The sequence below is a fragment of the Neophocaena asiaeorientalis genome, unplaced genomic scaffold (genome assembly GCF_003031525.2).
Source record: "Neophocaena asiaeorientalis asiaeorientalis breed wild unplaced genomic scaffold, Neophocaena_asiaeorientalis_V1.1 scaffold153, whole genome shotgun sequence".
NCBI lineage: Eukaryota > Metazoa > Chordata > Mammalia > Artiodactyla > Phocoenidae > Neophocaena > Neophocaena asiaeorientalis.
Genome location: NW_020171982.1, coordinates 771,959 through 844,047, shown reverse-complemented (window position 1 = coordinate 844,047; position 72,089 = coordinate 771,959).

Here is a 72,089-nt window from a genome sequence, read left to right as displayed (position 1 = left end):
GTATCATGTAAGAGGTTCTCCATTTGTTCATTTCCATCTGTCTTACTGCCACTACCTATTTCAAGTCACCATCATCTCTGAAATGGGTTACTGTAACCTCACCCCAACTGGATTCTCTGTACCTAGTCTTCTCTCTATCCATCCATTCTCTGCACTTTAGACAGAGTAATCATTTAAAAGCGAATGCGATCTTCTAGTGACTCCCCTCTTAGAGTTCTTCAGAAGTAGTTCCTCTTTGCCCTAAGGTCCCAACTCCTAACAATACTAGAGTATATTAAACAAAAACAAAAAACAAAACACACAACTCATTCCTTCCATTCTGTATGCATTATGCATGCCCCTTAGTCATGTGACTGCTACTCTTCTCATCAGGAAGTAGAGTCTATTTATCTACCTTTATTTATTTATTTATATTTTGCGGTACACGGGCTTCTCACTGTTGTGATCTCTCCCGTTGCGGAACACAGGCTCCGGACGCACAGGCTCAGCGGCCATGGCTCACGGGCCCAGCCGCTCCGCGGCATGTGGGACCTTCCCGAACCGGGGCACGAACCTGTGTACCGTGAATCGGCAGGTGGGCTCTCAACCACTGCGCCACCAGGGAAGCCCTATTTCTCTACCTTTTGAATCTCAGTAGAACATATGAGATGCTTTCACCAAAAGAATGTGGTAGAATGGTGCAGGGGTTCTGAGCCTAGGCATCAAGAGGCCTTGAGGCTTCTGTTTTCATCCTCTCCGGTAGTTCTGTCCAGAAACCGCCATGTGAAAAAGTCTAGTCTGGCCTGTTGAAGGATGGGAGGAACGTGTGGAGTAGACACAAGCCTTCCCAGCTGAAGCTCCCTAAACCAACCTGCAAAGAGCTAGCACCAACTACTTTGTTAAGTATAGTGTACATAGTATGCATTTTACTATAATTTTAAAGATGGGGAAAACAAGAGAGATTACAAATAACCATCCCAAGATCAGACATCAAGTGTTGAAGCCAAGATTTAAAAATCAGACACCTTCACCCCTGTCACCAGCTCTTAGCTACTATGCTACATAAATAGTCTACATACTGTGATGCAGACTTTTTTTTTTTCCTGCTTGATTATGTCCAACTGTGTGACTCTGTTATTGATATTTAACTCAACTCTATGAAAGTTACTTCCTGGCTTAACACACATAATAGATCATACACCTATGTCACTTACCACCACAGTTTCCAGAACATGTTAAGTGCTTAATAATGGTAGCTATTGTTCCTATGCTGGTAGTGAATCTCCTTACTTTGAGGATGAATTTTATTTTTCCGAACAGCAAGAAGTCATTGTGGAACTAAGAAGGGTCAATAGAGTGGGCAATTTCAACTTTAATTCCATTTGGCCTCGCTAACAAAATATATAGGTAAATTAAGAAAATAGCCTTTCTCCTGTGGCTTGGGACTTGGGTTTAAATGTCATTCTCTGCAGGTTTTTGACAACATCAATGGTAAAATGCAAGTTAATACCCACGAAGTGAAACACTCACGTGGATGTATAAGTTCTGGCATGGCTGTGAAAATGCCAGTCTTGTCTTATAGTCACACCTTACATACATAATTCATATAAACTTAGGAAAAAATATGGATGATAGCTGTGATTTGGGGTACTTAGTATATTGATAACTGTATTAGGAGGGCTTGGGTTGGCTGAGTTTGGCTGTCAGATTGCTCAGGAGTCATTCAAAGGTGAAGCAGCTTAAATGTCAAAAGATTTTTACATCTTCAAACTCTAGCATTTTCTTGGGAACTCTTGCCAGGTCCAGACTCCTCCAGGAAGGGTGGATATAATTTTCTATCTGTGAGGTGCTGATTAGTAAAGTATATGTTTTTCTTTGTTTATTTTATATATGAGGGGATAAATCATTCAATTCCTGAAATAATGTTGTTTTGTTTTGTTTTTTAATAGAATAAAGGCCCAAATCTTCAACATGACATTCAAAGCCATGTGATTTCTAGCCTGCTGTCTGAATGTCTTATTAACACACCTTGCACTTCCTTACTTTGGTGCTTTATTCATACCTGTACTTCGAATGTGCGTTTTACTTTCCCACTGTCCCTACCATGTTTATTCTCTCCTTAATGAAAATTCTTGACAGTCATCAAATCATATGACATATTCCTATACAATGCCCTTAGTAAAAACAAACTTTTTCTTAGGTTTTCCCAAAAAACTGTGTTGTGTGAGGATGTATGGATCAAAATACAACAGAGACTGTCTTAATAGCATTTAGAGATAATAATAGTGACTATATCACAGGCTTGTTTGAGGGATTACATGAGATATTCTATGTAAAACACTTTTAAGACTTCCAGATATATAATAAACGTAACTACTATATAAATGTCCGCTATTATTATTTGCAGTTGCTAAAAAATAATGTACAGCAAGTCCCCTACATACAAACGAGTTCCTTTCTGAGAGTGCGTTTGTAAGTCCAATTTGTTTGTAAGTCCAACGAAGTTAGCCTAGGTACGCAACTAACACAATGGGTTATATAGTACTGTACTGTAATAGGTTTATAATACTTTCCACACAAATAATACATAAAAAGCAAACACAAAAATAAAACATTTTTAATCTTACAGTACAGTACCTTGAAAAGTACCGTAGTACAGCACAACAGCTGGCGTACAGGGGCTTCCATCGAGTGAACAGGCAGGAAGAGTTACTGACTGGATGAGGGAGAGGAGGTGGGAGATGGTAGAGCTGAAGGGTCGTCAGCAATAGGAGATGGATGGCAAGCTGCAATTTCACTCACGCCTGATGTTGATGGCACAGGTTCTGGTTCCTTGCTGGATTCAATTCTATCTTCCCTCTTGAAAAAACGATCCAGTGATGTCTGGGTAGTAGCTCTTTTTTTCTCATCATAGATGACACGGTAGCACTGGATTGCATTCTGAACGGCTGCTGCAACCTTCGTGTACCATTCTGTGTTCAGGTCCTGTGCCTCAAAACCCAACAGTGCCTCCTTAAATAAAGAAAATCCCCTTGCCATTTCCTGCGTCATGAATCTCTTCGGTTCTTCAGTTACTTCTTCTTCCTCTTGTCTCTCTTCGTCCTTTCTCTCAGCCTCCAGTTCCATCGGGTCTTCATTAGTAAGCTCCTCGTGTTGCACAGCAAGGAGTTCAATGAAGTCATCCTAAAGTACACAAAAGCACAACCACTTGTAGAGGATGCACACACATTACACTGTACGCCAGACACATAAACTAATTTACGTAATCGGACATGCCAATACATGTTCGCATCTTTGAAAGTTTGCAACTTGAAAGTCCATATGTAGGGGACTTACTGTATAAGTAGTTGTAGGGATGATTGCACAATTTTATAAGTAAAACATGACAATGGCATTGAGCTACCAGTAAATCTATGTAGATAAAAAGTGAAAGGAGGGAGAGAATGGTATACAAAGTGTTTGCACATTGGATTTACATGTGTATAGAGTTGCCTGAAAGCAAGGTCTAAGAGAGCAGGGTTGATGAAGTATATCTAACCAAGATTAAAATAGAGCTGCCAAAATTCAGCTGACCTTAGAGGATGGGGAAAATTATCCCACTTCCTAGGCCTTTGTCTTGTCAATTAATCAGACAAATTACCAGATGAATTGATTAAAATCTCTCTTCTCAAAATGAAACTCAATCCAGAAGTCAACTTTGTTAAGTAAAAACTGATGATTAAAGGAAGAAAAAAGATCTGGGGCCAATCAGAGAGTCTAGAATTGCTGAGGACCTGAGACCTATAAATAGAATTTCAGCCATACTGATATCAAGGTGAGGGAGTGGCCCTCTTCACTGAGACCAGAGGTAAACCCTCTGAATATTTAACAAAGAACTCTCTGTACGGGAATGTATCTGTGTATAGGTATGTGAGTATACGATTAATTCATCCACTGGATATTGGATTTCTTTGAGCAGGTATACTTTGTAATAAACCTGAAATCTAAAAATTAAAAAAAAGCTATCTCCCCATCCTATGATCTGTAATAAATTACAGACTTTTATAAGTTGTGGCTGTCTTTTATCTGTTGCCACCTCATAACAATTACCATGCTTTACATAGTGGGGCTGCAATAATTATATGAAGGGTACAGTGGGACCATTTTATCTCTTGATCTAGTAAATCTTAAACCCTCCTACAAGGTCTTTGAATTTCTCACACAGATTATTACAATGCCATGCACATAACAGACGACACATTTGGTGGATTTAGCAAATTGCTATGTCAACGTATTACAAGAAGGTAATAGATCTTTTTTAGCAGTATTGAAATACAGTATATAGTACAATACAGTATTTTTATTTCCTTTTGTTGTGTAGTCAACAAAATCAGCCTTTTTTTCCCCCTAAGAAAATATATTAAGTTTTCCCCATCCCGTTAGTCTTAAACCTTAAGGCAAAATTTTACATTATTCCAGACTTACTCACATCTTGCTAGTTTGCACCCATTTTTCAGCCTGTCAAAATCTTTTTGAATCCTCTATGATGGTTTTCCCCTCCTATCTTGTGTCATCTATAAAGATGATTGGCCCTTTTTCTGTACTTTGGTCTAAAATATTAATCAAATCACAATTATATGGAGAGTATATGCACTCAAGATTCACATCCCTGGAGGTTTTGCTCTAGGCTGACATAGGGAAGCAGTTAAAAGAATGCATGGTTCATTCTTTTTGGAAAATAGTGACAATGCATGCTCCACTAATTATATCGGACTTATTTTTCCTATTCGAAGCCCAGTATATCACTTTCTTATCTTATCAATTTTGTACACAGCCTGAAGTTTGCAAATAAATAGCTGTACTTGAATTGTCCTTAGCAAACAAGTTTTCTAAAGTACATATTTGTCGTGAAAATAAAGAGTTAATAGGATTTAATTGGACGTAATTGAATGATATTATTAGTATAATAAATTTGTATGGCACTTGTACATGCAAGTCATTTCTTAGAACATATCTGGAAGGTTCATATGTACTTCATTCAGATTTATGAATTTTAGAGTCACCTGTTCTTTGTAAGTAATGGGGCATTTGTGTATCCATGACTGGTCCTAAATATTTTCTTTCTTTCTTTCTTTTTCTTTCTTTCTTTCTTTCTTTCTTTCTTTCTTTCTTTCTTTCTTTCTTTCTTTCTTTCTTTCTTTCTTTCTTTCTTTCTTTCCTATGCTTTTAAATGTTGATAAACTTCTCCCTCTTATAGAACCAATATGTTTTTCTTTTTTTTTAATAATATGCATTTGTTTCATCCTCGTCTTTTAAAATTTTTTTTTATTATTTTTTATTGAAGTATAGTTGATTTACAATTTTATATAAGTTTCAGCGGTACAACATAGTGATTCAATAATTGTATAGATTTTTTAAAATTAACTAATTTTTATTTATTTTTGGCTGCGTTGAGTCTTCATTGCTGTGCGCAGGCTTTCTCTAGTTGTGGTGAGCGGGGTTTACTCTTCGTTGTGGTGAGAGGGCTTCTCTTTGTGGTCGCTTCTCTTGTTGTGGAGCACAGGCTCTACGGCACACAGGCTTCAGTAGTTGTGGCTCGCGGGCTTAGTTGCTCTGCGGCATGTGGGATCTTCCCAGACCAGGGCTCGAACCCATATCCCCTGCATTGGCAGGGAGATTCTCAACCACTGCACCACCAGGGAAGCCCCTGTTTTTCTTTTCAAAAATTTTATTTTCATGTGTCCTGGATGACATAAGTCATAAGAACAGCTTCCATTTGTTTAGGATTTATTACATATCAGGCAGTTTATGTCACTGTTTCTCATTTAATCCTCCAGCAAACCTCTGAGGAAGGTACTGAGGAGAAAAGAAATAAACAAGTTTTCTCAGAGTAAGCACCTTGCAAACAACCAAGCTGATTTTAAACTTAGGCTCAGCCCAACCCATTGCAGGCCCTTACTATAAATGCATAAATGCATTTATATCTTCACATACAATTTTTCTAGAATTTTGGAAAAGTAATATTGAATAAGCAGAAGTCATCCTGATTATCACTTAACCCAGTAACCCACCTAGCTAATTTTTCTTTTTTAAGTACCCTGTTTCAGGCCTACCACCAACTCCTAGTATTTATGTTCTGGCAAATCTTACCCTGTTATGTCTGCACCCTTGGTCAGCTACTGGGTAAAACATACACATGGCTGAAGATATATTTACTAATTTCCATGCTCAGTGCCACCGTTCAATGCATGCTACCCTGTCTCCTGCCTGTTCCACTTGCCCCAAGCCTTGGATCACTCAAATCTTTAGTAGGTAAAGTGTTAGCAGAACTGAAAATCTGATCTGACTTCCGGCTTAAAACTCTTTCATTGGTTCCCCATTGGACCTTAACAATTTAGGATATGATTTTAACCACTTAGCAAGTAAATATAGGGAGGGCCCTTTGGGATTAGAACCTTGTTTACCTTTTACTCTCCTATCTGAGCACACCTAGCCTGTAGAACAAGCCCCGGACAGGGTAAATCCTGTTCCTCAAATGCTTCTGCCCTCACCCCACCTCTCTTGACTAGCTAGTACCAGGATTTGTTTAGAGGCTCAACAATGACATCAAGAGCTAACGTTCTATGGTAGATACAGCAGAAGTTTCCCCTTCAAGGAAGTGCTTCTGTAAGCTCCTTCAGGGTCAGCTTGAGCTGTAGGGAGCCAGCTCTTCCCAGGGAAGCTTGCCTCTAATGACTTAGCAAGGATGAGATTGGGGTTTAAAGTTATTGCCCACAGGACACGCTGGAAACGCTTTGTTCAAGAGCTCACTGTATGTCAGCTGAGAGTCTATCGGACCCGATTAGAGTTTGGTTTCTTCCTCTTGCTCAATGTGGCTTCCTTCAGTTTCATTTCACAGATGTTGATCCCTAAACACTGTCTTAGTTTTGTTTCTGCAGAGCACAACCTCCACCTTTTTCTATCACCCGCAGATGAGGTCTCTTCTCTTTTCACAGGATGGTTTCAGCAGTTTCTGCCGTCACATTCGTATATGACACTATGCAAAAGTCATGCAGGCAGGAATGTAGGAGTCAGGGCGTGAAGGGAGCACTTTATCTCATTTTATTAAGAAAGAAAGTATTCCTCAGAATGTCCCAGCAAAATTAGCTCTTCATTTTTCTCAACTGTGTCTTCATGGTATTGTTTAAACATGTTCTTTTCTTCACATTTCCTGTAATCTGAAAGTTAGATGTAATGGATTAATGAAATTAAAGACTGTTAATTTCAGGAGGCACCTAATAGCAGGTGGTCCTACTATTAGTGCTGGCAAGATTCATCAGTGGGTTCAGGTGTTTTCATCCTGATCCAGCCATTTAAAATTCACCATAAGCCATCAAATAGTTTTAGCGGCTGTCTGTGATCACCATATCCAGTGGTTTATTAGGGTTACAAAATTCTGACTTTCTAATTCTATCTTTCTTCCTGTACTTATTATCTGTGGTTTTCTATAAAGAAGAACGTTTCCTTATCAACTATTTGGTAACTCCGAAAAACAGCTTCTATGGGAAAGGCAAGACAAATACTTGATCTTTTCCCTTAATCGGTTTTCAGAATAATGAGGTGTTGCCCTAGCAATATTTAAGGATCATCAATGAAGTTTTTTTGTTTGTTTTTAATCAGTGTGAACTTCTGGACTTTTTTTTTTTTTTGGACTTTTATATATGTTTCAATCTATTGCAGTCATTATTATTATTTTATTTATGTGGTGCTCAGAATTTCCCACTTTGGGCCATGGCAACTTTCCAAGCTGGCATTTGTGTCCTTTTGATATGACCTTAGTAGTCTTTGATAATGTTTCTTTCAGTCATGGCAAGACTCATATTATAAATGCCCTGCTCCAGATGTGGAATCAGCTATTTTTCCAAAAAAACAGGTTTTTTTTTGTTATTTTGTTTTGTTTGTAGTCAATATGCAAATTATATTTAGAGACAACAATCTGGACACACCATAGAGTTTTGTTATTAACACTTACTCTAAAAAGGGTAAAAATACCTAAACAAAGCCTTTAACTGTCAACAATTTTATGTTGTCTTTGTCTCCTTGAACTTTTAATACCACTCCACTTCCCTCACATAATTTTATTCTAATGCAATACACTTTTACATTTGGAAGTATATTAATCATCCTGTCATAATCATCTGCAACAAAAAATTATATATAAAAAATACAATTGTATCTAATTGTATATAAATTAAAATGTAAATTTTTTCTTAATTCTTTGCAATCACACATCTCTAAGTCTTAAATGCTTTAGTATACTGTATAAACTTTCATAAAAGTTTGTAAAAAATGTTTAAGGATCTAAATAAATGTTCAAAACATATAAAACACCTCTTAATTTTTTTCTTTCTTTTTAATTTAAAGATGTAATGTTAATCTATGAGAAATAAAGATGGAAAATTTCCCCCTTTTTCTTCAAATCATGCAAAATATGCAACTGAGGCATAGAGCTAGCTGGGGTGAATGAAAGGATTTCCCTGGGCCTTTCTCATAGCACAATAATAAATAGGCAGAGAGGGAGTCTTTCATAACAGATTAAAATTGTCCATCATACTTCTTAGAGAATTTGAATATTATAATTTTAAAAATGGGTAGAAAATGCACAGAATCATGTTTTGAGTCCTAGATTTTACCTGAATAACATAATGTAACATCAGCTTTCTTAGCAATACTTCATTAGCTTTGCTCTGCCATTGGACTCTTCCTCAGGATGCATGTTTTCTTTGAAGGTAGTCAAAGGTAGGAAAAATGAAGTCATAAAAAGAACTATGTCTTCACTCCTCTGCCACACTCTTTAACATATTTGAGTTCAGAATATCCCAACATTGACCAAAACACCCTGCTTCTAATTTAACACATCACCCTGCAGATTTCACATTGTCCCTTTATTGGAATACAGATTTTTTTTTTTTTTTTTTTTTGCGGTACGCGGGCCTCTCACTGTTGTGGCCCCTCCCGTGGCGGAGCACAGGCTCCGGACGCGAGGGCTCAGCGGCCATGGCTCACGGGCCCAGCCGCTCCGCAGCATGTGGGATCCTCCCGGACCGGGGCACGAACCCGCGTCCCCTGCATCGGCAGGCGGACTCTCAACCACTGCGCCACCAGGGAAGCCCTGGAATACAGATTTTTGAGTAAAGGAAATGTCCCAGAGTAAGACTCTGGATGGTTAAGAGGTTGGCCTTTCTTCTTAAAGTGGAAGAAGGGCAATAATTAAAGAAATAGTGGGAAAGAAGAAAACCAGCAGATTAATTCAAGACTGCATGAAATCTGAGGATCAGAAAATGGAGTCGCTTAAAATTATTTGTGCTTGCATACGTCCTTGTGTAGTTTTTGTGTACCTTCAGAGGTACCTTATTGTGAAGTCTGCAGTGCTAAAGTATATACCCAATAGTGGGATAAACAAGCTTCCTCAATTCAACTCGAGCATAATTGTATTAAGTTCTGCCAGATTGCTCTATTTTATACATTCCTACCAATAAAATCCCATTTCCTTATATTCTTGTAACATTTGTTATTATCCAACTTTTATTTTTTGCCAGATTGGTGTAAATTGGTATCTCAAGGTAATTTTAATTTATATTTTTCTGATCAGTAGTATTTTTGCTATGCATTTTTTTTTCTTTCTTTCTGTGAACTTTAGTTTTGATTCTCTGCCTATTTTCTTTTGAGTTCTTTGCCTTGGTCTAGTGGATTTATAGGAATTTTCTTGCATATTCTTGATATTAATCCTTTTAAGATTTCAAATGTCCTCTCAATGTATGTCATCTTTCAATTTTATCAGCAGTAACCCGCAATGAACATAAATACTTAATTTCCAGTGTAGTCAAAGCCAATGATTATTTTATTACTTGCTTTATAGTTGTGCTTTCTGAGTCATTTAAAATTATGTTCCTACCCCCAAGGTAACAAATATATTTAATTTCTTCTATTAGCATAATTGTTTTACTATTTACATAGATTGTAAATCTGTTTGGAATTCATCTTTGTATCTAAATATCAGGGAGAGGTTGAACTTTATTGTTCTCCATTTAATGAACCTATTTTTTCCCCAAATATATTTTACATAATTACTCCTTTATTGATTCATATTACTATTTTACCATTTATATAGTTCCTATATATGCATAGATCTATGTATAAGCTCTTTATTCTGTTTCATTTGGTCGATTTGTTTATTTCTGTGGCAATTTTATGTTTTCATTACCATAACTTTATATCTTAATGCTTGTAAGGTTTTCTCTGGTCTACTTTTTAAAAGTGGATTTAGTGATCTATGATTTTTATTTTTTGTATACATTTTACAATAAATTTATTGAATTTATTTAAAATACTTCTGCTGATCCTACTGGTATGTTTATTGGGAGTAACTGTAGATAACACATATCTTTACAATGTTATCTCGTCCAAGAACAGGGTATCGATCACTTTTTATTTATTTATTTATTTTTTAACATCTTTATTGGCATATAACTGCTTTACGTTGTTGTATTAGTCGCTGCTGATAACAAAGTGAATCAGCTATATGTATACATATATCCCTATATCCCCTCCCTTTTGTGCCTCCCTCCCATCTTCCCTACCACAGCCCTCTACATGGTCACAAAGCACCAAGCTGATCTCCCTGTGCTATGCAACTGCTTCCCACTAGCTATCTATTTTACATTTGGTAGTGTATATATGTCAATAACACTCTCTCACTTCATCTCAACTTACCCTTACCCCTCCCCGGGTCCTGAAGTCCATTCTCTACATCTGTGTCTTTATTCCAGTCCTGCCCCTAGGTTCTTCAGAACCATTTTCATTTTTTTTAGATTCCATATATATGTGTTAGCATATGGTATTTGTTCTCTTTCTGAATTACTTCACACTTTATGGCAGACTCTGGGTCCGTCTACCTTGCTACAAATAACTCAATTTCGTTTCTTTTTATGGCTGAGTAACATTCCATTGTATATGTGTGCCACAGCTTCTTTATCCATTCATCTGTCGATGGACACTTAGGTTACTTCTATGTCCTGGCTATTGTACATAGTGCTGTGATGAACATTGTGGCACATGACTCTTTTTGAACTATGTTTTTCTCAGGGTATATGATCAAGAGTGGGATTGCTACGTCGTATGGTAGTTCTATTTTTAGTTTTTTAAGGAACATCCATACTGTTCTTCATAGTGGCTGTATCAATTTACATTCCCACCAACAGTGCAAGAGGGTTCCCTTTTCTCCACACCCTCTCCAGCATTTATTGTTTGTAGATTTTTTGATGATGGCCATTCTGACCAGTGTGAAGTGATAACCTCATTGTAGTTTTGATTTGCATTTCTCTAATGGTTAGTGATGTTGAGCATCCTTTCATGTGATGGTGGCAATCTGTATAGCTTTTTTGGAGAAATATCTATTTAGGTCTTCTGCCCATTTTTTGGATTGGATTGTTTATTGTTTTGATATTGAGCTACATGAGCTGCTTGTGTATTTGGAGATTAATCCTTTGTCAGTTGCTTCATTTGCAAATATTTTCTCCCATTCTGAGGGTGGTCTTTTCGTCTTGGTGATGGTTTCCTTTGCTGTGCAAAAGCTTTTAAGTTTCATTAGGTCCCATTTGTTTATTTTTGTTTTTATTTCCCTTTCTCTAGGAGGTGGGTCAAAAAGGATCTTGCTGTGATTTATGTCATAGAGTGTTCTGCCTATATTTTCCTCTAAGAGTTTTATAGGGTCTGACCTTACATTTAGGTCTTTAATCCATTATGAGTTTATTTTTGTATATGGTGTTAGGTAGTGTTCTAATTTCATTCTTTTACATGTAGCTGTCCAGTTTTCCCAGCACAGCTTATTGAAGAGGCTGTCTTTTCTCCATTGTATATTCTTGTCTCCTTTATCAAAGATAAGGTAAACATATTTGCATGGGTTTATCTCTAGGCTTTCTATCCTATTCCATTCTCTTTTTCTGCCAGTACCATACTATCTTGATTACTGTAGCTTTGTAGTATAGTCTGAAGTCAGGGAGCCTGATTCCTCCAGCTCCATTTTTCTTTCTCAAGATTGTTTTGGCTATTCGGGGTCTTTTGTGTTTCCATACAAATTGTGAATTTTTTTGCTCTAGCTCTGTGAAAAATGCCATTGGTAGTTTGATAGGGATTGCATTGAGTCTGTAGATTCCTTTGGGTAGTGTAGTCATTTTCACAATGTTGATTCTCCCGATCCAAGAACATGGTATATCTCTCCATCTGTTTGTATCATCTTTAATTTCTCTCATCAGTGTCTTATAGTTTTCTGCATACAGGTCTTTTGTCTCCTTAAGTAGGTTTATTCCTAGGTCTTTTATTCTTTTCATTGCAATGGTAAATGGGAGTGTTTCCTTAATTTCTCTTTCAGATTTTTCATCATTAGTGTATAGGAATGCAAGAGATTTCTGTGCATTAATTGTGTATCCTGCTACTTTGCCAAATTCATTGATTAGCTCTCGTATTTTTCTGGTAGAATCTTTAGGGTTCTCTATGTATAGTATGATGTAACCTGCAGACAGTGACAGTTTTACTTCTTCTTTTCGAAGTTGGATTTCTTTCATTTCTTTTTCTTCTCTGATTGCTGTGGCTAAAACTTCCAAAACTATATTGAATAATAGTGGTGAGAGTGGACACCCTTGTCTTGTTCCTTATCTTAGAGGAAATGGTTTCAGTTTTTCACCATTGAGAATGATGTTGGCTGTGGGTTTGTCATATATAGCCTTTATTATGTTGAGTTAAGTTCCTTCTATGCCTGCTTTCTAGAGAGTTTTTAGCATAAATGTGTGTTGAATATTGTCAAAAGCTGTTTCTCCATCTATTGAAATGATCATATGGTTTTTCTCCTTCAGTTTGTTAACATGGTTTCTCACATTGATTGATTTGCATATATTGAAGAATCCTTGCATTCCTGGGATAAACCCCATTTGATCATGGTGTATGATGCTTTTTATGTGCTGTTGGATTCTTTTTGCCAGTATTTTGTTGAGGATTTTTGCATCTATGTTCATCAGTGATATTGGCATGTACTTTTCTTTTTTTGTAACATCTTTGTCTGGTTTTGGTATTAGGGTCATGATGGCCTCGTAGAATGAGTTTGGGAGTGTTCCTCCTGCTATATTTTGGAATAGTCTGAGAAGGATAGGTTTTAGCTCTTCTCTACATATTTGATAGAATTCACCTGTGAATCCACCTCGTCCTGGGCTTTTGTTTGTTGGAAGATTTCTAATCACAGTTTCAATTTCAGTGCTTGTGATTGGTCTGTTTATATTTTCTATTTCTTCCTGGTTCATTCTTGGAAGGTGGTGCTTTTCTAAGAATTTTTCCATTTCTTCCTGGTTGTCCATTTTATTGACATATAGTTGCTTGTAATAATCTCTTGTGACCTTTTGTATTTCTGCAGTGTCAGGTGTTACTTCTTTTTCATTTCTAATTCTGTTGATTTGCGTCTTCTCCATTCTTTTCTTTATGAGTCTGGCTAATAGCTTATCAATTTTGTTTATCTTCTCAAAGGATCAGCTTTTAGTTTTATTTATCTTCGCGATCATTTTCTTCATTTCTTTTTCATTTATTTCTGATCTGATCTTTATGATTTCTTTCTTTCCACTAATTTTGGCTTTTTTCTGTTGTCCTTGTTGTTCTTCTCTCTCTAATTGCTTTAGGTGTAAGGTTAGGTTGTTTATTTGAGATGTTTCTTGTTTCTTGAGGTAGGACTGTATTGCTATAAACTTCCTTCTTAGAACTGCTTTTGCTGCATCCCATAGGTTTTGGGCCATCGTGTTTCATTGTCATCTGTTTCTAGGTATTTTTTGATTTCCTCTTTGATTTCTTCAGTGATCTCTTTGTTATTTAGTAAAACGTATTGTTTAGCCTCCATGTGTTTTTATTTTTTACAGTTCTTTTCCTGTAATTGATATCTGATGTCATAGCATTGTAGTTGGAAACGATTCTTGATACAATTTCAATTTTCTTTAATTTACTGAGGCTTGATTTGTGACCCAGGATATGATCTATCTTGGAGAGTGTTCCATGAGCACTTGAGAAGAAAGTGTATTCTGTTGTTTTCCATTGGAATACCTTATAAATATCAATTAAGCCCATCATGTTTAATGTGTCATTTAAAGCTTGTGTTTCCTTATTTATTTTCATTTTGGATGATCTGTCCATTGGTTAAAGTGGGGTGTTAAAGTCCCCTACTATGATTGTGTTACTATCACTTCCCCCTTTTATGGCTGTTAGTATTTGCCTTAAGTTTTGAGGTGCTCCTGTGTTGGTTGCATAAATATTTACAATTGTTATATCCTCTTATTGGATCGATCCCTTGATCATTAGGTAGTGTCCTCTTTGTCTCTTGTAATAGTCTTTATTTTAAAGTCTATTTTGTCTGATATGAGGATTGCTACTCCAGCTTTTGATTTCCATTTGCATGGAATATCTTTTTCTATCCCCTCACTTTCAGTGTGTAATTTGTCCCTAGGTCTGAAGTGGGGTTTCTTGTAGACAGCATATATATGGGTCTTGTTTTTGTATCCATCCAGCCAGTCTATGTCTTCTGGTTGGAGCATTTAATCCATTTACATTACATTAAGGTAATTATTGATATGTATGTTCCTATTACCATTTTCTTAATTGTTTTGGGTTTGTTATTGTAGGTCTTTTCCTTCTCTTGTGTTTCCTGCCTAGAGAAGTTCCTTTAGCATTTGATTTAAATCTTGTTTAGTGGTATTTTTCTCTTAGTTTTTGCTTGTCTGTAAAGTTTTCAATTTCTCTATCAAATGTGAATGAGATCCTTGCTTGGTAGAGTAATCTTGGTTGTAGTTTTTTCCTGTTCATCACTTTAAATATGTCCTTCCACTCCCTTCTGGCTTGCAGAGTTTCTGCTGAAAAGAAAGATCAGCTGTTAACCTTATGGGGATTCACTTGTATGTTATTTGTTGCTTTTCCCTTGCTGCTTTTAATATTTTTTCTTTGTATTTAATTTTTGACAGTTTGATTAATATGTGTCTTGGCGTGTTTCTCCTTGGATTTATGCTGTATGGGACTCTCTGTGCTTCCTGGATTTGATTGACTATTTCCTTTCCCATATTAAGGAGGTTTTCAACTAAAATCTCTTCACATATTTTCTCAGTCTCTTTCTTTTTCTCTTCTTCTTCTGAGACCCCTATAATTCGACTGTGTGTGAATTTAATATTGTCCCAGTAATCTCTGAGACTGTCCTCAATTCTTTTCATTCTTTTTTCTTTATTCTGCTCTGTGGTAGATTTTTCCACTATTTTATCTTCTAGGTCACTTATCCTTTCTTCTGCCTCATTTATTCTGCTATTGATTCCTTCTAGAGAATTGTAAATATCATTTACTCTGATGTTAATTATTGTTTTTTTGCTCTTTATTTCTTCTAGGTCTTTGTTAAACGTTTCTTGTATTTTCTTCATTCTGTTTCTAAGATTTTGGATCACCTTTACTATCATTACTCTGAATTCTTTTTCAGGTAGACTGCCTATTTCCTCTTCATTTGTTTTGTCCAGTGGGTTTTTACCTTGCTCCTTTATCTGCTGTGTATTTCTCTGTCTTCTCATTTTGCTTAACTTACTGTGTTTGGTGTCTCCTTTTCGTAGGCTGCAGGTTCATAGTTCCCATTGTTTTTGGTGTCTGCCCCCAGTGGGTAAGTTTTGTTCAGTGGGTTGTATAGGCTTCCTGGTAGAGGGGACTGCTGCCTGTGTTCTGGTGGATGAGGCTTGATCTTGTCTTTCTGGTGGGCAGGACTGCCTCCGGTGGTATGTTTTGGGGTGTCTGTGAACTTAGTATGATTCCAGGCGACCTCTCTGCTAGTGGGTGGGGTTGTGTTCCTGTCTTGCTGATTGTTTGGCATGGGGTGTACAGCACTGGAGCTTGCTGTTCGCTTAGTGGAGCTGGGTCTTATCATTTAGGCAGAGATTTCTGGGAGAACTCTTACTGATTGATATTATGTGGGGCCAGGAGGTCTCTGGTGGTCCAATGTCCTGAACTCGGCTGTCATCCTCAGAGGTTCACGCTTGACACCTGTCCAGAGCAGCACAACCCTGTCAGCCACATGGCTTCAAAGTTCTTCAATGTGTTTTTGAGTTAGTTTTCCAGTCTTTTGGATCAAGGAGTTTTCCTTCTTCATATTTCACAAAGAATTCTCCCTCTTTTTTCCCTTTGTACTTTCTAGTTTCACTTGCTCATTCGGTGCTGGGGGCAGAGGCCTCACACCTGGCTCTTTAGACCAGAGTCCATAGTGTCTCACTTTTTATTTAAATCTACTTTGTAACTTATAATAGAATTTAAGAATTTTCTCTATAAAGAGTTTGTGCACTATTTTGTTGTTTTCTTTTCTTTCCTTTTTAATTGGGGTATAGTTGTTTTACAATGTTATGTATAATAGACTATGCATTTTTGACCAAGGCAATTTCTACTTTCTATCTTTTTTAGTTATTATGAATGGCACTTAATATCTATTATATTGTCAAGTTGGCTGTTTCTGGTATTAGATAGATGAATATATTGGTTGATGCAAAATAGATGAATGATACTGATTTGTGCAAGTTGTTCTTACTTATAAGTATTTCAGATGTTTATTTTGAGTTCTAATAGTTTATATGAAGAATCCGTTGATTTTTCTATGTAAATAGTCATAGCATCTGCAGATAATTAGAGCTTTGCTATAATTCTTTCAATCCTTGAAGCTCTTATTTCTTTTTCATGTGCTTTTGCACTGGCCAGAACCTCTAGTACCATACTGAATAACAACAGTGAGAATGGACATCTTTGTTTTTTTTCCATATCTGTAAGGGAATGCCTTTTAGAAGGATGCTTACTGTAGATTTGGTATATAATCCTTATAAAATTCCAGAAGTGTCTTACTATTCCCAGTATTCTGAGAATTTTCTTTTGTTTGTTTACTTGTTTGTTTGGTTTTGTTAATATTCATTATACATATATACATAACTTTATCAAAAGTTTATTTCTCTACACTTACAAAAATAGGTGACTCTTTTTCTCCTTTAGGAGAAAATTAGTGAATAGGTACCTTATGTTGATAGATTTACTGATATTAAACAATCATTTTGCTTGGTAAATTTATTTTTTAATAATCTCTTGGATTTGGTTAGATAATTCTTATTTAGTGTTTTCTCATATATGCCCATAAATAAAATTATTAATGTTTTGTACTGTACTTACTAGTTTTAGAACCTTTAGAATCATAGTTTTTGTTTGTTTGTTTTTTTCTGTTTTCTTGAACAATTTGTGTATGACAGGAATTATTTTGTCTTTAAAGTTTTGAACTTCCTGTAAAACTCTGCTTAGAAGTAGCAAAGTGCCTCTCATTGCCATCTCAACTTTTTGAATGGTTATTGATCAACTTTCTAACTTTTGTTCCAGGTTTGGCAATTGTTTTAATTACTATGGCTGTGTAACAAATTACATGGAAACTTAGTGATAAAAACAATAAGTTTTTATCCTCACAGATTATGCGGGTCAGGAATTGAGACAGGAATGTAGTGGGGTGGCTTGTTCCTGAGTGATATTGTCCCCCAGCTGGAAGAATTGAAGTTTAGGGGCTGAAGTCACCTGGAGGCTCATATATTCACACATCTGACCGTCAGTGCAAGCTTTCTGTGAAGACCTTGGTTCCTTTCCCCGTGGGCCTCTCCATGTTGTCTTCCCATGTCAGCTAATTTAGGCTTTTACCTTGGTGGCTGGCTTTCCCAGAGTGGAGGAAGACATAGCATTGGAAATCACACAGCTATCCAGATAGCCACACTCTATGGATCAGAGAAGTCACATGCCTGCTCAGGCTCAAAGGGAGGGAAAATGGACTTTATTTCTGATGAAAGAGTGGCAAGATTCTGGAAGTACATATTGACATTTATGAAGAATATAATCTGCCACAGTAATTTGTATACTTTTTCAGGTGAATGTCTCATCTATTTTCATATGTATTAGTGAAGAGTTGGCTGTAATTTTCTTTATTTTTGTTAATTGCTGTTTTGTTTTTGGCTGTGTCCAACTTTGCATTCTGTATTTTGTTTGATTGAAAATATCTCCATTTTCCTTTAGCAAGTATTATCAGAGGTTTGTCTAACTAGTCTTAAAAGAGCTAGATTTAGATTTGAGCAATATTTATTATTGCATTTTTGTTCTATATTTCTTGATTTCTGCCTTTTTCTTCAATAATTATCTCCTAATTTCAGTTTGGTCTGTTTCTCTTTTCCCAATGAACCAAACAGAATCATGGCTCATTTTATTTCAATCTTTTAATGTTTCTTCTTTTTTGATAAATGTTTTTAAAACTATACATTTTCCTCAGGTTCTGCTTTAGTTGTGCCCTGACAGCTTTCATATGTGGTGATATCACTGTCATTCAGTTGTAAGTATTTCATAATTTCCCTGATGATTTCTGCATTAGCCCAAGAGTAATTTAATAGCAAGCATTTTAGTTTCAAGACATAGGAAATATCTTTGGCTCTTTTTCATTATTACTTTTCTAATTTTATTGCAATATGGTTAGAGAACATAGTTGGATGTTGAATCATTGGAAATGATGGAGTCTTTATCCCTGGATTGGGGCAAATTTAACTCTTGTGAGTATTCCATGTAAGCTGAAAAAGAATCTCTTTTTGTTGTCTGTTTTTTACCCTAATGAGGCTTTAGCAATTCTCAGCTCTAACATGTGATCCCTGGACCAATAAAACACAGGCAGGCAAAGATCAGCACTTCAAAAGGGGGAGGGGGAGAAAAAGGGAAGGCAAAGGGCACAAATGAAATTGCTCCCTCAGTGTGCCAGTCCATCACAGTCCAAGGAACACTTTCACGCACAGGAGATCCCTGACTTTCTCTCTCTGGGATTTCTTTCATTCATAAGCCTTCTCATTTCTGTGACATCTCCAAGGTTGGCTTTTTAAATTAAACTTTCTAAATTTTACTTAGAGTGAAGGAAACTACAAACCTTGTACATATTAGGCCCGCTAAATGCTTACCCATAAAAGGAAAGAAAGGGGTTACATGTGTCCAGTGCTATGAGCACCACATACAACAAGGGAAGGAAAGGGTGGGGTTGTCGGTTTGAGAAGCCCTAGAAGTGGGAATGAGGTAGTCCTAATTGTTTCTGTACAGCTTAGCCTAGGAGCTGGTAATTGCTATCTGCCTTTAATTTTGAATTCAGGAATGCTGTCTTTATTCATAAAAATAAGGAATTTTAAGGGTTTTTGACCTGTGATTAGACACTAAAGCAGTGATGGAAGAAAACTGAGCTGAAGTTTAAGGAGGGAGATAGGGGAGGAGAGAGCCAAGGAGATCATTTAAGGGGTGGTTTCAGAGTTTAGCTAGGTGATGACAGGTGCTTGGAGTGATAGCAAAAAAGATGAGGACTAAGATAAAATAATCTCACAACAAATAAACATGACTTGGAGACTGACTAGGCCAGGAGTACAGGACAAAGAAGCCATAGGAGTCAAAAAAAGAGGACTAAAATTTCAGTAAGTATGTAAGACAAAGGGAGTCAAGGAGATTATAGACCCATGTTCATATATGAGTTTGAATTGTGATTACAAAACCACAGGCACATGTTCAGAAGGAGCCCAGAAAAGCAGAAGTGAGATCACACTGGAAGCTTCTAGTGTCCTCACAACTGGGCAAGTTTCACTCGGCCCGCCTTTTGCTATTCTTCTGGAGCAAAACAAGTTTCCCTGGGTGTGCTTGTCCTCCAGCTTATATTTCCAAATCTAATGGTCTTCTCAAGAATTTTCATAAAAATAAATCCCAGTAATATTGAGTGACTTTGTCAGTCTGGTTTTCCATTCTGTCCTGAATTTCTGGGCAGAGGATTACCCTCTTCCTGTTTCAAGGACTAGTGCAATCTGGTTTTCTCTCTATTCCCACAACTGTACATTGTCAAGTTGCAATCTGGTTAGTTGGAAATAGTGGCTGATAAAATCTCTGTAGAATGAAATTTAATTCTTTCATCCAGAGTGTAAGTGCATGGCTAAAGCAAGGGTCTAGACCAGGTTTCTCCCCACACTTTTTTTTTTTTTTGCGGTAAGCGGGCCTCTCACTGTTGTGGCCTCTCCCGTTGCGGAGCACAGGCTCCGGACGCGCAGGCCCAGTGGCCATGGCTCACGGGCCCAGCCGCTCCGTGGCATGTGGGATCTTCCCGGACAGGAGCACGAACCTGTGTCCTCTGCATCGGCAGGCGCACTCTGAACCACTGCGCCACCAGGGAAGCCCCCCGCTCCCCACACTTTATATCCTATTCCCTTCGTGTCTCCTAAATGCTAACTCTCCCATCCCCGAATCTCCAAAACCTGCAAGGTATAAAGATTAAAATGGTTGTGCTGTGTATCCCCCCTGCTCGGTACGTAGGATGCTAAACTATTTCAGATGCAGGATCTTTGTGCGCTGAAATCCCAAGGAGAGGAAGGCAGAGTCCCTCTCCCTCTCTGCCTCTCCCCTGGGCTGTATCTTAGCTCTCCCCACAAGAACCTGTCTCCAGCAGACCATTTCCTCTGTGACAGTTTTCAGACCTCCCAGCTGTGTCTATCCTTGGCTGTCTTCCTCTGCTCGAAGCCAGCAGGATGCTTCAGCTCCTGTAATATTGAGTGACTTTGTCAGTCTGGTTTTCCATTCTGTCCTTACGTTCCTGCTATGGCAGTGGGTTGGAAGATTTTTTGTTTTGTTTTGTTTTCTCCTTCTTTCTTTCGTTCTTATTTTGTTTGTGGTTTTGTTGTGGTGGTGGTTCAATTTACACATTCCAGAACTGTCATGCTGGACCACCCCTCCCCCCAACAGCTGTCAGACCCCCCTACAAGGAGACAGTCAGAGCGAACAGGAAACAAACAATGTATGAGAGAAATTTCAAAGTGTATTCGGAGAATCGTGTTACTTCAAAGGCAGTATTGAGGTCCCCCTGGAGCTCATTACTGTAGTCGGTGAGATAAGGCAGGGAGGGAGCTGCTCAGTTGGCTCCCAGGGGATGGAGAAAACGGAAAAGGAAAAATAAAATAAAATAAAAAGCCCACAAGAAGTGCAGTCTAGCTATTTTTTAAACTATCAACTCTATATATCCACCACAGATGAAGAAATAAATCTTGCCCCTTCTGTGGTCCCCAGAAGCTGTTTATTTCAGCAGATAGCCCACTGATACCCCGAAAACCATGAGCTCTTTGGAGGAGAATATCTTTCCAGTAGTGGAATCAGTACAGCTGTAGGAAAAGGGGAGAATGGCAGGCTATGTTCTGCTGAATAACAGCAGTTGAAGTGATGGGGCAGAAGGGAGGGGAGGGGGCATGGTGCCTACCAGCCTCACACTGTATATCAGAATGGAAAGCTACCAGGGGCTGCTGGGGCAACCCCCAGAAGCCTCTTTTACTTCTGGGGAGCTGCACTTGTTTTAGTAGCAAAAGTCACGGCTATGACGATACATTTGACAAAAGTGACCAGGAAGGGAAAATCTCTTCCAGTAATAATAGATTTTCCTCATCCTTTAGATTGTGCATACCCCTCGTATAGCTACTAAAGCTTTTTCTGTTTCTCCCACCAAGCTTGTTTTGCTCATTAGTTTGTGATGTTTAACGTCAAGGAAAAGAATTTTGTATTTTGGTAATGTGTTGTTTGCCTTTCCATCTCTGAAATACTCATAGAGTCCAAGAAAAAAAATTGAATCAAGTTGCTTTGAACTTGGGCTATCTTATTGCCATCCTTTTTCTCACACTTATTTTTCAATATGTATACAGTGAGATCCACTCCTTTTGGTGTACAGTTCCGTGTGTTTGGACAGATGCAGGGTTGTATAACACCACTACAATCAAGACATGGAATGGTTCCATTGCCCCCTTCCCCCTCACAGACACACACATATATGCACACACACACTCACATTTTTGTACTAATCCTTCGTAGTTAAGGCTTCCCTACTCTTTACCTCTGGTAATGACTAATCTGTTTTCTGTCCTTATAGTTTTCCTTTGCCAGAATGTCACATCAGTGGAATTATACATATTTGGCCTTTGGGTCTGGCTTCTTTTAATTCACACAATGCAGCTGAGATCCATCCGTGTTGTAACATGTGTCAATACCCTGTTCATTTTTATTACTTAGTATTCCATGGTATAGAGGTATTACAGTTTGTTTATCCATGCCCAAGTAGAGGGACATTTGGGGTTATTTCCTTTTTGGGGTGGCTACAGATAAAGCTGCTATAAACATTAGGGTAAAGTGTTTTGTGTGAACATAGGTTTTCTTTTCGCTTGGATACACATCTTGGAGTGGGCATACATTTTTGTTGATTGAATTAATGAATGGATTGACTGATATGATGTTTTTTTTGTTCTGTTTTGTTTTTTTTCTGTAAGCTGCTCACAGCTTCTTTCCTCCATACGCCACCAGTGGAATGAGGCTGGTATTTCCATTGCCTATTTTGCCTCCTAATCTAGTTTCTAGGATAATTAACCTGGAATTGTCACCTGAAACTTCAAGTGTGAGAATGATTTGATGAGGGGTTTAATTTTTATTTATGGAGCTTCAAGACGTAGAACTCTTAATCATTTTGCTTGCTCGTTTGGGCTGAGCAGGTCTGATGTCACTATGGTAAAAGAGTGAGGAGCTGGGCATGCTCAAGTGTATCTCACCTCTAGAGTTTCCTTCTAGGATGTGGCCAGCTAATTCTTTCAGATTATCAATCCTGGAAGCTTTTTATACCCCACTGTATAGACAAGGCAAGAATAGCCTGTAAATCTCTTGTGTATAAATACAGAAAGAAGGATTCTTTGGGCACATTAAACTAAAAGGTATCACTGAACTATTACTCTGTATAGTATGATCAACTGTAAATCAGATACCGTTGTGCAAGAGTCCAGCCTCTATGCATCATGTACATAGGACTGCGTTAAGCAAAGCTGACTAAAAATATTGCTAATTTTTGTTCTTTTGAAACCCATTTTTTCACCAAGCATTCCCATAAAGATGTGTTTTATTGCTGTGTGAATGCATCACAATACTTTATATATTGAACGTAGTTTATAACGTATTAAGTTGAAGTGGAGCATACGTTGTAAATTAGATCTTACATTGGCCCCTTCTTGTAAATAATCCCAATTCTTTTCATAGCGTGTTGAGACGAGCCAAACTTTAAAATGTACCATCAAGTCCTCCTCAGTTATAATAGTCTTCATCTGGGTCCATCACAATTGTGATCATCATGAAATCAAATGACGTACGAGAAGCAGCCTAATGTTAACACCCATACAGAGAACAAAGTTTAGAAATGTTATCACCATTGCCTTCAGATAGCTCAGTTGTTCTCATCTATTGTTAGGTTTTAGACCCCTTTGAAAATCTGATGAAAACTATTTTCAGAAAAAAATCATCTACACCTATGTAAACAAAATATTACTTATAGTTTCAAGGAAGTGATAGAATGAATGAAGTCCATCTATACATTCTTTAATGACCTATGTTCATGTTAAGAACGCCCCCAAAATACTTTTCTTGCATACACATTCTTGTTTGACTTTTTGGAAGAGCTGTATTAAAAACAGTAGTTGGGGGTGGGGGGGCTTCCCTGGTGGCACAGTGGTTGGGAGTCCGCCTGCCGATGCAGGGGACACGGGTTTGTGCCCCGGTCCGGGAAGATCCCACATGCCGCGGAGCGGCTGGGCCCGTGGGCCATGGCCGCTGAGCCTGCGCGTCCGGAGCCTGTGCTCCACAACGGGAGAGGCCAGAACAGTGAGAGGCCCGCGTACCGCAAAAAAAAAATTAAAAAACAAAAACAAAAAACAGTAGTTGGATGATCCCTTCCAAAGACAATGGGGAGAAAAATCCTGATTCTAGCATTTGGCCAAAAGGATTCATTTAAAAAGCATGTATAGAAGGAAAACTACAGGAGAACAGTGGAAATGCAAGGCCCTTGGGAACTATATAGGTCCAGCAGAACCAATGTCTACCACAGTGCCCACAGAAGAGGCTCAATTAACATTTGAGAAAGGAAGACAAGAAGGAAGGGAGAGAGGGAAGGAGGCAGGAAGGCAGGAAGGGAGAAAGAAAGATGTCACGCAGGCAGGGCATGTATGGTAAAAAGGGAAGGAGGTGACTACAATAGCATCCTCTAAAAGTGACCAGGACGTGAGTAATGGTTTGTTATATAAATGTAGAAAGAACATTCCAGAGAATGCTAGAAGGGTAAAAAGGTTTCCTGAGCGCAGCAAGCTGATATTGAATATGAACCTAGCCATGAGGTCAGGGTCACCACGTGGGCAAATGGTGTGCCTGCTGAGGCTGTCAGGGGCGGGGTGGGGAGGGCAGGGCAGCTCATTCCTTCCACGCTGGTTCCAGCTGCAGATCAGACTTGGTCTAGTCAGAGGTGAACCTTTGATATTGACTCCTTCTTCCACAGAGTAGCCCTTGTCATTTTCTCTATAGTATCGTCTGTCAGCCTACTGAGTTCTTTTCGCAAGGCTGCCGTTTTCCTTGTATTGCCTGAGGTGGTATTCACAAAAAACAATGCGGGGAAGGGAGTGTCGGCATCTTAACACTTCCTTGGCCGTCCCCTTCATGCCTTCCTGCCCCACATCAAACTCTGCACCCCTAGAACTCTCCTCCTCAACTCTTCGGGAAAGAGTGTACAGGCACTGAAGCCAACCAGGTCGGAAGGTCGACCCCAGTTTTCTCACCAGCTGTGTCACCTTAGAGAAAGCTCTTAACATCTTTGAGTCCCTTAGGATTATTAGGAGTGCTGAAGAGGCTGCACACAAGTCAAATGGGTATATCACCCCAGAAATCAGAGGGCCTCTTGATGTGAGTATACCAGTCACAAGTTTTTATCCTTTACAAAGGTAGTGGAAAACGCTAGAGCCAAAAGGAAGGGAGATGTAAGAGGGAAGGAGTGGAGAGGAGAGATGGTAGCCGGGTGCTGTTTACTGTGGGTCCGTGGCAGTCTGAGTCCAAGGTCTCTACTAAAAGAAGAAAATTCAAACCGAACACTGGTATCTCCGGTCCATATCGATCTTCACCCATGGCGCCTGCTCCAGTTTTGTATCTAGAAAATGTATTGCTATAAGAATATACTTCATAACATGCATTACTGGTAGTCTTTTCTTTCCACTCTTTTTTACTCTCTCTCTGAATTTAAAAGACCTTAAGCCCTTGCTTGTTCTTTGCGTGGAAAGAGGAAATACTTAACATTTTTCTAACATATATAGTCTATGTTCTTATTTGCTACATAAGGCCTTAACACTTTTTCCTTGGAATACCTCTATGTTCTAATCTTTGGAATCTAAATTAGGCATTTGTATGCTACAAAGAAATCTCCCTGTGGCTTAATGTCTTTAAACTCTGTGTATTTATGCTCCTGTATCCTTTTAGGTTCCAGCAAAACATACATTTATAAAATGCTTTGTTATTTACACAGTATTTTCATATGAATTTTCACATCAGGGCCTCTTGGAAACTGAGGTTCAGAAAAAGTTAGTAGCTTAACCAAGGTCACACAGCAATGAGATGTCAAATTAAAACCTGGGTTAGTTAGTCCCATTTCTATATACAAACTCATTTTGTACCCCTGATAAACTACGGGGAAAAAAAAGGTAACTATATATATTAAATTTATATAAAATTATATATATATGTATATATATATGGTCACTCACACACATATCCATTTAAGTGCTTCTTTCCCCTCTCCTTGGCATTTCATTAGTTCTCTCAGCAGCTTTGTGAGTTTGAATTAGCAATTTCAGTTTATAAACAGAAAACCTCAGACATCGTGAGGTGTTCAGTGAACTGAATATTTCTGTGTCTTGGAAAAATCTTCAGAATACTAAGGGGCACATTATTTGAGCATATAATTCTGGAGCTAGTAACCTCCCTCTGAGAAATCATGTCTCAGTAATTTTCACTAGCTCTTTTAAATCATAACAATAAAAAATGTTCGTAAAATTTGTTTGTTGCTGTTTTTTTTTAAGATGGCAAATTGAGTCACGCATCATATATAAAGTGTGAAAACCCATCACCTCCTTCATGCAGGTGCTGTTCTAGGCACCAGTGTACACCCTGCCTTTGTGATGACATGAAATGCCACAGAAAACAAAGTGAAAGAGACTTTACTTACTCGCAGATACGTGGGAACTAGATCCAGAAACGTTTTTCTTTGTGTTAAGCAAAGCATGTCCAATCATCTTTTGTAATTTTGAGTACGGAAGTGCTAGTAGCATTTTTCTGTATGTTCTATTAAATTATTAGACCTACGATTAAGATGCTTAGCAATTCTCAATAACAGGGAAATCTTCACTGGGCAAATATCCCTATTTTTTGGTGGGAGGTGGTCCTTTGTTTCCACAATAAGTAGGTCCAGCCTTCATGCCTTGTCACAGAAGCTGACACCAAACCGGGCCTGGCTTCATTACCGAAGTTAGTCTCTGCTCCAGGGGAATATGCATTTCTAGAAGATGACAAATCAGGAAAAAGACTGCAGGGAAGACTTACTCACAAGATTGAGGGAAAATATGATCCACTCAAGTGAGGTAGACCTGTCTTTGGACACCTCACTGAGTACAGCAACAATGATACGAAGCCAGGCCAGAAACATCAGGCCTGATCCTCAAGACCCCAAAGAGGGAATAAGTTGAATGGGCCAAGGCTGTTACAGTCTCAGAGGTGATTTTCCTCCAGTTTGGTGGCTGAGTAGCCTGTCTCACTGAACTTTGTTGACGGTACCATCCTCCAACTGGGAATCTGCCTTCCTTTGTCCTGTAATTGCCTGTGATGTAGCCTGTCCTGCAGCTTTGTCCCTGACCTGGTGTCTTTTTAACTTCTCTGTCCTGAACAGAAGTCACTGACTTCTCCCCACCCCCAGAGGCTGAAGACCTTTTGGGAGTTAGTAATATAATCAGCCCCTCTGAACCACCTGCCCAAGTGTGGTTTCTGCCTTACTGTTCATCCTGCTTGTGAGACTGAACAGTCCTAGGGCTGACCACAAAGAGATTTTCTTCCTCTTCCCCTTTGTCTTCCCCTTTGCTTGCTACATTGACATACCTCATCCTGTTGCTGCCTCTGCCCCCATCCTTTTACAGACCCCATCTAAGCATATTCCTTCTCCCCTCACCCATGTCATCAGTCCTCTCCCTGCATTCCCAGAACTCCTGACTTTTTAATTATAATACACACGATTTTCTCCCCCCTGAATTCCTTCATGCTGTTGTGTTCTCCTTTTCAAGGCTGCTCTCCCTGTATCCCTAATCTGAGCCTTTTTCCTTCCTTTGTAGCTTGAGGGACTCAAAACTAGTATTTATACTCCTTCTTCTACTCTGGACCAGAGCCATTGACAGCCCCCCTTCAAATGATACTCACCCCTCTCATTTCTACCCAAAGCCTTATACTTACTGGGTCTTGGAGCTGCCCGAATGGAATAGATTTGGAGGAATCCTCGTTACTATTCAAGGAATAGTAAAGGAGAGGAATCTTCCACCCAATTTAGCAAAAGAACAGGGGATGGGAGAAGGTAGTCAGGAAAATGTGATCCTGTATATTTCCCGTGAAGATACTGTTGTATGTGGAATTCCCTTCATGTATTCATTCATTCATTTTTTTTTTTTTAAGATTTTTTTAGTACTTATTTTGCTCCAAGCATTATGTCGGGTTCTGGATAGCTAAGAATATCAGGCATTTATGTGTGCCAAGCAAAGTGGTAAGCACTTTACAAGCGCTTTCTCATTTAAGCCTCAAAATAACCCAGAATATCCTCACTTTAAGGAGTGATGATCAGTCACGTTGAATAGCTTGCTAAAAAATTCACACAGTTAATAAAGTAACTCTACTATATTATTTTGCTTCTCAAGTTAGGATCAAGTTTATTGTATATTATGGCAATTTTTAAGTACCATCAGGAAATTTCCTATTTCTAAAGGGTGGGAGTAGACTTCCAAACAACCAATACGCAAACTACCTGTTGGTAAATTAGGAACTGACTCTAGGCTACTTGTCTTAGGGATATTGTTATTGATTTATATGTTACAAACTCATTCTTATCTATATATTGCATTTGAAAGCCAAAAGAATATATAAATGAAGTATGAAGCCCAATCACAAATTGAAAAGGGTTAAAAAAATGCTATTACAGAAGACATCAAATTAAAAATAGAGCAAGTGGGTTAGGGACTTCCCTGGTGGTGCAGTGGTTAAGAATCTGCCTGCCAAGGCTGGGGACATGGGTTAGAGCCCTGGTCCGGGAAGATCCCACATGCTGTGGAGCGATGAAGTCCGTGCACACAACTACCGAACCTGCGCTCTAGAGCCCGCGAGCCACAACTACTGAGCCCATGTGCCACAACTAGTGAAGCCTGCATGCCTAGAGCCCATGCTCCACAAGAGAAGCCACTGCAATGAGAAGCCTGCGCACCGCAACAGAGTAGCCCCTGCTCGCCGCAACTAGAGAAAGCCCGTGCGCAACAACAAAGACCAAACACAGCCAAAGATAAATAAATTTATATATTAAAAAAAAGAACAAGTGGGTTAGGTGGAGAATACGAGCCAATTGCAAACTACCTCCATATGGAATTTTCCAGTCCAGCTATGAAATGATCTTCCTGGTTACTCCTGCCGTGGCTTTGTATAACTGCTGGAAACCGAGTATTATCCGACAGTCTGGTGCAAACACCATTTAAAAAAAGCAACCCTAGAATGTATCTGGGGGATTCTGCTGCGTTTACTTTTCCATCTTCCAATCAGAGATGCCTAGACTCTTCCCTGGACCAATGAAGGGAGATACTTTCAAAAGATGCTCTCAAGCTGTGGGACAGAAAATTTAAATGAGTTCAGTTTACCAGGGAGTGTTCAACTGTGTTTGGGCTCCCCCTAGCCTCCTGGAAGCGGATGCTCATTGCCTAAGCACTTTGGCTGAACGCTTAACTCAAAACGCTGTGTGCAGAAGAGCAAGATTTTTATCTCCTCTCTACCTCCCTTGTTTACTCTTCTGGATCCAGTGTTGTGATTGCATTTAGCTCCGAGGCTGGATGGTCAGAAGAGGGTACTCAAGATAGAAAAGGAAAAGGCAAATGCTACTGTGGAAATTGTTTTTAGAGATGCTTTAGGAATGTCTTACAAAGATATAACATCAATTTCCCTTGTCAATATCTGTATTGGTTTTCCCCTCAGAGGGACTGGACTGAAAGTGCTCACATATTAAAGCACCTGGGTCTCACATCTAACCTCTGCTGTTTTTACACATAATGTCAATCCATCCTTCTGTAACCTGGCAGGCAGAGGGGATGGAGGGAGTCTGACAGGAAGCTGCATCAGACTTAGCAAAAGCAGCTACCTGGCAGCCGTGGAGAGAGTTGTCCCAAAGGCCTTCCCACACATCGAGAGCTTCTGCCAAGCAAGAGGAGCTTTAGGCATGGGAAAATTAGAGATGTTTTGCCTTTCTCTTCCTTACCGAAGCCTACGGTAACTGTTCCTGTTGAAAGACAACGGAAGACGTCCCCAAGCGGCTTCCAGCACCGTCAAAGCTCTGCCTTTGGGACACTGACATTTCAGCGTGTTCCTTTCTTTCTTGTGTTCTGCCATTGCACTCAGGGAATTATAATGTGCCAAACAGATGTAGCATAATATATTGGTTAAAGTGATCCATACTGTTTTCCGTGGAGCACTGCTGAATAGGTAGAATGGAGTCACTTTGTTTCTTTGAATGGAGTTTAATGAAGTCTTTGAGTCTGCAGATATTAACTCAGCACCTGCTAGGTGCAAGGCACTATTCTGGGAATCAGAACATCCAGAATCATTCAGTTGCCTTCTCTGGCCTTAAGGACCTGGCCACCTAGTGGAGGAAGACAGGCTCCTATGTGCTAAGGGGATGGCAAGGCAGAGTGGGACATGGAGGTCAATAAAAAGAGATGCTATGGGCATAGGGACAGGGGAGACACAAATGCCTGTGATGGGAATGAGGTCAGGAGAGAGGCATCAGGGACAACTTCAGAGAGTGAAGAACATTTGAACAGAAGCTGGCAGAATGGATGGGTTTCAACAGGCCTGACAAAGAGATCACAGCAATACGGGAAGAAGGAACTCTATGGCCAGAGACATGGGTGTGGGAAAGTTGATGAAGCCCTGAAGTGGTCTTCTGTGGCTTGGGTGAGAACTGCATAGATGGGGGGGCTCCAGAAAGAATGGCAGGAGATGTGTGGCCTGATTTTGAAAGGCTTTGAACCCCATGTGAAAGAGTTTCCATTTATTGTGAAGGCATTGAGTACCACATAGTGTTTCTGACTGAGGACTGGCCTTATTAGATTGATGTCGTGGCGGGAGGTGTGAAGACTCTGGAGACTGGCCAAGAGAGGTGCACCGGATGCAGTTGGGGAGGACGGAGGATGCAGCAGTCTGTCCCTGAGGGAGAGGAAGAGGCTCTGGATTGGAGCAGTGATGCTGGGACCCAGAAGGGAGTGGACAGTGCAGATCAGCCTGGGAGTCCTCCCTCAGCTCAGATCATTCTTGGGCTGCCCCAGAGGTGGGTTTTACCTTCACTGTGCTACATTGTATTTAATAGCTAACAACTGTACCATCCTCTGGTTTTATGCTGGCATTCTTTTCAACAAAGCTTCACATAAATCTAGCTTTCTATTAGTTTCTACTCCTAACACACCCATAATCCTCTTTCCTACTCTTCATGTGAAATCTATTTGATGCTGAGCGATATAGTTACCCACAGCAAACTGGCTCATTTTCTAGATTCAGAAATGTTAAACAAATGAATAACAACAACCACCAAAAACCCCACCATGCAATAAAGTTCCTACAGTGACCAGCACTATAACAAAAAGATAGACACAGGTGTTGGGAGACTTAACCCTCCGTCACATTTGCCTCCTACGTCACTCAGCCCAGTACGGTCACACGTGAATTAACAATATCAACAGTATGTACAACCTCTTGTGTCCTTCCATGTTGTATAATGTACTTTAGGGGCTATAGGGTTAAGCAACATTTAGATAATTAATGCAAGTCTGCTGTCATAATGCAGAGATTGTGCCAAAACGTATGTGGGAGAACATAGATGGATTTGACGCATTCATATCTGCAGAAAACTTGAGAGGCTATGTCAAAATAAAACATCACTGTGCATGGTTCACTTTTTATTTTTGCTCAAATTATTAGACAAATTTCAAGCTGAGCAGTATGCCTGAATTGGAGACAGATGAGGGTTATTTATTTATACCTAATTCCAATGAGAATATATGAAATCATCAGTTCTAAAATAAATGTGATTCTGTCTAAGCATTATTATAGATTTGAAATGATACAAAATACTTTCTTCCAGACCCATGTAGACAGTGCAGTAAGTGCAAATATGTTTAAGAGCTCAAAGAGAATATTTAGGTGTCAGTGTTTCATGGCAGCCCTTCCTCTCGTAAGCAGCAAGGTCAACTCTAGCACCAGAGAGATGGGTAGCTGCTCCACGTGGCCAGCCCTGCCTTCTTTCATTTTGGAACATGCAGAGAGTCAGACAGATCCTGCAGAGAAAGACTTAATGCCTTCTGGTGTCTCTTTCTACTCTGTGATTCTGTGGTTCCTGGTGGCTCCTAGGGGATCCTGGGCTGAGCACTGATGCCACTTGAGGGCAGGTGAACAAATCCCTGACATGTTAACAAAAGCACACACAGGAAAGCTTAACAACAGGGCGGGTCAGAGAAACAAAACGGCAACCTCATTACTCAGCTTTGTGTTGTATTATCATTATATTAAACTTCCCCTGCTCTACAGACCACCCCTACTGTGGGTTAAAGAAATGCTACCCCTTTGCCCATTTTGTGAAATATGCTCTCAATAACTGCTGTCAGATCATCCCTCCCAGGGAGGCACCCGATTCCCTACTAGAGTTCTCTTTCTTCTGTGTTCTGGCCCTAGTTCAGAAGATCAAGTCCGACCCTGCCAATCACTTCTTCAGGTGAGAGAGGTGCACGTGTTGGGTCACAGTCTCCAAACGACAAAGACAGAGCTCCGCTGAAGTGGACTGCAGGTGCAGAGAGGACTGAGGGGGAGGGGTACCATGCTTTTTTCCAGAGATTCCCCACTCGAATAGCTACTTTGTGATTTCTACAGATTCGTGCCAGCAAATTATCATAATGACATTACCCAGATGCCTTTGCAGTTGCTCTCTTTCCAGGGTCGGTGTGACTGAGGTTAGAGAACGTAATGGATTAAGAAAAAGAGAGAGTAAATTACCATATTTAATATTTTTTCCACAGAAATTGACATAGTTTATGGAGCAGAGGACTATAATGTAATTTACTCCTCCATCCCTGCTGGAAACGGGGTGGGGAGTGGTAAGGGGGAGCGGGGGATGCAAAGGATGAAGCACAGTAGTTACGGAGATGATGTAGCTGCTAAAGAGACAACTCTCTCAGCATCTTCGGCTCTCAGGGGTGGCAGCGAATGAAGCCAGGTTAGTTACCTGTAAAACCTGGGTGTGAGCAGATTAGCATTTCAGCGGAATGAAACTTGGGACGGTTCCTAGATAATGGATACATGAACGTGAGAGAAAAGACCTTGATCATGGGGCCTGATCTGTGGCATGTGCAAAATCAGAATCACTGGCGGAGAACACCAGGGACAAGCATGCGAATCGCCTCACTCTATTACACACGTACCAATTGCTATAATATTGAAGAAAATATTCATAAATCCCTTTTCCTTTCACTGCTTTATGCTTCATTGCCTTTTTCCCATTTGTGGTTTATAGATGGAATGAAGAAAAAAAGAAAGCATATGGTGAGCAGTGAGGCTGTATCCTAAAGGCAGAAATGCAGGGTGGTCAAGAGGAAGGTCTTTCACATCTGGCAGCTGACTTAATTCCTGGCTCAATCTTACTAGCTCTATGACCTCAGGAGAGTTTCTTAATTTCTTTTAACTTCATCTATAGAATAGAAGTATTTTAAATTGATGACAGGAAAAGAATAGAAGCAAGTCAGTTACCTCTGAGGCAGTGGGTATCCAAGAAAGCAAACTAAATAGTTTGGTGTGAGTTTGTGGAGGAGAGGATGGTGAAATTTAGAAAGAACCATCAGAATTAAGTAAATTTTTATATAAATCATGCTAGTAGGTATATTCACATGAAAACATGGCAAAGGTTTTACTAAATGCCATTGTTCATATAGTTTAAATCCTTGATGCTAATTTTGGTTCGTCCCAAAGTCCTAAAGAACCAGAAATAGAAATATGTATAATGCAACAGTCAAAGGTAAGGAGTTTGTCGTCTGACCTTTTGGGGGACCTAACGAATAAAAATAAGTAAATTCATACATAAATATTATAATATAAGGGAATTAGAACAAAGGAATAATTCCATTAAGTCAATTAGAGGAACTTGAGAAGAAGATGGAAATGATGATAACACAGAAGATGAAATAAAGGGAAGGGAAAGTTTCTTGAAACTAGTTTGTTTTCATAACTGGCCAAGCAGATGCTTCTTCCCCATGGTCTCGTCCTTTAATTTGGGGAGAAAAAGGTATGAAGACGTTTCCAGGTAAAGAAATGTAATTTAAGGCATACACTGTTTACCTCTATGTGTAAATTCCAGAGGTTGCTCTTAGGAAAAAATGAAGCCTGGTGGAAAAAAACAAGAGTCAAGTCCTGGCTCTATTCCCTCTTTTTATCAATGGAGGTGATTCTCCATTTATGCTTTAGAGATGGAACAGAAAACTGTAAAAGACAGATGATGGATGAGAATGTTTCCTAAACACAGCATTGCACATGGTTGTCTTGTGGAGGAAATGAGATAGATGGTTAACATTTTTTTTTAATTATAAAGAGTCATTTAAGTATAAGACTATCCTCGTTATACTTTTAGTCTTTTATAGTATTTAAGTGTACTAATCTTACTTACTTTTTCATCCTTTCCTGCAGTTTCAGCTACATAAATTCCCAATCTGCTAATATGAATACCAGATGAGAGTAGAGTTGCTATGGTTGTATTATCATTTAGGCTAACAATATTCACATAGGCAGTATAGTCCATTCATGTAGATAATATAGGCCAAATTCTGCCTTTCCACAGCACTTCTGTAGACTCCCTTTGATAAAAATTTGCAATTATACCTCAGCAGCCTCAACACATAAAAAAAAAAAGAAATAATTGTTGGTTGTTTTTTTTTTTTTTTTTTTTCCCCCTCTGGACCAAGAATTACATTTACTCATAAGCAATGGGCTCTTTGGATAAATAATTAATGGTTACTTAACAAGAGTTTAGAGTTTTCCTGCTGTTGTTTTGATAACATTAAGTTCAGAAGGTGACTTTTTCAGGAAATGTGAGTGGCATTTACCCGAGGTAGCAGTGATTCATACTTGTCTGTTTTAAGGAAAGTTTTGTTTCATTGTCATGAAGTAAAAAAAATGGAGCCTGAAGAACATCAAAACAAATCTGATTTTAGAATGCCTGAAGCTTTGAGTAAACTATCTTAGGGATGCTAGGTCCATTTAGTACTTATACAATATTATTTATTTATGATTTTGATTTATGTGGAACTTCCAGTGAGAGCTTTCCTGTGAAAACTGTCCTTGCAAGAATGGTATTCATGAATCGGTACTGACCTGTTTGCTTCTTACACTTGTAGTCCTGGGTTCTTGTACCTACATCCTTCAGAGGAGACTTAAAACCCAAGGCTTAAAACCCATCATGGGTGATGGTTGAGGATCCCATGAGTGGCAGGGTTAGTTTCAATGCCTGGCCAAATTCCAGTTTTGGTACTTATTCTTCATATTCCCAGGGTTCCTTGGAGAAGACACTTTGGGTTAAATTGTCTTGTCCTTATTTAGCTGCAGCTGTTAAGCAGCTGCTCCATTGTGCTCTCCGCGTGGTAAAGTTCCTACTGAAAACGGAGTGAGAATCGCAAAGTCGGAAGGGGGCAATAAGAAAGAACAATGCCGACAAGGAGAGAGGCAGTAGGGATGCAGTTAGAGTGTGTGGTAGTGAGCCTTCTAAGGCTGATGTTCACTATACACTTGGAAGGCAACAATGACCTTGGTTATTCTTAGAAAGTCGTATTTTCTTCTCCCTTGTGGATGTTATCTGAGACTCCATGGAGCCGTATGACTCTTAGCTCTGGGTAAGGAGGATCCCTCCATGAGTTTTCTGCTTTAGAGCATCCTCCCCTCTATCAACTACACCCCCTCAAGGGGTGAGGAATCTTTGGGGGTCAAAGATATATGCCCACCCAGGGCCTGTGCCACCCCTTCTAGGCTGTGATCTAGGTTCAGAGGACTCCAAAATTCCCTGCCCAAGAAGCCCTGAGCCTGATATCAGGGTCTGGCAGGAACTCTTCCCTGGGTCTGTTCTTGCAAGGGCAAACTGTACCACTAGTGTGTGCATGTATAGGCCAGAGGGGTGGCCAGAGTTGCAGTTGTTTGCGTGGGATGTAGCTAAAGCTTGGATGTGTGACCTATGGGTGTCCACATGGATGTGAGTCTCCTCACAGTGTTGATTGAGCCAGGGGTGGAAAGAAGCAGGAGGAAGCCCATGGCTCAGAGGTTAGGGTCAGGGCCAGTTTTCTTTGTGGTACCATATGTTCTGGTACAGAATTCCAAGTGGTCTTAGACTTTTAAATTTTAATCCAGCCTTACAGGTCATTATGAAGGTATGTTGTCAAGGTGGGAGGATAAAATATGTTTTATTAACAGTTATCTTTATAATGATTAATTATTTAGACATATGGCATGTAGACCTCTAGTTGTAGCCTTGCCCCAGGCTCTAGAAACAAAGGCTGACCTGCCGTGGGGTCACACTTTCTCCTAACGCTTTTTTCTCTTTTTGTTGAAAATAATCTAGGCACTGAAACACTATTAAAACTTTATCATTTTATTTCAGTGATAACCTAAAAAAAAAAGGTGTTTAGTTTACTGCCTGGCCAGAAAGTTTTACTAGTGATCCTCCCCGTAATGCTGAGACTCAGAATGCTGTGCCTGCCCTGCGAGCTAAGAGATTCTACCTGAGCTTCTACCCATACCTGCTTCCATGTGCTCAGCGCACCCCTTTTCCAAGCTCATCATAGGAAGCCATGAGAACCTGCCTATTAAACGTTCAGGAAGCAGAGAGAGAAGAGCACACAGTTACAATGCGTCCTTTTCATCCTCGTCTCTCAGTGATACCTCCCTCCCTTAGTGACTTCCCTAAGCCATTGCCAAAGAGATGGTCAATCAGCCGATTCTGTGCCCAGCCATAAAGGAAAACTTGTGTATATTTAGTCCCTTCTACATTTTCTACCTCCAACTCACCTTCTGCACAACAAAGCAAAGATGGAGCTGAGATTATCCAAGAGAAAATAAGAATAATAGCTAACGTGTACTGGGATCTTGTGAGCAGGCATAGGCTAGGCACTATCGTGAGGTAGATATAGGGATTATTACCATGTCACAGATGCAAAAACTGAGGATTATACAGTGTAAGTAACTTTTCAAAGCCAGGAATTCTGACTCCAGAGCATACTCATTTAATCACTCCATGATTCTGCCTCAAGAATATCAGATTGCTTCTCTTTCCAACTCCACCCAAATCACCTTCAGCAGCCTCTACCCGCTATTTTTTTTTTGCGGTACGCGGGCCTCTCACTGCTGTGGTCTCTCCCGTTGCGGAGCACAGGCTCCAGACGCGCAGGCTCAGCGGCCATGGCTCACGGGCCCAGCCGCTCCGCGGCATGTGGTATCTTCCCGGACCGGAGCACGAACCCGTGTCCCCTGCAACGGCAGGCGGACTCTCAACCCCTGCGCCATCAGGGAAGCCCTACCGGCTATTTTTAAAAGCTATTACTGGCTTCAAAAAATTTTGAAGTCTTGCAAATATGAAAGTAGTTATCAAGCTTCATTATTATTCCTTTCCTGGCTTTATTATGGCCCCTTACAAACTACATTAAAATGTACTAGCCTCAAGTTCACTGTGCATCGGATGGTTGGTATTTTGGCCAAGAAATACAATTATGGTAGATTAGGCTTGGGTATCACAGAGTGTGCCTGGTTGCTTTACTTAATCTGAAGACTTTTGACTGAGACAAGTCAGTATTCAAAGGCACGTACAGCCACATGAGCATTCAGCATCTCATTTTTCTTCCTCACAAGTCAGAGTGTGGCAATTTATAATACAGTGTAATCCTGTTTTAGTACCAGTACATAGGTTTAGATATGCATACTTACTTTATATAGGGATGTGTTGATGTTCATCCATTGGCTCTTGGTAACATGAGGACAAATGTAGTAGTGTGTGGAAAAGCACTTTATATTTTCATAGTGCTTTCTTAAGACATACACATGCATTTAATAACTAGTGGTGTTATAAAGGAATCTTACCATTTGATACCTCTTAGGAACTTGCGTCTTTAAAACTCTTCACTTACTTCAAAACCAAATGAGTCAGATAAACACCTTGAAAGGCTTAAGTGAAGAAGACACGTATCTTCCACGCAAGTAGACCCTAAGAATCCAGAAAGTTGTTCCTTGCTGTCCTAGCTGCCTTCCTAAATGCAGTCATCCTAGCGGTCACCTCACACACTAAACCCCATCTAATCGTTTTCATTTACTAGAGTGCATTTGCTGAGTGTCCGACAAAACAGCAGCTACACGCAGGGGCTAAAACATAGGGGCTCAGCTCACAAACCTCTGTGATAGCTCTGGTAAGTCCTACTGTATGTTGATAACAGCTTCATTTGTCACAAGCCCACTGAAGGGAACTCATTCCTTGTTCGCAGATTGGGTGAGATGAAAGCCAAGAGCCTCCAATTCTCATTGTGGATGTTAAGATAGAATATAAATCAGCAACATCCAATGGCAGATAGGAAATTCCAGAGTATAAACCCCCAGTAGGACCAACACAGCTTTCATCTAAAGCAGGAAGTGATTTTTTTTTTTTTTTTCCTCTAGAGACTGGGACTGCCCTGTTTGGCTCATCTGGTTTGTAGCATAAAAGATGTGTGAATTGGATGGTAATTGGAGGCATTCTCATGTGGAGGAATGGGGAGTCACAGTTCAGTTAAGCCAAGGACCTTTGAAAAGTCTCAGTGCACCATAAAAGGTGCCAGAGAGAAGTGCCAGATGCAGGGGTGCTGATGCTGGGGGATTACTAGATGCTGGGTATGAGCATCTATGATCTAAGCAGTACAGGTCCCTCCTGATGATTTGTCAGATTGCTAATATGCTATTTACTACTATGTCCCTGAGTTTCCCTGTTCTGTTTTGGACCGTGTTTCTCTGGCAAAAAAAAACATGTCTTCACAGTAATGTTGCAAACTAAGCGTAAAACTGAAGGCCAAAGAAAGATACAGCTTTTCTGTGTTAGACTTTTGAGTATGTCCAGGGACTAAGGGGCCAGGAGCTTCTGCGTATAGTCCTTTTTGACAGATGGACAGCTGACTGGTAAGAATGATTAGATGCAATACAGGATGTTTAAGGTCAGGGTGAGTGTTTTGATCACCTCCAGGCCTAGCAAAGTGGCCAGCACACAATAAGGTCAATATATATTTGTTGAATAAATGAAGGAATGAAAGACTGATTAAATGATTAAATATATCAAGAAGCCAGGCGATGTCTGCCTTCTGCATTTGATTGAGACATTGTTTTCTTGTAGTACAAGAAAATCTGCTCTATGCAAGATATTTAAATGATTTTATCAGGGACGATGACCAACAAACTATCAAATTATCAAAAATAATCTAAAGCTATAATGTCAGGACAAGGGGAAAGCAGGATTTGATTTACAAAACTTCAATGCATATACAACGTTTTAGAAACATGTCTTTTATATAACGCAAGGGTTTTTAACTTACGATTGCAAAAACAAATTCATCATGAAATGACATTTAAATGGTTTTTTGTTGTTGTTCTTTCTTTCAGGTAAGTGAAAGATATCTTCTGAGGTGTTCTGCAGAAACTGTGCAGGTGGCAGACTTTTCTTAGAAGAAAAAAGAAGGCAGGGCTCCTTGAAATGGTAATATTTCAGCTGTTGCATACACACAGGAAGCATCTCACATGGCCAGCAAAGCTACTGTTTTTTCTTGTGTGGTTACACCTGTTTATTTCACTACAATTTGATATGGCTTAAACCTCAAGGTCTGTGGGTTGTGCGTTTTTATCTGAATCCAAAGTTTCTGCAGCCCACCCTCAGCAGAAAGCTCTTTATATATGAAGTGCTTCAAATTGAAATGTCATTCTAAACAGATCTGACAATAACAGGCATGCACAAGTTAGTCTAGTGTGTGAAATATATATTACTTATGTAAATATGTATCTGTAACTGTTTTCTTAAGTCTCTTCCTCTTGAATATGGAGTGCCTTATTTTTTATGTTAATGGCAACATTATCTGTTTAAAATATCCTTGTAGCCTGTGAGATTTCCAGGCTAACTGATAAGACAGTTGAAATGTACTGCAGATTTTAGTAGTGATACTTAAATCTAGGTTACCATACTAGCTCCTTGAGAACTGGTGACTGATAAAATATTGGATTTTCAAAACCTCAGCATACATATAACTCCAATTTAATAGTGTAAGGTCTGAAAACACTTCACAGGAGGTCAGAAGCAAGGGGAGCAGAAATACCTAAATATTAAGTGAAAGCTTTATGAGATTATATTATTTCAGTGTATTTTAGAAACATACAGTCATCCCTTGGTATCCACAGATGATTGGTTCTAAGACACCTCCCCTCCCCCAGCCCCACCACAGTTAGCAAAATCTGAGGATGCTCAAGTCCTTTATATAAAATGGTGTAGTATTTGCATATAACCTAGGCACATCCTTCTTTATATATTAAACTATCTCCAGATTGCTTACAATACCTAAGGCAATGTAACTGCTATGTAAATAGTTGTAAATATAATGTAAATAGTATGTAAATGGTTGCTAGTGTGTGGCAAATTCAAATTTTGCTTTTTGGAACTTTCTGGAGTTTTTAAAAGAGTTTTGATTTGTGGTTGGTTGAATCTGAGGGTGCAGATCCCATGGATATGGTGGGCTGACTGTAATTTGCTAAATGTACCTGTTTCCGAACCGAACTTGGGTCTACTCCCCCAATGTGCAGCAAAGCCAACCTACTGACATCCAGCTGTGATGAAGGAAAGTACGGTGTTTATTGCAGGACACCAAGCAAGGAGAACTGGTAGCTCATGCTTGAAAGAACCAAACTCCCCAGTGGCTTTCAGGGAAGGGTTTTGAAAGACAATACGAAGAAGAGAGTCACAGGGCGCGTGATTGGCTTGTGGACAATCCTCTGATTGGTTGACGGTGAGGTAACAGGGTGATGTTTCAGGAATCTCAATTATCAACCTTCTGGTTCTAATGGGTCTGGGGTCTACATGCTTGTGGTCAGCAGTTTCCATCTGGTGGGAGTCTGATTTCTATTAAAAAAAATTAGGAATGTGTGTCAGACATTGTTATCTATGTACCTTAGGGAAGAACTAAAGATTCTGTGACCCTGCTATATGGCTGATTTATTGTTTGTATTGTTACCGGTTCTCCAGGCCCAACTGTTATTCTTTGTTACCACAGGTTCACATTCTTCCAATCGTTAACCCTCGAGCCAGCCTTTCTGAGACTGAAGGGAGGCCTGAGGGATTAAAGCAAAGCCTTTTACTTCAAGAGAGGAGGGACACCAGGGTGAGGGTCATATACCCTACAGGACCCTGAAGGGTCCGGCTCAGTTTCATACCCAGATGGGTCAAAGACCCAATCTATACCCCCAAACTAAGGCATTCTTTCTATTCTATTTTCAATAGCAAAATCCATTTTGATGAGTTGTTGGTATTTGAGAATTCACTCCAGAATTTTCTTTTTAAATAACCTTTCTTTTCCTAAAATAAATCACTCATTTACTAAGTAAGTATTTACAGCTGACTTCTTAGGAAACGTTGATATATGTCTTAAAGCTTCCTGCGGAGTTGGCAATACAATGCTCGGTAATTTCTAATATTCTAATGTGTGGTCAAGTTTCTACATGCTGATCAAAACATAAATATGTACAATGAAATGTAAATCATCTGCCATCAAAACTGTATTTGCCAAGTGTTGATAATCAGATATAGATAAAGATAATTCAAAACTAATAAGAAATGGGCCCGGCTCTCAAGAGTTCAGCATTTTAGGAGGCAAGACTGCAGATACTGAATAGCTTCATAATGGAAGCATTTTTAAATTATTATTTTTTTAATTTTTAAAAATACACAATATACATGCAGAAAATTTAAGCCCTAAATCATCATTAAGATTTGAGAAACTCTGAAGTATTTGTCATTCAGTTCTTTTAAATTATTTACCTATTCCTTTTCTAAGAAAAGAGTGTCACATTCGTCCCTATAGGAAAATGTTTTAGGTTATAGGTAGAAAAGATAGACAAACAGACAGACAGATAGATACATAGGAAAAAGTAAGTAGAAAAGTATCCCCAGTTGTGAAGTCAGTCCTGGCGGGGATGTGACAAAAGCTCAGTTACAGAGTATTTCAAAATTTTAAATTCTGATCCATAGTGAAGAATATATAGTTTAGCAAATTATTTTATTAATTTGTGGCAAATTAGGTAACACGAACCACAGCTACAAAAGTAACTCCTTCTCTGTGGTGAGAACAGAGTGCAGCAGTGTGAACTCTCTTCCCTCTCCACCTGCCCATGATGTACTTGACCCCTTTGTCATAAGGAGTACCTGCTAACTTTATAGAAATGAGCTGAGGGAGCACTGAGTGAGTCGTAGAGATTTTTCTTCCTCATGATTGCCCCTAGAGCTTTGCCCAGAGAAAAGACTGTGTGAATTAGAGGAAGGAAGGGAGAAGCATGGGAAAAAGATCCATGGATGCAGAAGAGAGGAGTCAGAAAATTCAGCTCATCAAGAGCTCTCTCTCTCTATCTCCAAAATTTCTTTCCACTTTCTAACCCTAATTCACGGTCCAAATATGCTTCAGATTTGTCTCTCATTTTCTCAGTCTGTGAGCATCACCTACTGTCTATGTTTCTATCTGTTTATACATAGACAAAGGAGTATCTTTTGATAACCTAAAATTCTGGAGAGAGACCAATAAATAATATGTGAAGCATGTATAACTTCCTAATTTTATTTAATTAGGCATTTATTTATACCCTGTCTAATTTTTCCAGAGGATTCAAGGGTTTCAAATGGTATAGTAAATAGCAATCCTGCCTTTTCACATTATGATTGAAAGTCAGAACATGCCAGTAAGTAACAGTGTGGCTTTGGTTGATTCGAGGAATTTTCACTCTGAGCAGGGTGATCAGTTACATAATCCAATCAATTAATTCAATTCAAAAAATATCTTCAAGGACTTGCACAACCACGTATGTAATGATATGTTGAGCAGAAAGGTAAGACAGTAAAGTATACATCCTGCCTTCAAGGACTTGACAGCTTAGGACTCCTTACTGGCTTCTTTTGCTTGATGACTGGTGGTTCAATCTTTTTTTTTTTTTTTTTGCGGTATGCGGGCCTCTCACTGTTGTGGCCTCTTCCATTGCGGAGCTCAGGTTCTGGACGCGCAGGCTCAGCGGCCATGGCTCACGGGCCCAGCCGCTCCGCGGCATGTGGGATCCTCCCAGACCAGGGCACGAACCCGCGTCCCCTGCATCGGCAGGTGGACTCTCAACCACTGCGCCACCAGGGAAGCCCTCTTTAATACTTTTTAATTGTAAATAATACTTTAAAATTAAAGTATTTTAAGACTGCATGAACTTCCTCAGAAGTTGGGGCAATATACTTGCCCCAGTATTTGAATCTGGTTACTTTACAATCAACACACACTAATTTAGGAATTCACAGCACCAGTACATGAACATTTTCTAGTCTTCAGTTTATGCCTCTGAAAGCAATAGACTCCTCAAAAAATATAAACTCTTGGAAAGAAAGGAAAGGGAAGGGAAGGGAAGGGAAGGGCAAGGCAAGGCCAAATTCATGGAGTTTGAAGGCTGTATACAGCATCCAGTTCATATAAAATTTTCAAAGAATGAATTTTAATGCACACAACCCTATTAGCACAGGATCAGATTCCTAACAAATTGATTGGACATGCAAAAAGAATCTGTGTCCCAGATTTAAAGTCATTACCCAGTCTTAAACACAGCGGTGCAGCAAGCCTTTCATTCTAGATGGACATGAGCAAATTGAATGGTTCTGAAGGTGATTGGCTAGTGTATTTCCTACAGTACAATTTTCAATAATGACAAATTTAACGAAATCGCTATTGTATTATTTAGCAAGAGAATGTGTGTCCTACTTTGTATAACCATCAATGACTACTTAACAGTGCACAAGAGTATGAATGCACAAATGTTTAAATACATCCAGAGGCACCCATAATTCTTTGGCTGAGGGAAGGTAGATGCACCCAGTTCTGCCATTATCCTTACCCAACCAAAGATGAAGATACTCCTATACTTTACATTGTAACCTTACCCAATTTTATCCCTATTGTTCCTGAGTACTGACTTTTTGCTACTTCCAGTCTTTTCCTGGAAATGCCCATTTCAGTCGACTATAAGGTACATTTTTGTTTTAATTTTAAATGTTTTCCTTTCTATATCCAGGAATACACACTCACATAAGCATTGCATATTCAAGAATATTGCTTGCATATATAAACAACTGAGCACGTACCATTGTTTCACGTGGACTGTGCACATGTCAAGGAGGAAACACAATACTTTGATTCTTAATTTTGTGCCATATGAGGGTTTGGACAGAAGATGTGCTTAGATATTGTCAAACAAAATTCTAATTAGTGATAGAATATTCATAAAAGGCTATGGCCAGAGAAGTGAAGAAAAATAAATTCTTGTGAAATGCAGTCCTAGAACTTGTGTCTGTCCAGAAGATAAATGACTTATAAACTGTTCGTTTTGTCATATAGCTCTATAGTTGTTACTTATGATTTGTGTGGAATATAAAAAAGAAATATGTGTGGTATATATGTAAGAAATCAGTGTAGGTACAAAAGATCAAATTACCAGTCATCCTGTGAAAGTAGCCAAGCAGTCTATGGTCTTAGGGAAGCGGCACAAAACCCGGGCAAAGAGTTCCAGAGGTAACTTTTCTCTACCATGGAAGAAAGTTTTCTTGATTGAATGGAAGAGTTAGGTAAACAAAGTAGAAAAACAGAAACAGCTGTTCTACAGTTAACTATAATTGTACCAGGGGAGTATTCATCCTTTCCCTTTTTAGTAAGAAGAGCCTATTCTGAGCAATGAATATAATTAGTTAATAAATAACTCCATCTCTGTGCCTAAGGAACTTCGCTTCAGGGCAATCGTAAGAGCAGGCAGTCAGAACAGAAGTGGGCATTCTATCAGAGGGCGATACACAAAGTTAACCAACAGGAATGAATCCTTTTAAGTTGTATTATAAATCTAAGTCAAGGGCTTCCCTGGTGGCGCAGTGGTTGAGCGTCCGCCTGCCGATGCAGGGGACACGGGTTCGTGCCCCGGTCCGGGAAGATCCCACATGCTGCGCAGCGGCTGGGCCCGTGAGCCATGGCCGCTGAGCCTGCGCGTCCGGAGCCTGTGCTCCGCAATGGGAGAGGCCACAGCAGTGAGAGGCCCGCGTACAGCAAAAAATAAAATAAAAATAAAAAAATAAATCTAAGTCAACACCAGATAGCTTTACAAAAAAATGGTAGCAAGTTAAGAGCTTCTGTATTGTGTAGAATGAATTTTTTTGTTTTTTACTCTGAAGGTTAACAGATGTTTGTTTTGTGTCATTAGAAATTATCTATAAAACGTTATGAGTAATAAGTTTGGTCAAGAAAATTATAGACTAGATTTTGGACTTCTCTCAAAAGTGATTTAAAGTTTAAGATCTATTAACATGATCAAGAAGAAAAACAATTTAGTCTACTTCAGTAAACATTTATTGAGTGCTAATATATGCCAGGTATTCCCTCAGGGATATAAAGATGAGTTTGGTCGTTGTCTTTGAGGAAGACATGAGGAACTTATATTCTGGAAAGATTTCACCAACAGGTAATCAGATAGTTTTAGTGTTTGATAAAATGTAGCCACAGAAGGGCTTTAGGGATTCCTGAACACAGTGGAAGAGGGGACCTCGGGCCAGCCTACATGGCCGGGAAGACCTCTTGGATATTGGAAGACGTTCTGAGGTTCATCAAGCAGGCAAAGGAGGAAAGGATGTTCTCAGTAGAGAAAAGAACATCGTCTGCATGTGTTTAATTATCCAGTTATGCTACATGTCATAAATAAGACAGGAAAAATGACTGGTATATCCTACCCAATTTTTTTTTAACCATCCTGTTTCTCCTATTGTCCTTGACTTTCAGTATTCCTTTGGGATTTTAGAAAAAGAGAGCAATGGGAAGGAGGTGGGAAATTAAGAGAAGTGGCTTGCTATGTTCTTGGATAATTTCCCTGATAGTGTTGTTTCCTTATCCCTTTAGAAATAATAGGGATGGAACAGAAGCTGTTGATTCAAACTACCTGTGTCCATAATAATTAATCACCTCTCACCCACACACTCGCAAGTTTTCAAGAGACTGGTGATTCTATGGAGTCCTCCTCAATCTCTTCCTTCCTTTTATTGGTTTCATTTGAATCTCAGGAAAAGAATGACATTAAAAGTTTTGTTATTTAACACAACATTGTAAAGCAACTATACTCCAATAAAAATTAATTTAAAAAATTTTGCTACTTAATGTAGCATACTTACATGTGCTGAATGCAGTACCATGCACCGTCCATGGAATGTGTTATTTAATCCTTACCACAGCCTGAGAGACAGATACTACTTTCCCAGTTTTACACATTAAAAAAAAAAAAACAAAAAAAAAACAGGCACAGAGAGGTTAAGTAACTTCTCCAAATTTATTCACCTAGTAGGTTATGAAGTCAGTGTTTGAACCCAGGCTGCTGGACTCAGGGGCAGCACTCTTAAATCTTGTTCAATACTGGCCCCTTGTCTGCTATTCATTCCATAAATATTTAATATATCTACAATATGTAAGACAATTCATGTGGATCATTTTATGTCTTATAGCATTTTATAGAATTTAATACACTTTCAGTTCATTATTTCATTTGATCCTCAACATTAGGATCTATTAGGTAGGCCAGCCAGATAGCAAAACTTCATAAAGGAGAAAACTAAAACTCAAAGGATTTGAATTGATCAGTGTCTCAAAATTAAGAAGCGGCAAGGCTCAAACCTGAGTCTTTTTTTTTTTTTTTAAACCTGAGTCTTTTGACCCTAGTGTACAGTTCTTTTCAGACCAGTAAAATGGACAATGCTAGATCTATCATTGTAATGTTAAGAAGGGAAAAATATATCTGATCATGTAAATGACACATACAAAGTCATGCTGAATTAGTGAAAGACTCCACACTAGAACCAGGTCCCTCAACCACATCATTTGAAAACCTTGAGCAGATTTTGCAGTAGTTGTTTTCATTGCTAATGATCTTGAGTAGGTTGTAAGCTGCCCCAATGTCTCATTCGGTTTGGGTAACATAGGAAGCTGGCAGTTGCAAGTAATTATAAAAATTAGAACAACAGCAGAAGTTTGTGTACAGTAGGGACTTTTAAAGTTACTGCCTTCTTATGGCTAATTATATAGTTGTAGGAACAACATGAAGCATTCCAATGCTTCTGTTTCCAAAGATAGATGTATGTACATACAACTGATTATATATAGTGATGAGGAATCTGTTGTTTCTTACTAACATCATTAAGGATTCATTTTCTAGTCTCATACCATTTTCTCCTACTAAACTTAATCCTTTTGGGGCTATTAGAGAGGCACTATACCAAGAGAGGAAAGCACAGACTAGTTTATGTAGCTCCACCACTTAGAATTATGTCATGGTTGGAAAATTATTTAAAATCTTTTGGACATAGTTTCCTCAGTTTTATTATGAGAATAGTCATTCTTAAACAGGGTATGTAAAGTATGTTGCCTACTATATAATAGATACTCAATTGTATGTGTCATCATTATTATTACTGTGTATATATGTGTATATATATATATACACACATGTAGTTTGTGCTCAATATATAATAATTTGTTTATTTATAATTACCTATTCTGGAATTCAAACCACTATTATTTTGCAGTAGGTAAAGTTTGTTGTTAGAAGCCACTTTCTTTTATTTTTAAAAATTTTTTAAGGTATGGTTGATTTACAGTATTATATGTTTCAGGTGTACAGCATAGTGCTTCACAATTTTTAAAGATTATACTCCATTTATAGTTATTATAAAATGTTGGCTATATTCAATGTGCTGTACAGTATATCCTTTTAGCTTATTTATTTTATGCATAGTAGTTTGTACCGCTTAATCCCCTATCCCTATCATACCTCTTCCCCCTTCCCTCTCGCTACTGGTAACCACTAATCTGTTCTTAATATCTGTGAGTTTGTTTCTTTTTTGTAATATTCACTAGTTTTATTATTTAGACTCCACATATAAGTGATATCATACAACATATGTACGGTATGTTCCCTATCTGTCTTATTTCACTAAGCATAATACCCTCCAAGTTCATCCATGTTGTTGAAAATGGCAAAATTTCACTCTTTCTTATGGCTGAATAGTATTACATTGTGTATATGTATTGGGTTGGCCAAAAAATTCATTTGGGTTTTTCCATAACATCTTATGGAAGAACCCGAATAAATTTTTTGGCCAACCCAATTTCTATATGTCTATATCTGTATAGATATAGATATATCTCACATCCTCTTTATCCATTCATCTCTTGATGGACACTTAGGTTCCTTCCATATCTTGGCTATTGTAAATAATGCTGCTATGGACATTGGGGTGTCCTTTGAATTCTGATCTTTTTGAATTAGTGCTTTCTTTTTCTTTGGATATATGCCCAGGAGTGGAATTGATGGAGCATATGGCAGTTCTAATTTTAGTTTTTGAAGAACCCATACTTCACTTTTTTATACTGCTTTTCTTTCTGCAGCGCCCTTCTCCCACGCTGGTAATATGGTGTGTTAAAAATAGTGCAGCTATGGAGCCACACATACCTGGGTATGAAATTTCTCCTTGCCACTGAATTACTCTATGCCTATGAGTAACACATTTAACTTCTTTTTTTTTCTTGAGCACATGTGTTTTTTGTTTTTTGTTTTTTTAATTAATTTTATTTATTTTTTTAAACAGCTTGTTCTTATTAGTTATCCACTTTATACGTTGGCTATTGTAAATAGTGCTGCAATGAACATTGGGGTGCATGTGTCTGTTTGAATTATGGTTTTCTCTGGGTATATGCCCAGTAGTGGGATTGCTGGGTCATATGGTAATTCTATTTTTAGTTTTTTACAGAACCTCCGTACTGTTCTCCATAGTGGTTGTATCAATTACATTCCCAACAACAGTGCAAGAGGGTTCCCTTTTCTCCACACCCTCTCCAACATTTGTTGTTTGTAGATTTTCTGATCATGCCCATTCTAACTGGTGTGAGGTGATACCTCATTGTAGTTTTGATTTGCATTTCTCTATTAGCAATGTTGAGCAGCTTTTCATGTGCTTCTTGGCCATCTGTATGTATTCTTTGAGAAATGTCTATTTAGGACTTCTCCCATTTTGGGGTTTTTTTGTTTTTTTAATTTTTTTTTTTTTTTTTTTTTTTTTTTGCAAAAGCTTTGAAGTTTCATTAGGTCCCATTTGTTTATTTTTGGTTTTATTTCCATTACTCTAGGAGGTGGATCAAAAAAGATCTTCCTGTGATTTATGTCAAAGAGTGTTCTTTCTATGTTTTCCTCTAAGAGTTTTATAGTGTCTAGTCTTACATTTAGGTCTTGAATCCATTTTGACTTTATTGTTGTGTATGGTGTTAGGGAGTGTTCTCATTTAATTCTTTTGCATATAGCTGTCCAGTTTTGCATGTAGCTGTCCAGTTTTCCCAGCACCACTTACTGAAGAGACTGTCTTTTCTCCATTGTATATCCTTGCCTCCTTTGTCATAGATTAGTTGACCATAGGTGCATGGGTTTATCTCTGGGCTTTCTATCCTGTTCCACTGATCTATATTCCTGTTTTGGGGCCAGTACCATATTGTCTTGATGACCGTAGCTTTGTAGTATAGTCTGAAGTCAGGGAGTCTGATTCCTCCAGCTCCATTTTTTTCCCTCAAGACTTCTTTGGCTATTCAGAGTGTTTTGTGTCTCCATACAAATTTTAAGACTTTTTGTTCTAGTTCTGTAAAAAATGCCATTGGTAATTTGATAGGGATTGCATTGAATTTGTAGACTGCTTTGGGTAGTATAGTCATTTTCACAATGTTGATACTTCCAATCAAAGAACATGGTATATCTCTCCATCTGTGTATCATGTTTAATTTCTTTCATCAGTGTCTTATAGTTTTCTGCATACAGGTCTTTTGTCTCCCTAGGTAGGTTTATTCCTAGGTGTTTTATTCTTTTTGTTGCAATGGTAAATGGGAGTGTTTCCTTAATTTCTCTTTCAGATTGTTCATCATTGGTGTATAGGATTGAAAGAGATTTCTGTGCATTAATTTTGTATCCTGCAACTTCACCAAATTCATAGATTAGCTCTAGTAGTTTTCCAGTGGCACCTTTAGGATTCTCTATGTATAGTATCGTGTCATATGCAGTCAGTGACAGTTTGACTTCTTCTTTCCAATTTGTATTCTTTTATTTCTTTTTCTTCTCTGATTGCCATGGCTAGGACTTTCAAAACTATGTTGAATAATAGTGGTGAGAGTGGACATCCTTGTCTTGTTTCTTTTCTTAGAGGAAATGCCTTCAGTTTTTCACCATTGAGAATGATGTTGGCTGTGGTTTTGTCATATATGGCCTTTATTATGTTGAGGTAGGTTCCCTCTATGCCCACTTTCTGGAGACTTTTTTATCATAAATGGGTGTTGAATTCTGTCAGAAGCTTTTTCTGCATCTATTGAGATGATCATATGGTTTTATTCTTCAGTTTGTTAATATGCTGTATCAGATTGATTGATTTGAGTATATTGAAGAATCGTTGCATCCCTGGGATAAATGCCACTTGATCATGGTATATGATCCTTTTAATGTGTTGATGGATTCTGTTTGCTAGTATTTTGTTGAGTATTTTTGCATCTATATTCGTCAGTGATATTGGTCTGTAGTTTTATTCTTTTGTAGTATCTTTGTCTGGTTTTGGTATCAGGGTGATGCTGGCCTCGTACAATGAGTTTGGGAGTGTTCCTTCCTCTGCAGTTTTTTGGAAGAGTTTGAGAAGGATGGATGTTAGCTCTTCTCTAAATGTTTGATAGAATTCACTTGTGAAGCCATCTGGTCCTGGACTTCTGTTTGTTGGAAGATTTTTAATCACAGCTTCAATTTCATTACTTGTGATTGGTCTGTTCATATTTTCTATTTCTTCCTGGTTTAGTCTTGGAAGGTTATACCTTTCTAAGAATTTGTCCATTTCTTCCAGGTTGTCCATTTTATTGGCATAGAGTTGCTAGTAGTAGTCTCTTAGGATACTTTGTATTTCTGTGGTGTCTGTTGTAACTTCTCCTTTTTCATTTCTGATTTTATTGATTTGAATCCTCTCCCTCTTTTTCTTGATGAGTCTGGCTAATGGTTTATCAATTTTGTTTATCTTCTCAAAGAACCACCTTTTAGTTTTTTGGATCTTTGCAATTGTTTTCTTTGTTTCTATTTCATTTATTTCTATTCTGATCTTTATGATTTCTTTCCTTCTACTAGCTTTGGGTTTTGTTTGTTCTTCTTTCTGTAGTTCCTTTAGGTGTAAGGTTAGATTGTTTATTTCAGGTTTTTCTTCTTCAGGTAGGATTGTATTGCTATAAACTTCCCTCTTAGAACTGCTTTTGCTGCGTCCCATAGGTTTTGGATCATCGTATTTTCATTGTCATTTGTCTCTAGGTATTTTTTGATTTCCTCTTTGACTTCTTCAATGGTCTCTTGGTTATTTAGTAACATATTGTTTAGCCTCCATGTGTTTTTGTGTTGTTTATGGTTTTTTCCCTGTAATTGATTTCTAACCTCATAACGTTGTGGTCAGAAAAGATGCTTTATATGATTTTAATTTCTTAAATTTACTGAGGCTTGATTTGTGATCCAAGATGTGATCTATCCTGGAGAATGTTCTGTGCGCACTTGAGAAGAAAGTGTAATCTGCTGTTTTTGGATGGAATGTCTTATAAATATTAATTGAATCTATCTGGTCTGTTGTGTCATTTAAAGCTTGTGTTTCCTTATTAATTTTCTGTTTGGATGATCGGTCCATTGTTGTGAGTGAGGTGTTAAAGTCCCCTACTGTTATTGTGTTACTGTTGATTTCCTCTTTTATAGCTGTTAGCGGTTGCCTTATGTATTGAGGTGCTCCTATGTTGGGTGCATATTTATTTATATTTATTATATCTTCTTCTTGGATTGATCCCTTGATCATTATGTCGTGTCCTTCCTTGTCTGTTGTAACATTCTTTATTTTAAAGTCTATTTTATCTGATATGAGTATTGCTATTCCAGCTTTCTTTTGATTTCCATTTGCATGGAATATCTGTTTCCATCTCCTCACTTTCAGTCTGTATGTGTCCCTAGGTCTTAAATGGGTCTCTTGTAGACAGCATATATATGGGTCTTGTTTTTGTATCCATTCAGCAAGCCTGTGTGTTTTGGTTGGAGCATTTAATCCATTCATGTTTAAGGTAGTTATCAATATGTATGTTCCTATTTTCTTAATTATTTTGGGTTTCTTACTGTAGGTCCTTTTCTTCTCTTGTGTTTCCCACTTAGAGAAGTTCCTTTAGCATTTGTTGTAGAGCTGCTTTGGTGGTTCTGAATTCTTTTAGCTTTTGCTTGTCTGTAAAGCTTTTGATTTCTCCATTGAATCTGGATGAGATCCTTACCGAGTAGAGTAATCTTTGTTGTAGGTTCTTCCCTGTCATCACTTTAAATGTGTCATGTACTCCCTCTGGCTTGTAGAGTTTCTGCAGATAAATCAGCTGTTAACCTTTTGGGAGTTCCCTTTTATGTTATTTGTTGTTTTTCCCTTGCTGCTTTCAATAATTTTTCTTGTCTTTAATTTTTGCCAATTTTATTACTTTGTGTCTTGGCGTGTTTCTCCTTGGGTTCATACTGTATGGGATTCTCTGGGCTTCCTGGACCTGGGTGTCTATTTCCTTTCCCATGTTAGGGAAGTTTTCAACTATAATCTCTTCAAATATTTTCTCGCATCCTTTCTGTCTCTCTTCTCTTTCTGGGACTCCTATAATGTGAATGTTGTTGCATTTAATGTTGTCCCAGAGGTCTCTTAGGCTGTCTTCATTTCTTTTCATTCTTTTTTCTTTATTCTGTTCCACAACAGTGAATTCCACCATTCTGTTTTCCAGGTGACTTATCCATTCTTCTGCCTCAGTTATTCTGCTATTGATTCCTTCTAGTATATTTTTCATTTCAGTTATTGTATTGTTCATCTCTGTTTATTTGTTCTTTAATTCATCTAGGTCTTTGTTAAACATTTCTTGCATCTTTTCAATCTTTGCCTCCATTCTTTTTCCAAGGTCCTGGATCATCTTCACTATCATTATTTTGAATTCTTTTTCTGAAAGTTTGCCTATCTCCACTTCATTTAGTTGTGTTTCTGGGGTTTTATCTTGTTCCTTCATCTGGTACATAGCCCTCTGCCTTTTCATCTTGTCTGTCTTTCTGTGAATGTGTTTTTTGTTCCACAGGCTGCAGGATTTTAGTTCTTCTTGCTTCTCTGTCTGCCCTCTGGTGGATGAAGCTATCTAAGAGGCGTGTTCAAGTTTCCTGATGGGAGGCACTGGTCACATTTAACTTCTTTGAATCTCAGTTTTCTCACCTGAGCTGAAAATACCAATGCTGGTGCCTTATGACTATTGTGAAAATTAGATGAAACAAGATGTAAAAAAAAAAAAAATGTAGCACAATATAAGGTTTACAGTAGATTTTTGGCATAGATTTGGTGACTTTTTCTCTTTACCTTTTTGAATACCTAGGCATACTCTATTCTATTCCTTTATATTCCTAACCCAATCATATCCCATGCCCTTTAATCACAGCAGTTTATAAGTAACTGAGTGATCCCTTCCCAAGGTAGTGTCATTTATTGTGCAGGACAGGAAAAGACTTTAACAATAAGTAAAGACTTAAATGAAACAGATGGAGCCAGGCTTCTGTTTATCCTCCCACTTCGACTTTGTACTCCAGCTGTATTAGACAACTCACCATTCACCCCTCTTTTAATTCACTAGAACGCTGAATTATGTTGTTCTCTCTTTTCAAAATATTGCCTCATTTTTATCTTTCTAGTGATTTCCTTCTCTTTTACTAAGACCCTTCTTAAATGGTACCTCCTAAAAGAAGGCATTGGTAATGCACACACACACACACACACACACACACACACACACACACGCACATATCACTCAACTTTACAGCTACCTGAACTTAACCACATTTGAGGGTCATGATTCTAAAATGCATGACTTAACCAGAAAATTCCAAGCAGCATTAACATCATTTAGCCCTTTCTTCATGATCCAGGACAGTCATTATGGACCTGGTTTTTTGGACAGTGTGGTAAAAGGCTGTCAGCCATCACCTCTGTTCGTATTTCACCTGCCTCAGACAGCTTCTGACCTTTTCTGTTTTGCTTTTACTAATCTATCAGAGGCTGAGAAGCTGGATAACTAAGCTTTAAAAGAATTGCATATTTAAAAAGTCAATAAAGTTCCTCAGGAATCCTTAAGAGCCTTAATGCAGTCTTCTCTGAGGCCTTTATCAGAGACTTCTGACAAGCTGGACCTTCTGGATAAGTGGGGAGTTATTGTATTTTAATCTGTTAATGTTTCCTTTAAGGAAACACAGAATAAAAAAGGTAGATATAAACAGAATTTAAATTAGAAGATAAGCACAAACTCACCTAGGCTATTTAAAATATAATTTAATATAAAAACATTCAGTTTATATCCAGCTTTTCCATTATGGAGTTGAGAGGTAAAGGGCCCAGCAGATAAGAATAATGAACAAATTGCTGGATTATCCCCAGCTTATGCTTCAAATAAACCAGCTAATTGTTTATTTATTTGCCTAGCAGTTGCTGCCTTGATTATAGGCCATTAGTGACCATTAATAAATGAAATTGTGTTTTCATTTCCCAAAGCAATTTTGAATTCCATAAATCTTGCATTCTCATTAAAGGTGTTCAGATTTACACATGCTTGATCAACAAATATGATCAAGGCCTACAGTGCAACTTTAAAAGTAAGATGGAACTTTTAGAACCCAAACAAAAAAAGGGATAATTCATGAAGTTTCTTACTGTTTCTCTCTGATGGGGATATTTGTCTCTAAATATATGTTACTAGAAGACTTGTAAATGAAGAAAAATGTTAAAATATATTTGCTCTTCACTAAGAATGGTAATAGTACTTTGTATGTATATGAGCACTTTATATAAAATGTTTTAATATTTATCATATTGGATGTAATTAGATATTACCCCCATTAAATAAAAAGGAAAATGGAGACTTAAAGAATTAAATTATATATATCCACACGAAGTTGCATTGAAATCTTGACTCCTCTACTAATTGGCCAAATGATAAGACATCTTAATTGATATTCTGAGCCTTATTTTCATCTCCCATTGAAAACAGAAGTAATAATTTTTAAAATTTTATTTTTTAAAATTATCTTGAGAACTAAAGATATTGTTGGGAAAGTGCTGGGCACACCATAGGTTCTCAATTGATATGATTTCTTTTGCCTTCTTCGTTAAAACATAGCTTCTTATTTATTTTCTTAATTATTTTGGGTTTCTTACTGTAGGTCCTTTTCTTCTCTTGTGTTTCCCACTTAGAGAAGTTCCTTTAGCATTTGTTGTAGAGCTGCTTTGGTGGTTCTGAATTCTTTTAGCTTTTGCTTGTCTGTAAAGCTTTTGATTTCTCCATTGAATCTGGATGAGATCCTTACCGAGTAGAGTAATCTTTGTTGTAGGTTCTTCCCTGTCATCACTTTAAATGTGTCATGTACTCCCTCTGGCTTGTAGCGTTTCTGCAGATAAATCAGCTGTTAACCTTTTGGGAGTTCACTTTTATGTTATTTGTTGTTTTTCCCTTGCTGCTTTCAATAATTTTTCTTGTCTTTAATTTTTGCCAATTTTATTACTTTGTGTCTTGGCGTGTTTCTCCTTGGGTTCATACTGTATGGGATTCTCTGGGCTTCCTGGACCTGGGTGTCTATTTCCTTTCCCATGTTAGGGAAGTTTTCAACTATAATCTCTTCAAATATTTTCTCGCATCCTTTCTGTCTCTCTTCTCTTTCTGGGACTCCTATAATGTGAATGTTGTTGCATTTAATGTTGTCCCAGAGGTCTCTTAGGCTGTCTTCATTTCTTTTCATTCTTTTTTCTTTATTCTGTCCCACAACAGTGAATTCCACCATTCTGTTTTCCAGGTGACTTATCCATTCTTCTGCCTCAGTTATTCTGCTATTGATTCCTTCTAGTATATTTTTCATTTCAGTTATTGTATTGTTCATCTCTGTTTATTTGTTCTTTAATTCATCTAGGTCTTTGTTAAACATTTCTTGCATCTTTTCAATCTTTGCCTCCATTCTTTTTCCAAGGTCCTGGATCATCTTCACTATCATTATTTTGAATTCTTTTTCTGAAAGTTTGCCTATCTCCACTTCATTTAGTTGTGTTTCTGGGGTTTTATCTTGTTCCTTCATCTGGTACATAGCCCTCTGCCTTTTCATCTTGTCTGTCTTTCTGTGAATGTGTTTTTTGTTCCACAGGCTGCAGGATTTTAGTTCTTCTTGCTTCTCTGTCTGCCCTCTGGTGGATGAAGCTATCTAAGAGGCGTGTTCAAGTTTCCTGATGGGAGGCACTGGTCACATTTAACTTCTTTGAATCTCAGTTTTCTCACCTGAGCTGAAAATACCAATGCTGGTGCCTTATGACTATTGTGAAAATTAGATGAAACAAGATGTAAAAAAAAAAAAAATGTAGCACAATATAAGGTTTACAGTAGATTTTTGGCATAGATTTGGTGACTTTTTCTCTTTACCTTTTTGAATACCTAGGCATACTCTATTCTATTCCTTTATATTCCTAACCCAATCATATCCCATGCCCTTTAATCACAGCAGTTTATAAGTAACTGAGTGATCCCTTCCCAAGGTAGTGTCATTTATTGTGCAGGACAGGAAAAGACTTTAACAATAAGTAAAGACTTAAATGAAACAGATGGAGCCAGGCTTCTGTTTATCCTCCCACTTCGACTTTGTACTCCAGCTGTATTAGACAACTCACCATTCACCCCTCTTTTAATTCACTAGAACGCTGAATTATGTTGTTCTCTCTTTTCAAAATATTGCCTCATTTTTATCTTTCTAGTGATTTCCTTCTCTTTTACTAAGACCCTTCTTAAATGGTACCTCCTAAAAGAAGGCATTGGTAATGTACACACACACACACACACACACACATATCACTCAACTTTACAGCTACCTGAACTTAACCACATTTGAGGGTCATGATTCTAAAATGCATGACTTAACCAGAAAATTCCAAGCAGCATTAACATCATTTAGCCCTTTCTTCATGATCCAGGACAGTCATTATGGACCTGGTTTTTTGGACAGTGTGGTAAAAGGCTGTCAGCCATCACCTCTGTTCGTATTTCACCTGCCTCAGACAGCTTCTGACCTTTTCTGTTTTGCTTTTACTAATCTATCAGAGGCTGAGAAGCCGGATAACTAAGCTTTAAAAGAATTGCATATTTAAAAAGTCAATAAAGTTCCTCAGGAATCCTTAAGAGCCTTAATGCAGTCTTCTCTGAGGCCTTTATCAGAGACTTCTGACAAGCTGGACCTTCTGGATAAGTGGGGAGTTATTGTATTTTAATCTGTTAATGTTTCCTTTAAGGAAACACAGAATAAAAAAGGTAGATATAAACAGAATTTAAATTAGAAGATAAGCACAAACTCACCTAGGCTATTTAAAATATAATTTAATATAAAAACATTCAGTTTATATCCAGCTTTTCCATTATGGAGTTGAGAGGTAAAGGGCCCAGCAGATAAGAATAATGAACAAATTGCTGGATTATCCCCAGCTTATGCTTCAAATAAACCAGCTAATTGTTTATTTATTTGCCTAGCAGTTGCTGCCTTGATTATAGGCCATTAGTGACCATTAATAAATGAAATTGTGTTTTCATTTCCCAAAGCAATTTTGAATTCCATAAATCTTGCATTCTCATTAAAGGTGTTCAGATTTACACATGCTTGATCAACAAATATGATCAAGGCCTACAGTGCAACTTTAAAAGTAAGATGGAACTTTTAGAACCCAAACAAAAAAAGGGATAATTCATGAAGTTTCTTACTGTTTCTCTCTGATGGGGATATTTGTCTCTAAATATATGTTACTAGAAGACTTGTAAATGAAGAAAAATGTTAAAATATATTTGCTCTTCACTAAGAATGGTAATAGTACTTTGTATGTATATGAGCACTTTATATAAAATGTTTTAATATTTATCATATTGGATGTAATTAGATATTACCCCCATTAAATAAAAAGGAAAATGGAGACTTAAAGAATTAAATTATATATATCCACACGAAGTTGCATTGAAATCTTGACTCCTCTACTAATTGGCCAAATGATAAGACATCTTAATTGATATTCTGAGCCTTATTTTCATCTCCCATTGAAAACAGAAGTAATAATTTTTAAAATTTTATTTTTTAAAATTATCTTGAGAACTAAAGATATTGTTGGGAAAGTGCTGGGCACACCATAGGTTCTCAATTGATATGATTTCTTTTGCCTTCTTCGTTAAAACATAGCTTCTTATTTTATAAAGATTCTAACACTTGTAGAGACAAACATTAAATTATTTTATAAAGTTTAGTGTCCTGATGAATTCAGAAAATTAACATATTTAAAGATGTTGAGTCTATTATAAGGCATACTCTAGTAAATGAATATCTTAGATTTGGAAAGAGAATTTACTATATATTATTTAGAATGATGCTAAATGAGTTTGGCTGTGCCGATTATGTATCAGGTGGCAAAGCTATTTTTACTGTTTGTATTAGTAGACAGAAATACAGTATGTGAAATGAAAACAGTATTCAAGTGGGAGTCAGAAGTTCTTGGTTTTGGTCATGAGCCAGGCCACTAACTGTGTGACTCTGAGCAAGTTACTTCACCTTTCTGGGTTTCACTTTACTCGTTGATACTTGTAAAATTTAAAATAAATAATCTCTAAGGACTTTTCTAGCTGTAAGAAGACAAAATTCCCAAAATATACTCTATGGAACAGGAGTTTGTTGAGATATTGTTTTCCTTAAAAAAGTTAATACTCAAATAAATCTGAGAAATACTGAATATTATCCCCTCCTTTAGATAATTCACAATGCATAGTAATATATTAAAGGCTCTGAAAAGTCCTCTGCTAAAGACATCCTGACTCACTTATGCATTGATTAAGGTTAGCATTAATTAATTAAGGTCAGAGTTCTCTAATCTTTTTGAACCATAGAACCTCTCTTTTGGGGGGATGTAAGAATGGCAAAAGATATCTTAGTCTTTCAGGAAGTAGGTGTTAGAACAGGTAGCACACTTTTTAAAAGTGATAATTTTTAATAATTTTTATTGCTTTATAATAATTTAAAAACTTGTCTAAAATCTAACTACATTATGAAATATAATGAAAATATGGACCTGTACAAGTAGAGGAACTCACCCAGATGGGATTAACAGATATGCATATAAGTAGACTTGGGCTTTCTGTATTCCCATCTCTTCTAGTTCTCTTGCACATTCAAGAGAATTATGAAATAATTTTGGAGCAATGAGTGTTTCTTAGATCCAATGAAATCTCCTTCAAAGAAGCTCTTCATTCACAACAGCAGGTAGTTTGGATAGTGGGACAGCCTTGGAGTGTGGACATTCTGCTTTGAGTCTGGTCTGCCCTTGGATCCTCTGTAATCTTGGGCAAGTTAATTAACTTCTTTGAGTGCACATTACCTCATTTTAAAAATGGAGATATGATTACCTAGCTCACAGCCTCACTGTGGGTATTAATTGAGACAGGTAATGTAACAAACTTGTAAAAGTATAAAGTTCTATGTAAATGGAAAGTGTTATTAATAGAGTCTGCGCTCAATGAATATGTCTAAAATCACTGACTGTTTTATGTCTTCTAAAATAGCAAGCCTGGGAAAACAAGAATTGTTTTAGAATTGTAGGACTAAACAGACTGCAGTTGCCTGTCCCCTTGGCTTCATTTTTCAAATAAAACATTAAGGCACAGAGATGCTAAGAGAGTTTTGTAAGCAAGTAAGCTGGCAGGGATGGAACTGGTATCCTGAGCTGATTGCTCTGACTGGAGTCCATTTCTTTCTGGCACAACCCCAGTGGCTCAAGTTGTGTATGCAGAGTATACCTCCTTCCCCTTTTACATTGTCATAATGAGGCAAATACTTCAATAATTAAAAAACAAAAACCCATATTCTAAGAAAAGCAGACTGATTGTTGCTCTTGAAATATGACTGCTGTTCTTTATTTGAAATTTAGTTTTCTTGTTTGTGCCATTAAGCAAAGTTAATTTGATTTTTCTCACTTATGTCATTCCTTTTTTTTTTTTAATTCTTGGTCAGTCCTTTCTTTTATTTTCTGTTTTTTTTCTACCCTTTTGTATAAAGGGTACATGTGCTAAGCTATGATTGTATACTCTACTCATGTTTATGTATTACACCTTTTTTTAAAAAAAAATTAGGATAAAGTCAGAATGGACTCTGAATGTAAATTCAACCTGGGATATTTATCAGCTATATATATTTCATTTTCTTCATCTATTTAGCTCCTTAGAATATAATGATGTATAATTTACCATCAGTGGATATTTTGATTATCAATAAGTCACATAGAATTTTCATTTCATAACTATTGTCCAAAGAATGCACTGGTAACATCTCAGGTTTATTCCTCATCATTGCTAAGAAGAGAAAATGTTTCAATGAGCATAAACTGAATCTCAAGAGACTTGGGTTGATTTCAGAATACTTACCTGATGGTGAAGATTGTGAGTATTGAAAGAAATTAATATCAGAAATTATTTCTTTAAAATCTAAATAAAAGTTCTTCTTGACTCTTTGAAAGATATTTGTTTTCCATGGAAATCTGGGATAACATGGGCTCTCCCATATTTTTATATACAGCTGACCCTTGAACAATACAGATTTGAGCTGGCTAGGTCCACTTATATGAAGATTTTTTTCAATAAATGCATACCACACGATTCGAGGTTAGTTGAATCCATGGATGCAGAACTGAAGATACGGAGGGGTAGACTATAAAGTTATATGTGGATTTTCCACTCTGCAGAGCGTTGGTGTCCCTAATTCTTGCATTGTTCAAGGGTTATCTGTAGTTCTGTTTAAGGTGGTCTTAAAGACATACCCTTTCATTTTTCTCAGCAGCAAAAATTAGCCAAGGTACAACTCTTCTTTTCCCCTGTGGAAGTATGAGCATCATATAATGATATTCTGAGAAATGCACACGATATTTTACCAAATAGCTGTTTAGAAATAGGTGAAATATCCCCATTAAAATGATTTATTTTACTTAGACTTTAATGAGTTTTGAAGACTTAGAAAGATAGCATATTAATAGAAAAAAAAAGCCTATACTAAATATTGCTAGATCTGGTTTCTAATGTCCCCTTAAGCACTAACCCAGCTATGCAGCTTAGGCAAGGCAACAAATCTCTCTCGACTTCACATTTATAATGTACAAAATGAGGCAATGTTACTTGCTCAAAGCACTCTGATAGACTGTATGTATATGTGGGGTCCATATAAGACCTAATTCTGTGACTTCCCAGGTCATGACAGAGAGACAATGCGTCACTTCAATAGAATGTGAATGAAATAATTTCCTTCTCCAAATTGTTGCTGCTAACTCACCCTTGAGCAAAAAGAAAATTCTTACTTCAAACAAGAAGTAATACCATTTTACTGAATTTGCAGATGTAGAAAAACATCCATTGATATTAATTCATGTTCTCTTCTGAAGGTAATTACTCTCACCCTTGGGGAAATCCTGGACCTTACCATTTGTCTTAGATTGGATTACCTGGGAAACAGACTCTGAAACAGAAGTGTGTTTATAGGAGATTTATTGGGGCACACTCTCAGGACAATACCTATGAGAGATGAGGGAAGCAGGATTGGGCAGAGGGAGAAGTTCAACTGTGATGTAGCTTGGCTTATTCTACAGGAACCTCAGGAGCTAAGATGGCACGTTAGGCTTGTCCCAGTCAAGACAAAGGGTAGAAGAGACCCACTGTAACCAACCTCTACCAAGTGATTTGTTGCTGTCCTTGAGGGATGGTGCCCTATCTCCAACTTAGCATTGGTCTCTGTGGCTAGTAATTTGGACATTTGGTTGCATCAATAGTTAGATCAGACTTGGTTAGTGAAAGTCCATGGTGTTTTGGCTCATACGTAGCCTCTGTACCTGTTGCCATACCTGTGCATATTGTTTGTGTTGTTCTCTTATTAAGCTTGCCAGAACTGCATAACTGTCTTGTTTTTCTCAAGACAGATACTTGCAATACCATAGGATCTGATGAGCCATATGGTCCAAGTGGCAGGATTGCCAGCACCATAGCCTCGATCTGCTACAGAGCTCTTTCCTACCCCAGGCCCTTCTCAAAGCTGCCAACTTTTCATTCCACTAAGGAAATGGGTCAGAACAGGGTTTTTTTTAAATGTAAAATAGTCTTCTGCCTGAAATTGAGGAGGCATAGCTGGCAATATGCCTCATAGTGAGAGGTGCAAGATGCTATAATATGTCTTTTCCTTTGGAGGGGTGTCCTAGCATGGTCAAGATGACAGAAACCCTAAAAATTCACTGATATAGCACATTTCTGAATTTTTGTCTTACCTATTAGAAGCCTCTAATATATTTTTCTCATTGAGTCTATTTTAAATAGTCTCCAAATAGTGAACAAATGCGATCTGTGGAGTGTCTCAATAATGCAAATCTCTTTGGAGTATATATTATGACAGAGGGTGAAAGATTTAACAAGCCCTCTAACAAGATTATAATACTCTTGCTTTTCCTCCATGAATGTGAACTACTAATGATTTTCCTTCCTGAAAAAGATGGAAAGTAATGCATCTTCTAGACCGGTAGCTACACACCATTTACCTGAGACTATGTTAGCATGTTCTAACAGGGATTGCCATGTCTTGCCCAACAGCTGAAGTTGAGCATCACTTGGTTGTTTTGGTGGTTCACTGTCATCCTTCAGAATCTTTCTGGTTTTTGTTGTGGCCAAACTAGTGAATAAATGGAGATATGATGGGAACCACCACCTCTGCATACTTTAAGAGTGGCTCTAATTTTTCCAGGCTTCTCATGATGCGGTATTGTTAATGATTTTCAATTTTGACTAGAACAGGAGCAGTTTCAGAGATTCACATATCACCTTCCCCGCTATGATAGCTCTTACCATCAGATCAAGGAATCTATGTGGAAATTCCCTCAGCTGCTAAGTATGTTCATTTCAATTACAATTGAGTAGCTCAGCGTGAGTTGAGTGGGTCAGGACTGTGATGCGTAGTCTGCGTGTGCCCTCCACTCTAACACAGGGTCACTGTGAAGCTTCAGGTCAATGAATAATAATGCCAACATGAACCTTTATCCAAGAGGCCTTGAAATCTCTGGGTACCCCCATTTCCCCAGTGTATGATTACTTAAGTAAATGTCTATAGGCCATAGGTAAGAGCTAGGTGTTATGATCCATCCTGTTGGAGACCTAGCCTCTCCTTCAGTCAGAGGGCTCTAGATATGAGAACTAGCTCAGGTCTGAAAACTGGTCTTGAGATAGTGACATTTTATTATATTTTAGCTGTCACCCTCAGCCTTCTGATCATATATCTGGATGTTGTTGTTGTTGTGTAGATTGAACAATATCTTTAGTGCCTGCCCATCTAATTTGGTCCTGGGAAGATTATGTTCTACTAACCATTTCATAGCTATGTGGGTCAGACCCACTTGCCTCCCAAACCACCATCCTCTAGCCTGACTGCTACTGTGACAGTGCCATTCATTACAATAACGGCACATACTGCCTTGCTTCTGAGGGTTTAGTGCTTCTACCTGGCCTCTATTATTTAGGGATCCAACCATTTCTATTGCTATCAGAGAGCCTAGTAATTTAATAGTATCTCTTACCATCAGCCCTGGCCTGTAGAGAATGGCCATCACTGTGATTATTGATGCTAGTATCTTTCTTACCAGCAAATCCCATATTGCTTTGGTAAAGAAACTATTTTTCATGGAATACAGTCATCTGCTAGGCTTTTTGACCTCAGATAGTATATCAACTCCAGTAGGCTCACTTCTCTGATCTTTTCTGCCATATACCATGAAAGACTTAGCATTTCTACTCAGTTAGTATGGACCATCACTTTATCCAACCTTCCCAAGTTATCCTAGGAGCACTGTCTCCCATTGCCCTTGCTAGGGTATTGAATCCTGTGTCATGGGAGAGTGCTGCCATATTAGTAAACTCTTCCTTATCCAACTTCGTGTTTCACTCTTATCGATCAGCACCTTCAAAGTCAGTTCCAAAAATATTATCTCACAGGATCCAGGCACACTTGGTAGGGTTGGAAGGTCAACCCTATCCGGAGCTCTGCTACTCTTATAATTAAATCTTGGGTTGATCCTCAGCTTTTTCTGCCCTCCGCCTGTCAGAGAAGAGAGTCCACATGTTGCCAAGAAGGCCTTCTGGCAGTCACACTTTGCCTTACGTTGATGATGAATCACCTTTAGCCTTCTGTTGTCTTTCTCCAAGGCATGGATAGCCCGAGCAACAGCCCTCTGATTCCTTAGTCCTTATCATTTTTATTTCCCCAGACCTCTCAAACAGCTGAGGTATTGCCTCTGCACTGGTGAGAGTTTTAACAATTGTACTGTAACCATATGCCGGGCCTGTCAGTGTTTGACCTGCCACTGGGGATGAGGGACTCAGCAACAGCACGCTAGTGGGTGTTCTGGCTCCCGGATCCTGTTTGAAAATCTTCTCTAGCCTCACTTCTGGTATCAACAGTCTTAGGTCAGTTTCCCTGAGAAAGAGACTCAGACAGAATTCCTTATAGAGGTTTCAGGGAGGCTCTTGGAAACAACGCCTGTGAGGGGACACAGACCGGGGCAGAAGGTGAAGTTGAGTGAAATGCAACAACACAACAGAGACCTCAGCCAGGTCTCTGTGGAGCTCTGGAGCTAGGATGACCCCCTGTCCCAACAAAAGCAAGGGAACCAGGCCTTTGTATCACCACATCGACCAGTTATTGGATGCATGTTGCCCCTGGGAAGGGAGTGTAACCTTGAGTGAAGCACTTCAAAAAAGTTTTACTGGGCAGGGACCCAGCTGGGAGCCATCAGCAGCCTGGGACACTGGGGAAACCTCCAGACACCTGGGACAGTAAGTGCCTTAGTCCTAAAGGATTATCTAGGACGTGCATGGCAATGGCCCCTACTATTTCCTATGTGTTTGCTTTATGTATTTTTTTAATGTATTATTGCATGTATTTGTATATATTTCTTCATAGCACTTCAGTAGCAACTAAGTGGACGTACTTCTAAATAAAACCACACATTCTGCCCTGCCTGACACATTCATGCACACTTTTCTTTTTAACCTATTACAGCTTTTTAGTCATTTTCCTAGTGTTCCAACATTACCCAATTAGCAGGCTGCAGGAATTAAACAGCGTGGCTCAAAGAGAATGGATGTGGTTGTACACCATAGGCATTTTGCTGGCTCACAGCTCCCTGAGGCTTCCGAAGTGCTTTAGTGCACTGCTCTGCTGCAGAATATTGAGTCTAAAACATCTCTGTCTTGGAATAGATCCACCCAGGAAAAAGCTCTTGAATCTGTTTCCTCCTTAACAATCGAATAGCCGTTGTATCATCAAGACAGTTTTGTTATGACGGTTGCGGCTATTGGGGTGCATTCAGGGGAGAAGGTACGCGGGAGTAATGTTTAAGGAGGTAGGAAAATGCTTTCAAAATTAAGGGAAATTCAGTAGAAGAGACGTTTCTCTCATGTTCAGTTGGTAAAGCCATGAAATTATCGTAAGAAATATTTGTAGGAATCCCACTTCCTAGAACGGCATTATGGGGAAATGGTATTGAATTAACCAGTGATTTCTAGCTTCTAGTCCAATTTTCCTTCTTATAGAGACCAGATAACATAAACAAACAACCCCCGCCCATACTGAATTTCAAAGATTTAGCCTGAAATGAATAGTAAGTTATGTCTTTTCTTATGTTTCTCCATTTTGCACACAATTTATTAGTGTAATTGATAGGAAATATGGGTCATGCTTTTCTAATTGGAGTCCTGTTGCTGTCATCTCCCTCACCGCTCAACAATTAATTGAACAAACCAGGTCCGAGGCTTCAGTATTTGCTCATTTGTTATAGATCATATCTAAACCCTCAGAGCTAAAATATAACAGCATAAAAGTCATACTCATAACCCGATGTTTACCCCTGGTTCATATTCCCTCTAGACTTTTTCTTCCTTCGCTATACGAGAGTCCACATAAACAGTATATCATGAGTCTTGAATCCATATAAAGACCATCTGCTGTTATAATCAAATAAATACTGTGATATAATTAATATGACCCATAATTTCAAATATAATGAGCTGTTCTGTAAATCCAAATAATAATGTTTTTACGCTTTTTAATCTGTCATTCTGAAGTCAACATCAGTGTTGAAAATTACCAGATGGCAGGTGTTGTTTATCATATAACATTAAGTGACAGAAGAACCGAGTGATATTCTAAGCATTTAGGGTTTGCAGACCTTCCTCTCTCCTCTTTGCACTGAGCTGCCTGGCTGAGGTCCACTGTTCTCCTTAAAGTGCATTAAGATCCTATTTTTTAATCCCTTATTGCTCTTCTGTTCCCTCAGCCACACTGATACATCTGTGACCAAAAGTCCCTGAACAGTGACTACTGGTCCTGTTCTCCATGATGAGGTATCCTGGATGCTGGAGACTTGAGCTAATCTGGTCTTCCAATTCAGCAGCTGTGAATGTCAAGACTTACTCTAAAGCTATAGTTATTAAGACAGAGTGGCATTGCCTCAGTGATAGGTGACGGGATTAGCATTTTAAAGACAGACTTTAACTGCATATAAAAATTTAGTGTATATAGAAACAAGGTAGTATTTAGTAGATGAGGGAGTAATTAGAGAAGTAATGATGGATTTCAATAAATGGCATAGAAACAATTCACTACATAGAAAATGGTAAAATTAGATCTTTCTTTTTTATCATACAGTAAGATGGATTTCAGATGATTAATGGATAAAATCTGAAAGGCAGTGTTTAAAAGCTTTTAGATAAAAATGTGTATTCTTCTTATGATATAGGAAACGATTTCTGAAACAGCACATAAAAATACCAAACCATAGAGATGATTTTTATTACATTTTATTACCATTGAATTAGAAACACCATTCACAAAGTTAAAATAGAAGCCATAGCCTTTGAGAAGATTTTGCAATTGTACATAACCTGCAAAGATCGAGTGCCTGAGTGTATAAACAAATCATACACATCAGTAAAAAAGAGGTAAATAAATCCAACTGAAAAATGAACAAATGGCATAACTAGACAGTTTTAGGAACAGGAATGTATAATAACTGGAATGTATAATAAACATGAAAAGATGCTCAAACTTAATTATTATCAGAGAAATGCAAGGTGAAATATTGAGATATCTACATTTCTCACCCATCAGATTAGGAAAATCATGTAAAAGTCTAACAATACCAAGTCTTGAGGAGAATGTAAAGAAGTAACATACTGTTCATATTGCACGGAGGAGGGTTTTTGGTTACAATCACATTTGATAGTGACTTGACAATATCTTAAACTAGTGATGTTATGTATATCCTACACCTCATAAAACAGAAAAGTTTACTTGTAGATATAGGTATGTAGGTAGAGAACCTCTCTCAGGTATGCACAAGGAAACATGGGGCTCAGGTTCAATTGAACATTTCTTATTTTAGCAGAACATCGTGAGTGACCCAAATGTCCGTCAGAGAGGGAGTGGATAAAGCAACTGTGGCTCATGCATACGACGAATCCTGTGCCACTCTTCAACAAGTGAACTAGAGCAACATGTATCAATGTAGGTAAAAAGTGAAAAACAGAAGAAAAGTTGAACGGGGTTGTATTAGTCTGCTAGGAATTTACTATAACAAACTCCCATAGACTGGATTACTTAAACAACAATTATTTATTTTCTTACAGTTGTGGAAGCTAGAAGTCCAAGATCAAGGTGTCGGCAGGGTCGGTTTCTCCCGAGGCCTCTCTTCTTAGCTTGCAGATGGTTGTTTTCTTGCTGTGTCCTCACATGGCCTTTTCTCTGTGCCCCTCTCCGGTATCTCTTCCTCTTCTTTTAAGGCCACCAGTCAGATTGATTAGGGTATACATAACAACCTTCTTATCCTCATCACCTCCTTAAAGGCCCTCTCTCCAAATGCAGTCACATTCTAAGGCTCTGGGGGTTAGGGCTTCACCATATAAATTTTGAGGGAGCACAGTTCATTCCCAAACTGGGTTGGGTGCTATCACTTATAAACTTGAAAAACACAGAAAACTCAGCTACAGGTTGCTTACCAGTAAAAGCACTTTACCAAGAGAAGACTTTAGGAGAGCAGTTATCTCTCAGGATGGAGGTAAAGAAATGTCATCTGTATCTGTACCATTTTATTTCTTTAAAGAATGGTATCAGGAGCTAATACGGCAAAATAGTAAGTAAAACCAAATGAAGGCTACAGATGTGTTTGTAATATTCTCTGCATGTTTGTACCTTTAAACTTTTTCATTAAGAAACTGAAAGTGACCAGTGAGAACACCACATTAAAACAGTAGAGCTATGCTGGTGGGGAGAAAGAAAAAGCGCACATTTAGACTCCTCCATGACTTTTCTGTCACAGTTCCCCAGTCCCCACATAGTAAAACAAATTTACTATGAAGGCCAGTAGAAGGCATCTCAAAGATAAGTGGTGACATTCCTTTACTTTTCTCAGATCTTGAATCCCCATTTTTTCATCTTTTAATGAGAAAAAACATTTTCTATGCATTAAAAAAAAAGCTTTAAAAAGGCAAAAATGGGGCTTCCCTGGGGGCGCAGTGGTTGAGAGTCCGCCGGCCGATGCAGGGGACATGGGTTCGTGCCCCGGTCCAGGAAAATCCCACATGCCGCGGAGCAGCTGGTCCCGTGAGCCGTGGCCGCTGAGCCTGCACGTCCGGAGCCTGTGCTCCGCAACGGGAGAGGCCACAAGAGTGAGAGGCCCGCGTACCACAAAAAAAAAAAGGCAAAAATGTAGGAGAACTTGAAAGTTGCTCTCAATGCTTTTTGTGTTTTGATTAGATAAGGGAGAGCTTTGCAAAGCAGGAGGGTATGTTGTGTCTAGAGGACAACAAAGTTGTAAGTTTTGGGCCTTGGAAAGAGGTGCAAAAAGATTTGGGCCCTTTCCCTTTTTTGACTTGATGAGTCTGGCTAAAGTTTTATCAATTTTGCTTATCTTTCCAAAGAGAGACTGGAGATGTCATATGAAAGCTATCATCTTCACAACTGTCATTGGCTGCTTTGTTTATATGCGCCTGTACCTGAGAAAGTATCAATACAAGCTGTGTGCAAATGCTTTTGGTGTCCAGCAAGGTTACATAAACAGGCATCTTCCTGGGAACCTCACTCAGGGCTGCCCCGAACCCTTGACGATCTGTGCCCTCTGGCAGAACACCACCATGAGCACGCTTCAAGGTCGTCCTGTAACCACAGTGTCCTCCAGGGAAATCCGTGGGCCAGCACAGTTAATTATACGAACAGCCAAGGAAATTATATTGGCCCACTGTGGCCTAGTAAGATGAACATCTCTCTTCCTTAGTCACAGGGGGACGTTAATGGTATTTTTATTAACTCGTGACCTGTTGACTGCTATTAGAATATAGATTGTATGCATAAACCAGGTCCAGTATTACAGATATGATTATGGAGCAATTACTGTGGCAGCCACGGGGCTTCTAATCATTGTTGGCAAAGAGAATTTGTAAGACTTGAAACTGCTTTTTGGAGTTCTACAAGAAGAAACACTTGGGATCAAAATTTATATTGTCTCTTTGTGTCTTCTTGAAATTGCAATTTCTGATTTCTGTGATTAGACTGGCGAACAAAGGCAGATTTTAAAAGAGAAGAAAACTACAAAGGATAGATGATGATTAGAGTAATCTTAGATTTCTGCAGCTCAAGGTTGAAAATTTTCCTTACTGAAATTGTTTTTGATTAGAAATATATGCAGTTTGCTAGCAATTCTGTTTGTCCAGGTGACCAAATTATATTCTGATCTATTATTTTAGTAATGTGAAAATTCACTTCTGCAGTTGTGTACCATGTGGCATGAAATATAGCATTAAGTACTTTAGTCATGTTCTTTAGAGTCACCTATTAATGGTAATGCCATCAAGGTTGCCCAAATGTCTTCAGAGTCGATATCTAAGGATGCTGATTTATATTCTGTAAAGTGCATTATTTATTCTGCAAAGTGCATTATTGATAATCACAACCCTTCTCCCCTTTAGTTGAAGGAGAGTTTATGCAACCCCTTTTAAATTGCTGCCTCTGCATGTAGGATGAGATCAGAAGGGACAAATGGTACCATTAACACAGTAAATTACAGTATTAACTGACTTGACTGGAAGCAGAAAATACTGTATCTGAAATCTTGCCATCCTAATTTAGAAGTCACAAGTAGAAGTTGTTGAGATAAAAAAAAAGAAGAAAATAATAATAATTTGCCCTTCCAGGTTCTTAGCTCAACTAAATGTTTGAACTCTCTGAGCTGGAGTTAGTTCTCCGTGAACTTTAGACAGTCTGCTTTCAAATGGGACTATTCAAGAGCAGAGAGAAAGGAGGCATTGAAAGCAGAATGGGATTGCTTTCGAGTCCCTGGTGTTCTGGGCAAGGAGAACTCACAATACATACAATTGATCTTCTGTCCCAGGACTGACACTCTCACTGATCTCTCCATGATCGCCATTGTAACCTTTCCTCTGCTGTACACTGCTAGAAATCAGATCGTCTCAGAGATAAAGCCACTTATTTGGGGTAGTTTGCATTAGAAATGAAGCTATATTTTCTGCTATTAGTGTCCTGCTGAGGTAACTGTGTTTTCTAAGTTTTTAAAAGAATATGTCTTATTTAAGTTAAATTTAATTATTTTCATGGCAGCATAAGCAATAACACATATAAAAAACTGGACGATAATGTGTAATAATGAACATGTACCTTTCAGGAACTTGTATTGGAAAAATCATGGACTTTGGATCAGACAGCCTGGTTACAGTTTTAATTTTGCTGTATTAACAATGTGAAATTGGGCGTGTTATTTAACTTATCTGAACCTCAGTAAAACTTATCCTTTTCCTGTGAAATTATTCTGAAAATTAAATGAACAAAACATAGAACACACCTGACGGTTTCTGGGTCACAGAATATCCTCAACTCCATAAATACACTTTTCCTTCTCTCTCACATATCTTTCTCTTGCTAAATTTTAAAGCTTGAAGTCCATAGGCTGATGCCACGTTTTAAGTGAACGGCTGGAGGTTAGAAGGAGGTCAAATGGATTTCAGCCTAATTTTTAAAATGTAGTAGAAAAACACATTTGCAGAATGAAAAGAAAACCAGAGTAATTAAACTTTTAACTGTTGCATACCATCTTCTTCTAGTTGATTATTTTTCCCTTTCTGTAACTTCACCAAAAAGGGCAAGGACAAGTTATTTCCATCTCTTGAACTTTGGTCATACTAGGGACATAAAGAGTATAGGTATATGATATTTTAAAAAGTCCTAATATTTAAATAAATATATTCTTGACTGGTTTGGTTTTACCTCTTTTATTGACTTTTCTTCTGGTGCCTACTATCAAGCAAATTACATAGTCAAAAGGAAGATCCCAGAGAAAAAAGTAGAGCCCTATAATGCACAGATCCCCTGAAGCCCTAGATGAGGGAAGTAAATTTTATACCAATAGAGTGGCATAAATAGGAACAGTCATCTCATAATTATTTTAGAGTCTCTATTAACATAATTGAGTAGGATATAATATCATATACAGGCACAATTCATTCTCTCATGCTTAATTTTATTTACCCAGCTTGTCTACAGCCCTGCAGGAAGCCTTTTAAAACAAAACAATCAATTAATTCCCTTAGTACTGGGAAGGTGAAAATGAGGAAGACTAGCACGCCATGGGTAGGTTTTCTGCATCAAACTGAGAAGAGATACAAAGCGGATTAAAGAATTAGCAAGAATTTGATTGGGCAAAGAACCCCATTTGTTTCAGCTTTTATAGGTCAGATCTTCCCCCATGGCTTGTGTGTTTTATGTGTTTGTGTATGTTATGGATTAGTAAGTTATCGAATATACCAACATTTTAAGTATATAAGTGTGTTCTATGAATTTGGGTCTGTCTCTGCCATCACTGCCCTCCATTAGTGCAGAAATGGACATTGTATTGAATTGAAAATATCATGAGCTGGTTATCGATATGTAGGGAGGGACTCTTCTGATTCAGCAGAAGTTGCCTTCCCATACCAGAAAAAATAGATTAGTGCCATAGCATTTTAATCATACCCTGGAGGTCAAGCCTGTTATATTATGGTTTTTGCATTTAAATAGTGAAAGTGGATTCAATATATGGAAAATGAGTTAGCAGCTAAGCCAGAAGAAAGGCATCCACAATGAAGGTATGACATTGCTCCCTGGAATGAAAACTCTCTGCCAGTCTGTCCTCTCAGTGCTCAAGGACCTGCCTTATGAGAAAGTTATCCCTTGTAATAAGAGGGTACTTAACTCCTTTTTGTGACTGTTAGTCTTTAGTTTCTGCTGAAAATTCTAATACTGGTGCACTTAGAGAGCAATCTATTTAGACTCATTCCTCAGCCCCTATCCACCAAAAATGAGTTCAAGGATGATAG